The sequence below is a fragment of the Lygodium microphyllum genome, chromosome 21, assembly GCF_053477565.2.
Source record: "Lygodium microphyllum isolate KBCC chromosome 21, Lygodium_microphyllum_v1.1.10, whole genome shotgun sequence".
Lineage (NCBI taxonomy): Eukaryota > Viridiplantae > Streptophyta > Polypodiopsida > Schizaeales > Lygodiaceae > Lygodium > Lygodium microphyllum.
In genome coordinates, this window is record NC_141155.1 from 62,845,757 (window position 1) to 62,917,845 (window position 72,089).

At 41.7% G+C, this 72,089-nt stretch overlaps 1 protein-coding gene across 1 annotated transcript; it reads left to right on the forward strand.

Moving 5' to 3' along the window:
- The first annotated feature begins 7,109 nt into the window (after positions 1 to 7,109).
- Positions 7,110 to 38,451, forward strand: LOC148018075 (uncharacterized). Its single transcript, XM_087661834.1, has 3 exons — positions 7,110 to 9,194; positions 9,486 to 9,598; positions 37,929 to 38,451. The coding sequence occupies exons 1-3, from the start codon at positions 8,276 to 8,278 to the stop codon at positions 37,950 to 37,952; spliced, it is 1,056 nt and encodes a 351-aa protein (XP_087517960.1). The 5' UTR covers positions 7,110 to 8,275; the 3' UTR covers positions 37,953 to 38,451.
- Positions 38,452 to 72,089: the final 33,638 nt, after the last annotated feature.

The window sequence follows — 72,089 nt, forward strand, 5'->3', positions numbered from 1 at the left end:
CGCAGTGGGCAGTCTTATGTATGCCATGATAGCCACTCATCCAGATATTGCCATTGCAGTTGGTGTTGTGGCACGCTATATGGCTACACTTGGAAAGAAGCATTGGGATGCCATGAAGGGTATCATGAGGAACCTGAAGGGCACTGCAGATATGTGCATATGCTATGGCAGCCAGGATACAGGAGTCATGGGGTACACTGACTCTGATTATGCAGGACATGTAGATAGTAGGAAGTCGACTTCCGGCTATGTATTCACCTATGCTGGAGGTGCTGTTTCTTGGATGTCCAGGGTGCAAAAATGCACGGCCCTTTCTACTACAGAGGCCGAGTATGTTGCAGCCACTGAGGCTTGCAAGGAGGCCATTTGGTTGGGTCGTTTAGTTGCTGACCTTGGTATTGATACTATCCCTACACTGCATTCGGATTCTATGAGTGCTATTCAGTTAGCCAAGAATCCCGATCTTCCATGCGAAGACGAAACATATTGAGGTGAGGTATTACTTCATACGTGGGGTCGTTGAGGACAAGTCTGTTGATCTTGTCAAGATCTCGACTGATCAGAATCCTGCAGATCTGCTCACGAAAAGCCTCTCTATAGAGCGCTTTGCCTTCCTCAGGAGGTTGATGGGCATGGGATGAGATGACATCTTTCCTCATCCTGTTGTGCATGGATGAGATGATGTCTTTCCTCATCCTGTTGTACATGTGTACATGTTGTACTGTCTTTTTTTTTTTCCTTTTTACTCCTCACTGGGGCAGATTCGCCTTTAAGTGAGAGGTTGTTGGGGGTAAAGGCACCTCTGCCTAGCCACCCATGTATTACTACACTAACAGTCACCGCCACTGCACACTGCAGGTGGCGGGCTCCTATCACCATCACTTTATTCTTTATTCTTTTAGTGATAGTTTAAATAAAGGAAGGCCCGGTCACACATTGTGACTATTGGAGTTCCCATTTCTAGTCTCTCCCTTTCTTGCTCTTGCTCTCCCGCCATAGCTCTCGAGTCCAACCTTCGATCCGTCGCTCCCTTTCAAAGAAGCGTAGAGGATATCCCACATGTCCTCATTGTGGGAAGAGCTGGCACCCCAAGGAGAAGTGCTAAAGGATATACCCTCACCTTTGTCCAAGAGTGAAGGGTGGATTTACATTGGAGCCTTCATTAACCTCTACTTTGTCACCCGCCGCTATTTCCACTAAGTTAGTGTTTCTACACATTTATCAGGTGGAGGAGCCTTCTTTGACTATCTCTTCATTTGAGTAGCCTTGGCTCATTGCTAGTACTGTATTGAGTTCTATAACTCCTCGAGGTGGTTTGTTATAAGTTCTTCCGTTAGAGGGTATCGTCACTACTAGTGGCACTTCTTTGTTGCCTATTAGTGGTGTTGGTACCTTGCCTCTATTGTTTGATTGTCCATCAAGATCCATTTCTGAGGCCATATATGTTCCTGACTTGGGATTTCCTCTCTTCTCAGTTTATGGCCTTCCTAGAAATCGAGACTTGTGTTGTCTTCATTGGTCAGGCCATCTTTGTTGGGGATTCTTCTATAGGAGCCACTTTTGTGACAGGTTGGCCAGAGAGGGGGACTATCTATGGCATCTTTCTATAGCCGCACCTATTCTTGATTGTGTACTATTTATCCTGAGTTTCAATTCCATCCCCCACCATCACCTCTAGTGGTTCCTTTGTACCTCTCATTGTACCTCTCTTCCCTTTTAGAGAGGGACAACATTGGTGATCTAGTTACAGATTTCTTGGCCCTTTGTGTTTCAAAGGGGGCTTCCCAGGATCATGAGAAGTTTCTTCTGGGTTTCCAGTCTCCTTTGGGCCTTTCTTTTATGCGGCTACCCCTTTTCTTCGTCATCAAGCCACCATTCCCTACTACTTGGCCCTTGGTCCCTAGTGTTTCTATGTAGCTTATGGTGCCTCTAATAGTTCCTCACTATCGTCTCATAATTAGAGTTTTCTAGAGTGCTCCATTCAAGGCCTCTCCATTTCCATTGCCCTTTGGTGGCCTTCCATTTGATCAAGTGTTTATTTGGAGAGGGGGTCTTGCTCCTTGCTGGCTTTCTTCATTAACTAACTACATTGGCATTGGCACTCTTCTTGCCACCCTCTGATGATCAGCATCTTCTTTGGCTATCCACCACATCTAGGATGTTAGAGGGGGTTGTTAGCAATCATGTGTTCCTTGTGTAGTCATCTCCTACTTGTGAGCCTCAGTTTGGGCCAGGTGTGTCTTTATATGCCCTCCCACTTTCATTATCCATTATACATCATTGATCCTTTGTGATTAACTAGCCCTCCTCATTCTCTCATCCCCCTGCTACTGTCTAGCACCCACACTGATGCATAGAGCTCTATATTGGGGGGATGACCATTGCAACATTGTACCAATTATTGCAATCACATTGTTCCTTCTCTCTCCTACATTCTTTGTTTGCCTCCTTCTCTCTGTGTTCACTTTCCTCTTTTCGTTGCACACTCTCACAACAATGACAATCATAGCTTGAATCACCCTTTATAGATCCTACACCCCTTGCCCATGATTCTTTGCAAGTGACATCGCTCATTTGTACTCCTTTGAGTATGCACATTGCAAGCATCTAATTACAAACTCAAAAAGCACGTGTCTAGAAAAGCAATATGAAAGAAGTTGGTGGGATCAAAATCCTCCAATGGGAGCAAAGACTACTTGACAATAGAGAAGTTTGTTGTGCTTGTTGCTAATGCAAAGAGAAGATTGGATGATGAGGTGTCGGATGTGAAGAGGACACAACAATTTGTCTCGCTGAATGACTGTTGGAAGTGGATCTCTGATTGGTGCAAGGAAGGAGTCCAAAAGATTGCATTACAAAGTTGTGACAAGTGGGAAAATTGCTTTTTGAAGTACAAGAAGATCCATGATTGGGACAAGGGGGTGCATTTAGATGTAGCCAATGGGCTCAAATGGACATTGTGGAGAGGGAAGAGGATGGTCTTCCAAATACATTTGACAAGGGCCTCTTCAATATCATCCAGGAAAGGTTTGTTTAGGATGTCCTCGTTGACCCTAGTCCAATAGTTGTAGATTCTTTGATGACAGAGATTGATATGTTTTTTTGCAATTGTGTTTTATTTTGGATTGTTTTACAATACCATATGTTGTGAAGTTGAACTATAGATATGAACATTATTTATTACTTTGTAGACATACTCAATGGCAATGGAAAGGAAAAGGGAGCTTTGATGCCAGTCAATTTAGCAAATGCTATTGGTAGTAGTGTAGTGAAGAATGTGAACTACATTGCAAAGAAAAGGGTTTGCAAGGAGACAAGGAAAAACTTGATAAAGAAGGACCTCCATGAGATCAACAAGAATGTTATTAAGACCATTGAATGAGAGCAACATTAAGAATGGTCCTCGGATCAACAAGCGCAAGTGTGAGATCTCATTGTTGTTTAGAAGCGTTTCATTGAGGCCACTAGGGAGCAAGTGCAAGGCGTGCAAAGGACACTAGAATAGATGATAGGTTTCATGGAGCAATTTCACATGATAGCCTTGACTTGCAAATGAATGAGTGACAATAAATGGGAGATGATATCTCACATGCATCCTCTTATTTTTTGCCATGGACATTCCTATTTGGTAGTTCATGTATGGGCCCATGTGTTGCCTTGTTTTATATTGACATTGCTTCTTTTTTTAAATAAAAGGCTTGGTTTGTGCTTTACAATTTCAACCTTGTATTGTGTTTAGAACTTGAAGATAGTCTCATTCAAATTGTATGTTAATTGTCTCCACTCAAATGCAAAGAGTGCAATTTGGTAGGTTTTAATGCAAAAGCAAAGTCCATGGCCTCGCACAACAATGCACAATTAAAAAAACACAAAGGAATCTATATGATTGGAATACAAAAGTCATATAAACATACTCTTTCTTTGAAGAATGCACTTAATTTAAGAAGAGGGATGAAAATACATGCTCAAGGAAATTTTAGATGGGCCAATGCGAGTGTTAATCCACAAGAGCATGAGTGAGAAGCAAGCTCATATTACTCATGAATGCCATGAAGCTTGTCCAAGTACATAGCAATGGCCTCTTTGTTGATTTTGCTATGTAAGCATTGTTAGGGTCATGTTGATTCACATGATAAGCTTCCAAAGCATGGGCAACAAAATCTTCTAGCATGCGAAGGCCATGATCTATTGCCATGTTGGGTAAAATGTAACAAATGGCAATCAATTTAGGAACCTTGTAGATGTTAGGGTTGGGGATGATCCCATTGACAACCTGCCATGCATTCTTCAAGTGGTTGAAGGCATGTTCCACAACCATCTATGTTGATGAGAGCTGGTAGTTGTAGCATGCTTACTAGGGTGACAAAGGTGCTTGACAAGGAATAAGCAACCAAGGCAATTGATAGTACCCACCATCCTTTGTAATGTACCCCCTAATGTTGTAACCTAGATTAATGAAACAAGATCCATTTAGTTGTAATTTGGATTGTGCGAGGTCGAAGAATGCTCAGTCTTGTAGCCATGCTTATCATTTGTAGCACCTAGAAACCTTGCATATATTTCTATGAATTGCAAGTTGAAATCCACAATGTTATGCAAATATCATGGAGTACTTCCCCTTGTGATCAAACCAAGTGGTGGACAACTAATGGGCCGGCTTGTCCATGCAAATATGGGCGTGATCAATTGCACTACAACAATTAGGCAATCCTTGTTGTTGCTTCGTGCTTGCTTTCAAAATAGCCATCTCATTGGGCATGGAAGGCCACTTGATGAACTGGTTCTGGAAAGGAAGCATGGAAAGGAAGTAAGGCTTCGATGAAGGCATCCATAAATTCTAAGACTGTGGACACTCCATATTCGAACTGCTTTGAAACCACCTTGTAGGAGCATCTAGTGGCAAGGTACATCAAAGCAATTTCAAAATTTTGCTTGATTGGGAATTAGTGACCACAAACTTGGAGGAGAGAAGAAATGATATTTCCTTGAGCCAAAAATGGGCAAAGTAGTTTAGACAAATGGGACAAGAGTGTGGGTGGCAATTTAAAGAAAGATTGGAAGCACTAATTAACTTGAGAACACCATGCCTAAAAGTTGGGCCACCAATGTAGTGGCCTTGGCTTGACATACCATTGTCCAATGCGAGGGTGGGTCCATCCCATGCAAGGATTGCTAATAATGTGGCACAAGGTGCACAAGAAGGAGATAACAAAGGATGATGGTGCATTATCGTCTTTAGTTAGAAGCACCAACATGTAATGAGTAGAAAGGAGGAGGTGAATCTAGAGACTAGAGTGTTTGTTGCCACAGCTAGAGCATGGTAATGTCCAGCAAAAGAATTGTAGAGATCATTGACGATTGCATGGTTGTAGAAAAGGCATTGCAAAAATAATAAGAATAAGATCAACACATTGAAGTAGGCAAGTATGCTATTAAGATCGAAAATTGCAAAGAAATTGTAGATCACAGTGAAATGAACTCATTGCATGCCTACCATGAATTGAACTTTAACATCGAAAGCATAGAGTGGATTGTGAACATTCACTTACAATGTGATTGAGAAGGAAGAAGCTACACTTGTAGCTCACAAGAGCTAAGAGTAATAGAGGAGAGAGGGGAGGAAGAATGGAAGAAATGCCTCTTAAGCTTGTAGGTGCTGGAAGTCAAGAGGGGAGAGGGGGAGAAGAAAGGCCAAATGGGCCTGTGTGGAGATGAAGGTTGGTGAGGCCAGGAAGAAGCTTCAGATGGTGGCAATGGGGTCGATGAAGCATTGTAGGGGCTTATGTGCACCTTAGATTTATAAAGTTGGTTTGATTTGTTTAAGAGGTGGTGGATAGGCCCAATCGATTGAAAGTCACACATTGCACTGATGCCATTTAGTCAGGGTGAACACAATTTTGGTGCAATTTAGGACCACCTACCCATGTAAAATGAAACATGTGTGGTTTATGTGTAAAGAGTCTCTTAGGGTAGAGTGGCGACAACCACTCGAGAAAGTGGGAGTTTTTTGTTTGAATGATATTTTAAAAATCGGTGGGAGAGGGGATGCCCAAGGGGAGAGGGGGGGCTCAACACTCTCTCCCATAAGGTCTTAAAGACCCTGGAGAGCTGGGATTTACAATCCAAGCTACACTAAAAAAAGCAAGCAATTAAGATTGTGTATAATATATGGAGTAATGGGGGAAGCTTGACTCCCACATAAGAGGTTATGGTTTAAACCCTGTAAACTTTTCTCTTTGCTATTTTTGAAAGCTTTTTTAGTCTCCCTAAAATTTTAAATATTTAAACTTTACCTTTTACAAGTTTACCTTTGTCTTGAAAATCCCTTCCAACTTTCAAAGCCTAAACCTTTTGCGAAATATTAAAATGTTTAAATACAATAGCTTGTTTTTTATCATAAAAAAATTATAGGGAGAAAAAAAGAAACATAAGGAACAAAAAAAAAACACAATTACTCTATATACTATACACATGTTTAACATCACGAGTTTTAAAATATGTTGTACCAACTAATTTTTGGCGGGACATTTTTTGGCAACAATTTCTTGGTAATCACATTGTAACAGTTGGGCTTATATTTTTGGTTGGGTTTACCTTTTTAAAAAGTAGAGATAACAACTGCTTGCCTTTCTCGGGTGCATGCAAGAAGGCCATCCCGTAGCATACTCTTCAAGGAAATTGAAGAGCCATGAAATTCATGTGTGGTTTCCAATAGGAAATAGTTTTGTAGAGAGTTTCGCATTTCCAAAAACACAGGCCAAAGAAAATATTAATTAAAATACATTACTTTTCCCTGAATTTTGGGATGGTGAAGGTGTTCCATGAAACCTTCTCCCAAAAATGGGAAAGGTTGAGCTTAGAGGTCTGGGGCGGTTGTTTTGTCAATGCGAGGGTGGTGGGTTTTTCGAAAAAACAAGAAACCTCCCTGATGGTGACCTTGGAGGGTGTTTGTTTTTTTAAAAAAACTGCCCCATGTAACCCCATGAGAACACTGTCCTCGCAAGAAACAGCTCCTTGGAGTCCCACACAGCACAGAGATTGCTAGCTGCGCTAAACCCTTCTGGTGGTGGGAAGCGTTAGCGGTTGGTGTTAGCCGGGTAACACCAACCCCCCTTTGTGTCCAGACTCCAGACTCCATCCTATGATTCATCCCGACCATGTGAGACTATTAAAAACCACGCATGGCGCGCTTAGCCTCATAGCTAGGTATAGGTAACCTAGAAGCAGAAAGAGGACTGCACCACCACCTCGGCCAGCACCAGCTTTCCTCGTTTCCTGCCTTCTTCTCGAAGAAGCCGTAGAAAATTTAAAAGAAAAAGAACCCACATTTTTGTCATAAGGCGAAGATGATTCTCACTCGCATTCTCGGCTGTCTTTGTCAGAAGTGGAGTTCGAGAAGGGGGCTCACTCGTGGTGCGGTGCAGCACTTCTAAGTGGTATCTCTCTGGAGTCTGAGGACTCAGCGCCCCCCCCCCCCCCCCCCCCCCCCCGAGGCAGTGTGAGACTCTGCGAGGACCAGGAAAAAAGAAGGGCAGATGGATGGAATTTTCTATGACATAGAGCCCTGTTCCGTCTGATGCGTAGGCTATGGTGTCAGTCTGCCAGAAGCTCAGCCTGTCTGAAGTCTGAGTACTCCTTCTGAGACTCTCAGAGAACCAGAAAAAAGGAACGGCAGGTGGATGGACCTTTAATGACACAGAGCCCTGTTCCATCTGATGCATAGACTACGGTGCCAGAAGCTCAGCCTTTAGGCCCTTTCTTCTTCCTCTGCTCACATGATTTGGAAGTTGAGTTTTCCCCATGCTTTGCTTGCTCTGACAAGCCCAATGCTGCTTGAGAGTGGCATCTCCACAGCCGACTTCCCACTCTATTCCTCTGCTGAAAAGGTGCCAAAAGGTCTTTTCTTGCAGTCGCAGTTCTACTGAGGTAAAGCGACAATTCTGTCTTCCAAAATCTTCATCACAACGCTGTGATGGGTGCTAAGTTTGCTTCATAGTAAGATCCTGGGTTTTGGGTCTTTAAAAAGACTGAAAATGCAGCTTTGCTCAAGCAGTACAAAAGCTCAGACGGAAGCTTTGCTGTAGAAGTGCCAAACCCCTGCAAAAGAAGGAAAAGAGAAAGGCATTTTGGTCCGTGCTACGCCAAGAGGTAGCAGACATGTCTGTACATAAAGGGGATGGATAGGGATATTGATTACTCGGGCTAGAAGAGGATATTGACCATACATTACAGGACGCAATGTTCATGATCAGAGACTAGGAAAGGAGCGCGAAGAATGATGCATAGGCTGGTCTTCTTGCAGGATCCGCCATATCCCACCGGCTTCTTCTTGTGTGACCTTTGTCATGAGCGTGGGAGTGGCTCTGTCTTCCATTGCAGTGCCTGTTATTTTGATTTGCATCCGACTTGTGTTGCAACAGGAGAGCATACTTCCCATTTTTCCCACTTCAAGCATCCTCTCACTTTCCAAACGCTAGCCAGCAACAGCACGCACACATGTGACGGCTGTGGGGACTCCGTTTATCCCTCAGTTTACAACTGCAGCTTGTGCAACTACGACCTGCATCCACATTGCGCTCGAGCTCCCCGTTTCCTTCAGCACCCTAGCCACAAGCACCCCCTCATGCTCACCACCAAAGGAGAGGCCTATCCTGGCTCGGGACCCTGTTGGTGCGATGGCTGTGGTCAAGAGGCTGAGAAGCTCGTCTATCATTGCTCTACCTGTAAATATGACATCCACATTTTCTGTGCAATGTCACCTTGCAACCCTCTTCATGTGAAGCATCCTGAGCATCGCCTGAAGCTTCTGTATAGGCCAGAGAAACGAGCAAAGAGAGCTCTCTGTTCAGAATGTGGACAGGAATCATCCAAATGGATGTATGGGTGTGAACAGTGTGGGTTTTTCATGCATGCACGGTGTGCAAATATCCCATCGCATGAGGTGGCTCCTCAGTCTACCGGAAGATCATCATCACCAGCAAGCTCTAGGGATGTTGAGGCTGTTGTTAAGGTAATGGATAAGCTGTTACTATCATCAGATTCAGTTTCTGCAAATGAAGCGAGGGCTGTGCGTAGAATCAAGAAAATGCTTGAAGAGCAACAACAAAGTGGACCTGTCACCGTCTCTTCTGCAGCTTCAAGGGTTTCAAGAGATGGAGTAGTAGATCGGCAATCTTGTGGAGCCTGCTTGGATGGTAATCCCTCTCTATCTGTTGCTGGTAGGATCTTTCTGATTAGAGATTTGTGTGCCCAGGTTCATGCCGGTTTTGAGAATGATAGGACTTGCAAATACTTTAATAAGCTAGCCATGATGAAACTAGGCAACATGATTGATGCATTAACAGCAAGTGGCAAGGGGCCAGGGCATTTTTTACTATCAAGTTTTTGAAAAAATGGTCCCATAGTTGTGCATTTGATGTTTGAGTTGAGTATATTGTCTGTAGCAAGAGACCTGGTTTGTTGATTTCTGTATGTTTGCTTTTCAGATTATGAGAGTGAGAAGCAAAGGAGAAGCTTAAGATGTGGACATCATTTTCATACTTCTTGCATTCTCAAATGGATGGAAAATGATAATCGATGTCCTGTCTGTCGTCAACAGGTTTCCCTCTCTCGGTCCAGCTAAATTTCTATTTTTCTGTGGTCACATTGCAGAAAGATTAAAGATAACTTATTAATTCATGTTCCAATTTGGTGTCAAAGAAATTCAGCAATTTCTGTGCAACATCATTTAAACATAAGACTTAAAAAAAAAACTCTGATTGACAACTGGTCAAAATACCATGTGAAGTCTACTTGTCCTGTGTGAAGTCCACTCTAATCTCAGGATTGCTCTTTGGCATACTGTTTATGTCATCCAGTGGTGACTGCTGTTTTCTAAATCAGTCTCGTTACTGAATGTAACTCAATAGTGCTTGCACTTATATTTTATACAACCTGTTTTACTCATGTCCGATGGTGACGGCTGATCAGATGGCATGTGAAAGTGAATTATATGCAAGTTTTGTATATATTCATACTATAACTGCATTATTGTGGAATATACTTGCAATCTCACAATAGTTTTTTTGCTTAACACAAGAACAAGAACTACACTTTTTGCAATCCATGCACACCCTATCCTTGGAGTGTTCCTCAGTCCTCTCGAGGAGGCACCTTCGATCAGCTTTTTGTAGCTTTTATCCATGAACCTAAATTCTCTGATAGTTGTGGAAAGATTGTGTGTGACCATTCACTTGGAATAGGTGATTAGTTTTTAAAAAATTCTATTCCATATGTCACATGCACTAAGTATAAAAGGAAGATTGGAGTATCATTCAAATACAAGCTTCAATCACATATGCGGCCCTAATATTTTCTTTAAATTCTTAAGAAAAATCAAGTAGAAGTATGTGTTTTGGTGATAACTCATAGATTTTGGTAATATGATGCTATGCAATATAAAACCTAGACATCTTGAATTGACCCTTTTTCCCAAAAATCCACGTCTTTTAGACCTTGGTCCCAATTATTGCCAAGTATAATTGGCCTATATTCTATGCATATGATATCGGAAGTAAAGTACTATAAATATGTATAAATATATGTAAGGTTGCACGTTGTCATTTGCTTGGTAATGCTTGGCATATCACAATCTTCCACATTGAAATTGTAGTTGCCCTTAGTTGCATTCTACTTATCCATATTCAAGACTAGTTGTGGGAAGATTCTTTACAAGGCTATAGCCCATGATAGCTCACCCTTGGTGTTTCGGTTATTGCTTTCTGTCTAGAAGTGTGCTCATTCTCGAGTGATTGCCATGGCAACATCACCCGCCATAGGATATTGTGACTGTGAGTAAGTGGCTCTCTTGATGGCACTTGTCCTAGCAGCCACAAAAAAAAGAGACCTCTATGCATGGATACCCTCAAACCTATATCCCAATGAACATCTTTATCACTATGAAGCTTGAGCCCAATGATTTTCACTGAAGAGTCCATCTCAAGGGCAATTTGTGTTAGTCAAAAGCTACGTTGCAAGATATCTTGTTCCATGTCAATTACCCTTTGTTAGTCCCTATCAATTGTGGGGCATATGTAAGAATATCCTAGACCAAAGCTCTTAATTTACTACTCTTGAACCATAGCAACTCTAGGTCATAACAAAAATCATAATTAGGTCACAATTGTAGATCCTAAACCTAAGATTTTGAATTCGATGTCACTATTTGTGTTGTTGTTTGAATTTGATGTCAAGCCGTGGTTACTAACTCAAAGTCTTGGATTGATCTCTCCATTGTACTGTTAGCAGGGTATGTTAGCTTATGTGTGAGTTTGAGCATGTATTGTGGGCTGGGCACATTATGTAGATATTTCAGGCATTTTTATTGTGTAGCATTTATTGATGCTGGTTGGCCAACATTAAATGTTGGCCAACTTGACATATTTTATGGCATTATTCATGCCTATATATTTTGGGCTCCTTCTCCTTAGTTTGATAGTTCACCACCTGGAGGTCCCATGGAGAGAGGAGCCAGTGTCGGTGCCCACGCAGCCAGTGACTCACTGTTGTATGCGACAGTCTTTAGTTTGGTAGTTCACCACTTGGAGGTCCCATGGAGAGAGGAGCCGGTGCCGGTGCCCACGTAGCCAATGACTCACTGTTGTATGCGATAATCTTGTGTCTGATCCATGGATTCCATTTCTTGAGCATACATCTGAGTTCTCATTTGTATTGTGTTCTCTCTTTCTTTTCTTTTCTTTTTTGTCTTGTGTTTCAGCAGTTTATTTCAGCACATGTTTATGCTTCCATTCTGCACCACTTCCGACATGGTATCAGAGCTCAAGGTTTGTTATCTTGCTGTGTATTCTTACCGATTTCAGGATTGTTTTTACCCTTGCTGATTAAGCAATTATTGCTCCAACCAAGTGACTTGTTTTACTGGCGTATTCTGCAGATTTGCCATCGCTTGTTGTCTACAGTCCCTTTGCTGCCTACGTTTTCAGTTTTCAGACTACTGTAACAAATTTTCAGCCTATTTGTGGTAGTACTCAGCTTACGTTTTGGTGTTTCACTTGACTCCTTGGCGGGCGATTGTAACTTCAGGCCGTTTTTGCTGTTTTTGGTAGTTTTTGATTGATTTTTTTTGACTTTTTGCAGTAGCTTTTGTCTTATTTTGGTTAGATTTTGGGTTATACTATATGTGAACTCTTGCTTTTTGCAATCTCCGCTTGTGTTTTGGCTGTGTTTCGTTTCCAAATACATTTTTTTCTCTACTTTTCTTCTAAATCCTCTACAGATGGCTCCTCCATGCACATCCACTGATGATAAGCTCCATGGACTTGATTATCACACGTGGAGTGTGGTGATGAAGGCCTGGTTCATCCAGAAGCGGTTATGGTATGTGGTTTGCAGAGCTAATGCATTTCCTCAACGGCCTTCTTCTATTCAAATTGATTTTGATGAAGTCAATAATGAGAGGAAGCAGTGCTTACATGGGATTCAGATAATGCCCGTGCTTATTCGGCCTTACTCCGGTGTTTTTCCAAAGAAGTTCTACTGGCGGTCACCTCTTGTAGGATAACTTTAGACGTATGGTTAAAGTTGCAATTGATGTATGAGACTCCTTTCACCATGAGGATTGTTACTCTCTAATGGCTAGCTCCAGCAAATGAAGTTTAAAACCAAAGATACGATCTAATCATTCCTACTTCGAGTTACCCAGATCCAAGACCAACTTCAGACTATGTAGTTTGCTTGAGAGGCACATCTTGTTGGTACGGTACACTACAAGCTTCCTCCAAAGTTTGATGGAGTGGTGAATGCTTTGAGGGCGCATACGTCTATGACTCCTGTCAATTTTCATCATGTGTTCTCGATGCTGCTTGAGCATGAGGCGGCTTTGCGACTACAGGAGTGACTTCGGTCACATTATGGAGGTTCAGTTGAGGCTCTTGTAGCTTTAGAGAGGGGTCTGAAGACGAAGAAGTCGAAGGCCTAGTGTTATCGTTGTGGCAAGAAGGGCCATTTGCAGAAGGATTGCAAAGAGTCAGCAGTTTCTAGGAAGAAAAAGGAGTAGAAGACAAAGCGGGATGCGGACTCCTTTGACTAGGCATCATTTGTCTTAGATTCCGACTTAGATTCTTCAGCCAAGGCGAAGTCCAATGCGTGGAAGGGATCTTCTTCTTTAGATCTTGGGAAGGGTTGGGTGACCCCTTCCTCAGTTGCTTTCTAGTGGTGGTGGCTTGATCACCTACTACCCAGGTATCCATGGTTCTACTTGGTGGTTCTCAATTGTATGGACTATGATGAGTCGTTTATCATTGTATCATTATATTGTATTAGATGACCCATGATTTGAGAGAGGGTATTAGCAGAGTATGTCAGCTCATGTGAGTTTGAGCACGTATTGTGGGCTGGGTACATTATGTAGATATTTTAGGCATTTTTATTGTGTAGCATTTTATGCTTTATAGCATTTATTGTTGCTAGTCGGCCAATATTAAATGCTGGCTGACCTGACATATTTTATGGCATTATCCATGCCCATATATTCTGGGCTGCTCCTTAATCTATTAGTTCACCACCTGGAGGTCCTGTGGAGAGAGGAGTCGGTGCCGGTGCCGGTGCCAGTGCCCATGCAGCCAATGACTCACTGGTGTATGCGACAGTCTCATGTCTAATATATGGATTCCATTTCTTGAGCATACATCTGAGTTCTCATCTATATTGTGTTCTCTCTTTCTTTTCTTTTCTCGTCTTATGCTTTAGCAGTTTATTTCAGCACATGTTTATGCTTCCATTGCTACACCATTTTTGACATGTACTTTGGTCTTTTCTCTTTGTTGAGGATGCTCATGATACTTGTTATATTCTTGCTTGTCATGTGAAACTAATCAAATTGGGTTATGTTACAAGTTAGTGGTGTCCAAGTTCTATTTTATGGGTAGGCTCTTATTATTCAAGGTTTGTTTGATTATTAGTCGACCTACTTATGGTGGGACATCTTTTTTATCTATAGGAGGGAGTGTGGCCACATTTATTGAGTCTGGTACTTGCAGAATCTTGGTATTGAGAGGGAGCGTATGGAGTGTGTTAGTTGTTAGTGTGAGAGAGTACAGTGGAAAGGAAACACGAACATAGAGAGGAAGGAACAACAAGGGACTATAAGAAAAGAAGAAAGAAATTTGCGCTAAACAAGGAACAAATGGTGAATACAGAAAGAGGATTGATCAATCCTTGCATGCAGCCCACAATGTTAGTGAGGGCACCAAATCAGGCCAATGATGACGGCAACAATGGAGATGGAGTTAGAGTGTGTACTTGCCACGAAAGAAATATGCTGTAATTTGAACTTTTGAGGATACGCATTATGAGACAGGTGTGATACGGCAGTGCATTGCTATTATTTCTTAGTTGAGTGTTAATGTGGGTCAAATTGGGCTTACTTTGACATTTGTTTGATGGTTTGGTACTTGTTGCATAATTTTGAGGGGATTTTTGGTACTCTGAGGAGTACAATCTATACTTCAGCAGAGAAGTATTTGTTTGCAGACTTTGTCCATTACTAACAACATGACACGTCAAGGGACTAATGATTAGAGCAACATCAACAACATCATTGGTGTCCTCACTTAGGAGGACAAACTTGATGGATTAAACTATCCATTGTAGAGTTAAATGGTTTGCAACCTTTTTATAGCGAAGGACTTGTAGGACTATTGTTTCATGTGATTTGTAGCGACGACCAAGAGGTCTTGCACCTCAAACACCTCAACGTAATGCTAGAAGACAAGTTGCTAGTGTTGCTGCTCCTCCTTTCCCTCCTATCGAGGATTAGAGGAGATGGGACTCAAAAGATGCATAGGCACTTTCTTTGATTGCCTTGTCAACGAAAAGATCGATCATTCCACATATCCTGTTTTGTAAGACCTCAAAATCAGCATGGGATGTACTTGAGCGTATGTTTGCAGCACGTAACGAGGCTAGAATATCTTATCTCTGTAAAGAGTTGGCCAATGTGAACATGGATGAGGGTGATAGCATGAGAGATCACCTTACTCACATACAGGATTTGTGTGATCAGTTGCTTAATGTGAATGAAATCATTTAGGATGTTGAATTGGTAAACATCACACTAAACTCTCTTCTAGAGTCGTATCTTGGTTTTTACATCTCTTTGATGTTGTCTTTGGGGGGGGGGGGGTAGAAGTCCCTTACATTTGTGGAGTTGGAAGTCCTCTTGTAGCTAGAGAAACAGAATTGGAAGAATGTTGCATTGTGTTTAGAATATGTGGCTACGCTTTCCAAGTTCAAAGGCAAAGGAAAAGTCAAGCAAAATGCAAAATTTCAGCAAAAGGGTAATGTTGGACTGCCATGAAATAAGGCTGTTCAGGACATAGAAAAGTCTAAAAAGAAGGGGAAATGTTATTATTGCAAGAAGCTAGGTCACTATAATCATGAATGCCGTAAGAGATTAGCCAAAGAGAAGAAAAAAGACTCCGGTTTGGCTGTCCAAGGGACATCAGCCAGCAAATCCATTGATGGTGATGCTTCGGTTAACTTTGTGGAGGAGGACTATGCATTTTTAACTTGTAGTTATGACTTTTCAACGGCTGATTCAGCATTAATGCTACCGAAACACCGTAAACATGGTATTTTGATAGTGGAGCTTCAAAGCACATCACTTCTAGGAGGTGTTTGTTTTTCTCTTTGCATTTAGCCCTTGTTGGGAAGTGTGTTACATGTGCAAACAATAGCATTTATAATGTTTGTGGCATTGGGACAGTCACTATTACTGTTGTAGATGGTTCTAACTTCATGCTTCTAGATGTCTTGCTTGTGCTTGGTATTACAAAAAACTTGTTGTCTATCTCTACTTTTAACAAGCATGGCTTTTAGGTCCTCTTTGAGGGTAACAAATGCATTGTTAGAGACAGGAGATGGATTATGCACTCAAGTTGTTTGAGACCTTGTATAAGGGTTTGTTTTTGTTAGATACCTATGATGCATAGTCTTGTGATGCTCTGGCAGCCACTACTCTATCATCCACTATGCAGAATGTGAGCTATGGCATGCCCACTATGGACATATGAGTTTTGGGAGTTTGATGACCCTTCAAAGCTGTCATATGGCAGATACATTGCCTATTGTGGAGACACGACCTCCTCATGCATGTGAGGGATGTATTTTCGGCAAGATGCACAGATTCGCCTTCAAAAAGGATGGTGTAGTGCGTGCTGTCCAAAAATTGCAGCTTATTTACTTTGAGGTTTGTGGTCCCATGAGGACACGTGCACTTGGAGTTCATCTTTACTTTGCTACATTTATTGATGACTACTCTAAGTATACATGGATGTATGAGTAGAAAGCAAAATCTGATGTGTTTATGCAGTAGAGGGAAAGAAAGAACATTGGAGAATACAATAGAGATGAGAACTTAGATGTATGCTCGGGAAATGGAATCCATATATCCAACACGAGACAATCGCATACAACTGTGAGTTTGGCTGCGTGGGTAGTGGCATTGGCTCCTCTCTCCATTGAGTCTCCACATGTGGTGGCAGATGAGTGAGTGAGTGAGGAGGAGGAGCTTGAATATATAGGACAAAAATATGTCCTCAATATGATTAGGTCGGCTAGCAATAAATGCTAAATGTGACCAAATTGAAGGCCATAATAAATGCTTAAAATATCCTAAATAATGTGCCCAGTCTTTGCATGCACAGACTCACACACGAGCTAATGTATCTGCTAACAGATAGAGGGGGGGCAGTACATGTCTTGTGCTTTTGAGACATATTTGCTTGATCATGGCATTACGCATCAAGCCACTGTTAGAATGACTCCTTAGCACGGATAGAGATGGGGAGTACATGTCTCGTGCTTTTGAGACATATATTCTTGATCATAGCATTATGCATCAAGCCACTATTAGATTGACTCCTCAACAGAATGGTGTTGTTGAAAGGAAGAATAGCACTCTTATGGAGATGATATATTGTAGGCTCAAAAGCAATGGGTTGCCTCATAAATTTTGGTTAGAAGGCCTTTAGTGTGCAAATCATGTGTTCAATCGTGCACCCACTAAGTCACTAAAGATGATCACCCTGTTTGAAGCTTGGTATGGCAAGAGACCCAAGGTTGACTACTTTCGGGTGTTTGCTTGTATAGCCTATGCACATGTTCCGAAAGAGCTTCGTGGGAAGCTTGATGACAAGGCTGTAAAATGTATATTTATTGGCTACAATTTGGAAAGCAAGGGCTATCACTTGTATGACCCATGCACAAAGAAAGTTTTTGTCGTTAGGGATGTCATATTTACTGAAAATGCTGCATTTTCACATGATCGGTTTCAAATGCTAGCCACCCATAACATTGATGATGTCTGAGGGTCTCTTGACACTTCCTTTGGAGTCCGTGCCTACTGTAAATGGCCGGACAGACATAATACAGCAAGCTGTTGCTGCACCATATGCGCTTGAACAATAGGGTATTGATGATGGTTTGCCACATGCAGTGGAAGATGCAATATATCTCTTGAAAGGGCTGTTGTAAATGTAGCAAAAACAGTCCCAAGACGGTTGTTACAAATTCTCCTGGAGAGTAAAATGGATGCTCCTTTAGCTCAATGCACTAGAAGGGCTGCAAGACATGCAGTACATGATGCAGGGGGAGCCCATTTGACTGATTTTATGGAAGTAGATGATTGTGAGGAGCATGTATTTATGAGCTCACGGTTGGATGATGATGAGCCTATTTCCTTGGACGAAGCTCAGCAAGATGTACACTGGATGTAAACCATGTAGGATGAGTTAGACTCTACTGCCACTAACTCTACATGGGATCTTGTGGATTTACCACTTGGCAAGAATGCCATTGGCACAAAATGGGTTTTTAAACTCAAACATAGGGCTGATGGTACCATTGATAGGTACAAAGCATGGTTGGTAGCAAATGGCTATGCACAGAAGAAGGGCATAGATTATGAAGGGACTTTTGCTTCTACATCCCGTATGAGTACGGTGAGATGTGTAATTGCTATGGCTGCAAATTATAGTTGGAAGGTACATCAGTTGGACATTCAAACCCCATTCTTGAATGGGGATTTGCACGAGGATGTTTATGTGTCACAACCTCTAGGGTTTGTGGTTAAGCGGAAAGAGCACATGGTATGCAAGCTAAACAAAGCTCTTTATGGTCTCAAACTGGCTCCTCATGCATGGTTCTCTTAAATTGATGCATATTTGGCCAACAAAGGATTCAAAAATAGTCAAATTGCTTCCACTGTATACATTAAGAATGAAGGGGGGAGAACTTGTTGATTATCATTTTTTATGTAGACGACATGCTGCTCATTGGACCTTCAAAAGCAAAAATTGCAGATTTTAAGGTTGAATTAAAATATGCATTTGCTATGTCAGATATGGGTTGTCTACACTATTATGTGGGGATTCAGTTCACCCAAAATCAGCACCATATCATCATGTCACAGTCACAGCATGTGGATAAGCTATTACATAGTTTTAAAATGCAAGATTGCAAACCTATGTGCACTTCAATGGAGCTAGGTTTAAAGCTGTCTATACATGATGGTGAAGAGATGTCTGATGTTGCAATTTACAGCCAGTCTGTTGGTTGTCTTATTTATCTTTGCAATACATGCCCTGACTTTCAAATTGTAATATCTCAAGTGAGCAAGTATATGCATAGCCCATGGACTATACATTGTCAAGTTGTTAAGTGGATCTTCAGATACTTGCAACGTACTCAGTCACATGCATTATTATTTCCCAGGGGGGAGATAGGCTAATACAAGCTTATAGTGATTTAGATTGGTTTGGTGATGTAGACACTAGGCAGTCTACTAGTGGACACTTTCTTTTTGGACCATTTATACATTTCATGGCTAAGCAAGAAACAACTTACAGTGGCTACCTTGTCCTATGAGGCCAAGTATAAGGCAGCCTTCATGGAAATAGTGGAATGTGTATGGTTGCACAGATTGTTGGCTGATCTACATCTACCATTGGAGGGTCCTACACCCATTCTTTCTAACAGATAGAGTGCTATTGTAGTGGCACGAAATCTTATGTTTCATGCTCATACAAAACATATTGAGGTGCATTACCATTATGTCAAAGAGAGAAGTTTGATGTATGTTCCTACACACGAAAATGTTGCAGACATTTTCACCAAGGCACTACCTCGTGAGAAGTTTGAGGCTTTTCACAAGTCCTTAAACTTGCTATCCTTTGGTGATTGATCATTCTTGTACTTTACCACATTGGCATTGCAAGGGGTGTTAGAATTTGCTTATTCTGTGGGCAGTGCCTAATGTTTGTCTTTAGTTTTTTTCAGTTCTCAGTGTGAACACAACTAAAGTTATAAGTTGTGTCACCACTCTTAGAGTGAGTTAGAGTCAGTTAACACTAGTTGAGTTAGAGCTCTATCTTAGACCTATCTTGTACCTTTTATTCTTATTGTTTCAGTTTAGCAAGTAACCTCTACTCTTTTGCTTTAGCATACTATCATTCTCTCTCTTTTCTCTCCTTCATAGTTTGATGTCATTTGCTAACAATGCTAGGAAATGTTTGGGGACATAGCAAAAAATGCCAGGGTGGTTGGATATTGTTTGGCAAATGGAGGTAGCATGCGAAATGCAAAAGTTGTTTAGGGAAAGTACACAAGAGGTCGAGAAAAGGAGGAAATGCATAGAAATGCACTTAGTTCGCCACCCTAGAATGAGATACCTCCTTTGTCTAAAGTTAAAACACATGATAGATACGCTAGAGTTCCTAATATCCTTGTCTAACTTAGACCAAGGCTCATAGGTAGGAGATGACAAAGCAAGACAAACATGATTGCTAATAGTTAGTTATTGCTCAATCATTGTACTCTTGATTCTCACAATAGAGTCTTCTTCTTGACATTTATATTTTTCATTGTCTCTTTCATTATTCTTTAACTTGTATTGCTCTTCTAACAAGTCGAAGTAGATTTGCTTGTGTTTTCATAATTGAATTGTTGTTTGTGAAGAAAATTGCTAGGGTTTGCACTGAGGATACACAGAGTGTACGACCACGACAGAAACACAAAGAGACAGTTTTACACCCAGAGAGCAAAACTCAAATCCTAAACACAAAACTCAAAACTCAAACCTAAACGCAAAACTCAAAACTCAAAATTGAAAACTCAAACTCAGAAACTCAAACACAAACAGAAGAAGGGATAGAGAGAACACAACTCTGAAGTGAACGAATGCTGTAAATGAATGGAAGAGTGTACAATGTGCTCAAGGGCAAAGCAATGTCGGAGAGTGAGGTCCTCCGGAGACGGATCCCAAGTCTGTGACCACTAGTCGGAGTGTAGGAGTGTTGAATAGTGAATGAAGTATTCTCCCCTCTCCCCCCCCCCCTCTTCCTCCTTGCGTGCGCGCCCAAAAAAAAACCCTTGCTATGCAAGGCGGGGGTGAAGAGGGCTATCTTAATGCATTGCTTGCACGACTAGCACCCCTTCGAAGGGGGTGGCAATGTTATGCTAGTAGGGTGAAGTAAAGGGATGCAAGCTCATTCATTGTTGAAAAGCAATTTGCAAATTAGGCGCCGATACTAGGACATGTTCAACCACAATCATCAACTCCTTCTCTAATTGTTCCCTATTGTCTTACACTACAAAGCCCAAAGTGCAAGTGCTATTTTTGTGACGGAAGGGTTAATTTAATATTTGCCCCTTTAGCACTATAAGTGCTAGGCTTGATGGGGCCCTAAGAGGGATTTTACACATAAATTGTGTGCAGCAGGCTGGTCACCAAAATGCAGCAGTTTTGAGGCTGGAAACTAGTAAACGCAGCAGTGTACCACCAATTGGAAGCTGGAAACTGTGCATAGGTGCTGTAAACAGCAGGGCGACAGCTGGAGAAGGTGTGTCGGAGAGTGTTAGGGCCTGCAATGCTGAAAATGTAGGCTGGCTGACCCTGGCGATGATGGGCAGCAAGCTGGAACAGCAGTCTGGGACAGTTTGGAGCAGTCGCTAGCAGTTGGGAGCTGTTGCCTATAGCAATGGACAGGCTGAAGATAATGTGGTTGCAGTCAAGGATGGCTGGACAGCAGATGGAGGCGGGCTGCAGGTTGGAAACTGGGCGCCAATAGCAACAAAGGGTGTGTGGCTGGTGTAACCTACAAACAAGGATGGAATTGAATGGTGGGCAGCTTGTCTATTTATAGATGTGGATTGGAGCCACCCAAATTAGGATTTACAATAAGCTCTCTCTAACTGCTCCCCATTTTAGGGTTTTGCTCTAAAAGAGCGTTTTTTAGTGTGTTTTGGGGCTGTTTAAGAGGGTAATCAGCAAGTAATGCATGCTTAGGCTCAACACTATTGTGATTGGGATGCTGTGCCATAGGGTAGTTGCATGAGTTCTCTTTGTATATGACATGCTGATTACATCCTCTTGTCGATGTCACATAGATGATTATAATATCAAAATTGTGTGTGGAATATGTTACGTGCTAATGTTTGCCTTTTTGAAATAGTGGCTGTGTTGCCTTGCTTGAGTGGATCGGGCTATTGAGTTTTGTCACCTTCGACTTTGTTGACCTTGCCTTGTTTAATGTTTAGTTGTTGTATGTTACCTTTGTTTGCTCGTGTTGGTTTTTTGTCCCTATGTTTGGGGTGTGTTGACCTTTTGTGACTTGCACATGCATGTCTGATGCATTGTTGACCTTGTGTGACTTGTACATGCATGTCTAATGTGTTGTTGGTGGATGATGCTTATATCCTTTGTTGCTATAAGCGTGGTCGTTATCCATGTGATGTATTGTGCTTATAGCCACACATTTTTCTTTCTATAAATCCCAACCTCTATGTTCGGTTGGAGCTGATTAGTGTGTTGTCATCATCCTCTATGTTGATGATTTGACAAGTAGTTACTTAGCGAAGATTCAATATGCACAGGAGATAGTTTAACATGACCATTCTTGTCCTCCTTCATTTCTTTCTTGGTTTTCAGGTTTATTGATTGCCTCAGGGCGTTATCTCACAACGCCGGTATATCTTTGAGTTGTTCATGGAGTTTGGCGTGGCTGCTTGCAAGACCATTTCTTGCCCCACGTACCCTTGATCCAAGTTATCATTTGTAGGTCGGATAGACCTTGGTGATGGACCTTGCCATTGTAGTTTTGTTTTGTTTGGTTGGTCTCTCATATGGCTTACCCATACCCTTTTGAACATTTCATTTGTGGTGGCCCTTCTCTTTCTTGGTGAAGCAACCTCTCTGTTGTCCTTGGCATGTTGCTCTTTGCGTTTTGCAGTACCTTCATGGTGCATCTTCTTATGGGTCTATGTATGGAAAGGGGGTTACTCTCTCAGGCTATTCAGGCTCAGATTGGGTTGGTGACATTGACACCCATATATTTACCACATGCCACGTGGATCTTCACCCTCTTATTCTATTCTATTCCTTGAAGTAGTACAAAGCAGCCTAATGTTGCCCTTTTCTTGAATGTAGGTCGAGTATCATGCATTGTGCTCCGTTGCTTTGGAGGTAGTATGGGTTCAGCGAATGCTAGCAAACATTAGTTTTCCATAGGTTGGTCCCATTCTTCTTCGGGTTGATATTTAGAGTGCTTTAGCTTTTGGGAAGAACCTAGTATTTCATGCTTGCACAAAATATATCAAGGTTGAGTACCATTATGTTTGAGAGCTTATCTTGGATGCCAAGTTGGGGCTGGTCTACTATCCCACGAGGGACAATGCTGCAAACATTCTCGTGAAGGCCCTTCCTTTGCCTTCTCTGCTTAGTCACATTTTTCTTCCTAGCTTGTATCCACTCCCCAAGATGTGAAAGGGGGTGTTAGCATTATCTATATTTAGGTGTCATCTCTTGGTTGTGAGCCCCGTTACAGTGTCGCAGAGATGGATGAGCTCTGACACGTCTTTGTATGCGAATGCATTAGGATTCATGTTCTTAGTGCTGTTTTCAGCCTGTTCATGCTAGTTTTAACTTGTTTCATTATGTGCATTTCAATTTACCCATGTGGCAGCATGGTCAACTTCATCTAGACAATGGGTGGCTTGTTTTGAGTCTCTATCAACCTTTGGGGACAGCAAATCAGGCATATTTGTGGGCCACATCAGGTTGGCCAGTTCTCATGGTAAAAGGGTGATCAGTTGCTCGCATCATCACCTATTTATGCAGCCACATTCAGCATTGGTCATCAGCTATCTATCCTCTCAGCTGTCACACCATCGCTTGCATCATTTTGTCCATCTACCACTAGTTAGGCATCCTCATTGATGTGGCTCACACTTGAAAGGATTGACTATTTGTAGCCTTGTATTGTGCTCATATTGGGATGTTTTTCTTTAGACTTCTCGTGTTAATCTTCTCTCACTCTCTTTTCTCAATGTTGATTTTTGTTTCTATTGCTCTCTCTCACAACTACAACTCGTGGCGGTGATGACATTGTGAGCATTTTGTGTCATGCATGTTGTCTCCAAGTTGTGAGAGTACCACAAGGAGAGCCTTGTACTTATCCAAAGCTCCACTAACTTTCATTTTTGTGCAAAAAATCCACATAGTCTTGACTCCCAATGATCTTCTTGTGGCTCAGATGATCCATGAAAGTCCAAGTTTCTGTGAGAGTGCGCAGCGAAAGAAGAACACGAACACAGAGGAGAGGAGAGGAGAGAGGAAGCAGAGAATGAAGGAAGAAAATCTGCACTGACTGAGATGAATGCTGAATACACTGGAATGGACAGAACAGTCCTTGCACGCAGCCCGGAGCGTCAGTGAGGGAACCAGGACAGACTGGAAGCAGAGGCAGCACCAATGCCGGAGACGGAGACGGAGGGAGGAGTGCTGAACCTGCAGAGCATGAATGAGATGAATGCTGGACTGACTGGGGGGGGCAGCTATAAATAGCCCCCAGCCAGAAAACTGGCCGACCAGCTAAACTGGCCGACCTGGCCAGATCTGGCCGACTATGGCCAGATCTGGTCCGACTGGCCAGTTCTGGTCCGACTGACCAGAACTGGTCCGACTGCCCAAAATAATGGGCAGTCACCCCAAAAAACAGCCCAGATCTGGGCTGTAAAATGCCCAGGGCTGCATACAGACTAAGGCAGCCTGAAAACACACTGACAGAGCTCCTCTGTCTCCTGTCAGACTCTGACAGGAGCTCACAACCAGGAGATGACAGACTGAGACTAAATAAGAGCAGGCTAACACCCCCTCTCAACTCCTGGGAGAGTCTGAAGACCCAAGAACCGCATGTGATGAAGCAAAGAAGCCTGAGGCAAAGGCTTCGTAAAGAGATCAGCTGCATTGGCCGTCGTAGGACAATAGACCACCACCAGCTCCGAATCCACGATCCGCTCTCGAACATAGTGATACTAAACCTCAATGTGCTTCGTACGAGCATGAAACACCGGGTTCTTGGCCAGAGCAAGAGCACTCTGGTTATCCACGCGCAGCTCCGTAGGTCCGGTCTGGGAAAAACCAATCTCCGCGAGTAAGCGACGGAGCCAAACTGCCTCCATAGCGGTCGAACATAGGGCCCGATACTCAGCCTCTGTAGAAGAAAGTGCCACAGTAGGCTGCTTCTTGCTGCTCCAAGAGACAGCACCAGATCCAAGGGTGAAAGCATAACCTGTAGTGGATCGTCGCGAATCCACATCACCTGCCCAATCAGAATCACTCCATCCAGAAAGGGTAATCCCATCTCCATACATGATCCCAAAGGATCGAGTCCCCTGCAAATAGCGAAGAACCCGCAAGGCCGCCTGCCAGTGATCTTGGGTAGGAGTCTGCATAAAGGAAGACAATAAAGCCACCACAAAGGAGATATCCGGCCGAGTGTGAAGCAGCCAGATAAGAGAACCGACAAGGCACCTGTAACGGGTGGGATCGGTAAGAGGAACTCCAGCTGTCAAAAGCTTGGACTCAGGGTCCATAGGGCATGAGATAGGCCGACACTCAGCCATATCAAACTCCGAAAGAAGCTCGGAGATGTACCTGTGCTGCGAGATAAAAATGCCCTGTGCCATCTGATAGATCTCTAAACCTAGAAAGAAGTGAAGGATCCCTAGATCCGTCATGTCAAACTCCTACTGTAGAATGGACCGAGAATGCTCCACCTGCTGAGTGTCGCTCCCTGTAATAATAAGATCATCCACATACAAGATGAGAAACAGCGAAAGAGAATCCACAATCCGTAAGTAGAGGTTGGGATCATAAGCGGAGCGCGCAAAGCCACTCTGTAGAAAGAAGCGGTCAATCCGCTGGTACCAAGCACGAGGAGCCTGCTTTAGGCCATAAAGAGCCTTCCGCAGCCTGTAGACATGATCCTCCTTCCCCTGCACAAGAAAACCAGGAGGCTGTGAAACATAAATCTCCTCCTCAAGAACGCCATTCAGAAAAGCAGACTTGACGTCCATCTGATAGACAGGCCAACGGTGGTGAGCAGCAAGAGCCAAAACACTCGGATGGTGGACAACCTAGCTGTAGGAGCAAAAGTCTCAAAGTAATCCAACCCTGCACGCTGGGCAAAACCCTTGGCAACAAGCCTAGCTTTATGCTTGTCCAAGGAGCCATCTGCAAGATATTTAGTCTTAAAGACCCATTTCACACCAATCACCTTCCGTTTCGCGGGACGCGGAACAAGCTCCCACGTATGGTTTCGCTCGATGGAGTCGAGCTCGGCCTGCATAGCCTGTCTCCAAATATCCTGTGCAAGAGCCTCCTCCACAGTGGAAGGCTCGGAATCCTGAAGAATCTGTGACATAAGAGCATAGTTCACACATAGTGAACTGTCCCGCTGGGCCTGTAAACGGGCTGATCGACGAGGACCTGTAGAAGAAGCAGGAAAGTGAGTAACACCTGAATCCTGCATGAGCCGGCGATACCATAAAGGAATCTTGAGAGACTCCTTCTGTGAGGGAGACCGGGGGGTCTCCGGAACCTGTAAAGCACCCAAATCGGAGAGGGACTCCCCCTCACCAAGTGAAGGTAAATCCTCCGCATCTGAAGAAGGCTGTATATCCCGTGAAGATCCCGAAGAGGCGGTAGAAGAGCTCGTAGAAGACGAAGGCACATCCACCAAAGGGGAAAGGGAAGCCGAAGGAGGAGGAGGAGGAATAGGGGGGGTGCTAAGGGTGATCCTGGAAGGAAGGGAAGGGAGAGAAGGTGGGGGGGGTCCGTCGATGATGAAGAAACATCGGAAATAGAACCATCAATAGGATCCTCAGAGGCCGAAGCCTCATCAAAGATCACATCCTTGCTCACCTCAACCTGTCGCGTCGTCGGGTCGTAGAGCCGATATCCCTTCGTGGTCGTACTATAACCAACGAAGATAAGCTTTCTCGACTTAGAGTCGAACTTCGTCTTCCTCTTCGCCTCATATGGAGTCATGTCCTGTAACGCCAAAGTCGGAGAGCGGTTGCGTATATGCACCGCTGTAGCCACCGCCTCACCCCAAAGGAAATGAGGAAGACTCCTATGCTCCAGCATAGATCGGGCCATCTCAATCATGGTCCGATTTGCACGCTCCACCATACCATTCTCTGATGGTGTGTTCAGATGGGAATACTCCATCCGAATACCATGATCCCTGCAAAACTGAGAGAAAAGGTGAGAAGTGAACTCTCCACCGTGATCAGCTCGAACACCACGGACTTTGGAAGTTGTTTGGGTCTCCACAAACACCTGCCACTCACAGAAACGGGAGGTCGCCTCGCTCTTGTACTCCAAGAAATAAGGCCAAACATAACGACTAAAGTCGTCCACAATCAGCATCAAATACTTGGCCTTCCCAAGGGAGGCCGTGCCCATAGGTCCGCAAAGGTCGGTATGAACCAACTCAAGCGGTGAAGTAGCCCTCCGAGAAGCAACCTGCGGGTGAGGCTGCCTGTGCTGCTTGCCCCTCAAGCAGCTAGGGCACAAAGTGTGAAGAGGAGGGAAATCAGGAAGTCCCTCCACCATCTTCCTCCTAGAAGCCCGGCGAAGTGAATCAAGGTTCAAATGACCATACTGAGCATGCCAGAGCAGCCCAAACTCATGGGAAGTCCGCGCAGCCAAGGCTGTGAGCGTATAAAGCCCACCCTCCTGTGTACCTGTCCAAAGGGCATCACCTGTAGAAGCATCCTCCACTGTGACTGCATCCTGAGTAAAGATGACTCGGGTACCTAACTGAGTAAGACCATGCACAGATAATAGGTTAAAACCCAAATCAGGCACATAGAGCACTTTGGCGGAGGAAGACCGCCTGTCAGAAAACATAGGTAAAGTCCCCACTCCATGAACATGAACTGTAGAATTGTCACCAATGGTGACTGTACCCCCTCTGGAACGAAGATCCTGAAGCCAATCCTGACGGAAGGTCATATGTGAAGATGCTCCACTGTCGACGAGCCAAGGCTTCTCCTGTGTGGTAGAAGCTAGGGCAGTGTCTTCCTCAACAAAGAGATGCACAAACGCAGATTCTGTTGTGGCTGGGGCCGCCTTCGAGTCCTTCTCCTTAGGCTTCAAATGGGGATACTTCTGCCAACACTTCTCCTCGGGATGAGTGCCCTTCCCACAATGGGGACACTTGGGCTTCTTCTCCTTCGCATCCTTCTTATCTTCCTCCTTCTTGTCCTTGGACTTCTCCTTCTTTTGTTTCTTCTTCTTGCCACCACCTGTGGCAGCTGTAAATGCCTTGGTGGAGCCACTGGCTCCCACCTCTTTGAGTCGCTCGTCATGCTCCAAGACAAGCGGGGAAAGCTCCTCCCATAGGAGAGTCGCACGGGTTCTCGTAGTGATGAGGCTGGTGTAGAAGACATCATATCGGGGTGATGGCAGCCGAGTCAACAGAATCATCGCCATATCCTCAGACGATATCAGACGACCAAGAGAGGCTAGCTCGCCTCGCATATCCTCCATCTTCGTGATGTGCTCCTTCATGGAAGAAGAACCATCAAGACTGAGCATCCGCAACTTCTTCTCCAGGGAAATCTTGTGGGCAAATGTCTTGTGCTGATACAAAGACGCAAGCTTTGTCCATACTTCCGCCGCGGTCTTTAACCTGTGAACATGTACAAGAACTGAATCATGGAGACTCAGAAAAAGAAAGGAACGGGCTCGCGAGTTGAGCCTATCCCATAAGGCTGCACGGTCCATAGAGGTGCCATCGGACGAATCCACGGGGGGTCGGTCGATGGGCGAAGAAACAAGATCCCATAGATCAAAGGTATCAAGAATGCAAGCCACCTTGCATGACCATAGGGAATAGTTGGAACCATCCAACTTGTCTTCCTTCGGAAAGGAAGGGAGAATCGGCACCTGTATAGAGGGGATCAGGGAAGGCATCCGCACAGTTGATGCAATCTTCACTGAAGAAACCTTCGCAGTAGATGGAACCTTCTGAGATGCATGGACTGAAGAAGGACGAGTGCGAGGAGGGTCTTCCCGATGACGAACTTCACGATAGTCCCGCCTCCGCTCAGAGGAATGATGAGAAAGAAGCTCATCCTCTGAGTCTTCAAAGCCTGAAAACTGGTAAGACATCTTCCAATCTGCAAAATACCAAGAAAGTTGTGCCGCTGACGAAATAGGACCAACAGTGTGGTCACCAACCACCAAGATGCAGGCTGAGAGTGCCTACAAGCACCTGGATCTGCAAAACGCAAATAGATCTGATGCAGAACACCAGAATCGAGACCACCAGCACCGGGATCTTGCCCAGACAGAGGTCGCCTGCAGGATAGGAGCAGCCGGGGTAGAAGCGACCTGCAAAAACAGCAAAACGCAAGCTGGAGGAGGGTCGCCCTGCAGCAGAAGAGGTCGCCTGGCAGCAAACGCAGGGTTGCTGCGTCACTGGATGACGTGGCAGCCCCTGTGTACAGCAAACGCAGGCTGTACAGCCTTCTAATGCAGTCGCCTGGCTGGAATAGACCTGTTGGCAGCCGTCTGAGGGAATCGCCTGGCTGTTGTGGAACTGTGGGCAGCAGCAGTAAGGTATTTCTCGCGTCCTCCGTGCTCTCAATCAGGCGATGATACCATGTGAGAGTGCGCAGCGAAAGAAGAACACGAACACAGAGGAGAGGAGAGAGGAAGCAGAGAATGAAGGAAGAAAATCTGCACTGACTGAGATGAATGCTGAATACACTGGAATGGACAGAACAGTCCCTGCACGCAGCCCGGAGCGTCAATGAGGGAACCAGGACAGACTGGAAGCAGAGGCAGCACCAATGCCGGAGACGGAGACGGAGGGAGGAGTGCTGAACCTGCAGAGCATGAATGAGATGAATGCTGGACTGACTGGGGGGGCAGCTATAAATAGCCCCCAGCCAGAAAACTGGCCGACCAGCTAAACTGGCCGACCTGGCCAGATCTGGCCGACTATGGCCAGATCTGGTCCGACTGGCCAGTTCTGGTCCGACTGACCAGAACTGGTCCGACTGCCCAAAATAATGGGCAGTCACCCCAAAAAACAGCCCAGATCTGGGCTGTAAAATGCCCAGGGCTGCATACAGACTAAGGCAGCCTGAAAACACACTGACAGAGCTCCTCTGTCTCCTGTCAGACTCTGACAGGAGCTCACAACCAGGAGATGACAGACTGAGACTAAATAAGAGCAGGCTAACAGTTTCATCATACTCAATGCTCTCAAGCTTCTTTCCCATGGCCTCTTGCCATTGGAGATGGTGTAGAGCCTCTTGTCAAAACTGTTCGGCTCATAATGTGCTACATAATCTGATGTAAAGACGGATAGAAATGAATTGAGTACAAGCCTCTTAGATCTTCTAGGTCCCTTTGGGATGGAACCTGATTGAAGGATCCTCGAATCTTGCATGGTTTGGTGGTATCAACGAGGTAACAGGCTCCTAAAAGGGGATGTGGGAGTTGAAGTCTTTGTGGGTGGATCAAGAGAATGTAGTAGACCAAGCTTAGGTGATACTAATTGAGGTAATTTAGGTTGAGGAATCGGCTCGGTGGCAATACAAGGGTTTGCACGATATCCCTCATCAAAGACAAGATCTCTTCTTGTAACGACTTGTTAAGAGAGTCATACTCAAGGTGTTTGAAGCCGAAGTACTAGAGACACTCATTATGTATAGGCTCCCTACTAATGGCTAGGGCATGAAGTTGATGAAACTCAGAGCCTTCAAACGTCAGCATCATATACAGGTCGCTAGGTTGTACCTGGTTAGCAATCACTAAACTAGTCAAGGCATTAAGTACTTGATTGTTGTTGTTGCAAAAAAAAAAAAAGATCATCCTAATCATTAAAATTGTTGGATGTATAAAAGATTCACCCCAAGTTGGGAAACATAATAGATGCCATCCAATGAAGCGAGATCAAGGTCTATATTAGTATTAAACTTGATGTAGTTGAGACTCTAGATCTTGACTGAGAAGATATTCCCACATGAAACATTGCTTGATTGTAAGGGCTTGGGAGATGAAAATGGCATCAATGGGGTTGTGTGATGTGTGGCTCCACCGGTCACAATCAAAGCAACTGGAGAGTGATTAGGTTGGGTAGGGTGGGTTTGTGTGGTTGCCTCGTCAAGGGGCAACTCAAATGTATGGACCAAGCTCTCTATCATGGATATATCTACAAAGAGGAGGTGGGCTTGAGAACCAAAGTCCAACAGGCTAGCCAACCATGCCCTATGGAGTTGAGAATGTTGTCGATTGTGATGGTTGATCGATGATGATGTGATTTTAAGATCTCCATTATCCTTGATTTCGTTGGTAGCCACCAACTTTCCCCTTCCCTCCCTTGTTGGGGGCTGCCTTAAGATTGAGGGGGTGGGGATTTGATCATTCTAGGTGAATGTTGGTGTCAGTTTGCCCCTAGGACCATTAATTGGCCATTAAGTGTCAGTGGTGACACTAGGGACTAGGTATTAATTAATGGATTAATGCTTGTCCAAAGGTCAATTAATGCATGGGACCACTTTGGGTTGCAAATGGCCTAGCCAATTAATTTTTGGATGGGCAAGGTCAATTTTTTGGGCATGGATTAAGGGTTGAATTAATTTTCAGAATTAATTAATTCTGAAAATTAATTAAATAGCTGGAAATTGTTGAAAATGGATTAAGAAAGCTGCCACTTGGCAAAACTTTTCCATGCAAGTGGTGGAAAGGCTAAATACGGCCGAAGGGAGAGGGAAATCTCGTTTTTTCATTTTGGAGCTGTTGGAAAGAGGTGTTGGACTGTTGCTGCCAACTTTTGGGGCCATTTCCCAGCCATTGGAGACCATTTTGGTGATGGAGATTGCATATTCTTGACCTTGGGAAGCTGGCGATTGCTGCTGGTGCACTTTCTCCTGAAGATCACAATCTGTGATGCTCTTATTGTTGTTGGTGCATCCGTTTGGGGCTGGTACAGCAAGGCAGCAACTGGTTTTGATCAGTTCTTCGCGACAAATCTCAAAATTTTCTCTCTTTACAGCATTCTCTCATCTCCTTCAGCCTATGCTCAGCCATTCTCAGTAATTCTCAGCCATTTGGAGGAGATTTCAGCCATTTTTGGTGGGCTGATCTGTAAATTCTGCAGCAAACCCTAATTTACAGCAGAAATTAGGGTTTAGCAGCCACCTTGGGATTCATGCCAGAGATTGAAGGCTCAAGGGACTGAAATCAACAGCTGATAATTGAAGATTATCAAGGGATTTTGGGAGCCAGCCGATCCCGAATTGATTTGGGCAGCATTTGGCCAGCCAAGGGTCAAATTGGAGAAGAAGTGAAACCAGCCTTCCTTCTTGGAATGGGTGGTGATAACCTGATTTAAGAGTTAATTGTAGCAATAAATAAATGCACATAAAAATGAAATACACACTTTACCATAACATTCTTGGACAGTAGACACCCTGTTGGCCCCAAAATTGGCGTCCCTTTTGCGGTATTTCTTTAGCTTTCATTCAATTGAAAGGAGTACAACTTGAGGTTCTTCAATCTCCTGCTAGCCAATTGCTCTTGCTGTCATAAATGTCCAGCAAGCCTTTTAGGTCATTTGCCCCTTGTTTCACCCAGGAATTCTTCTCCAATTTGACCCTTGGCTGGCCAAATGCTACCCCAAATCAATTCGGGATGGGTTGGCTCCTGAAATCCCTTGATAATCTTCAATTATCAACTGTTGATTTCAGTCCCTTGAGCCTTCAATCTCTGGCACGGATCCCAAGGTGGTTGCTAAACCCTAATTTTTGCTGTGAATTAGGGTTTACTGCAGAAATTACAGATCAGCCCACCAAAAATGGCTGAGATCTCCTCCGAATGGCTGAGAATTGCTAGGAATGGCTAAGCATAGGCTGAAGGAGATGAGAGAATGCTGTAGAGAGAAAATTTTGAGATTTGTCGCGAAGAACTGATCAAAATTAGCTGCTGCCCTGTTGTACCAGCCCCAAACAGATGCACCAACAATAATAGGAGCATTAGATTGTGATCTTCAGGAGAAAGTGCATCAGCAGCAATTGTTAGCTTCCCAAGGTCAAGATTATGCAATCTCCATCACCAAACTGGTCTCCAATGGTTGGGAATTGGCCCCAAAAGCTGGTAGCAACAGTCCAACTCCTCTTTCCAACAGCTCCAAAATGAAAAAACGAGATTTCCCTCTCCGTTCAGCCCTATTTAGCCTTTCCCCCACTTGCATAGGAAAGTTTTGCCAAGTGGCAACTTTATTAATCGATTTTCAGCAATTTTCAGCCATTTAATTAATTTTCAGAATTAATTAATTTTAAAAATTAATTCAGCCCTTAATCCATACCCACAAAATTGACCTTGCCCATCCAAAAATTAATTGGCTAGGCCATTTGCAACCCAAAGTGGTCCCATGCATTAATTGACCCTTGGACAAGCATTAATCCATTAATTAATGCCTAGTCCCTAGTGTCACCGCTGACACTTAATGGCCAAACTAATGGTCCTAGGGGCAAATTGACACCAAAATTCACCTAGAATCTAACAAGTGAAACTTGTTACAACTTTTGCCTTTAACACCCATCTTTTTCATAGGGTCCTTCGGCCTTCAACTTTGAAAAAGTAGCTTGCACCCCACATGTGCAGCACATGTGCATCTTTTAATTGCACATTTGATTAATCCTTTAATCAAATGTCAATTAAATATAAGCAAAGCATCAAATTTTCACGTCCTTGTGACAAGAAGTCCTAGGTGAATCAAGGGGCAAATGACCCAAAAGGCTTGTTGGTCATTTATGATAGCAAGAGCAATTGGTTAGCAGGAAGAGATTAAAGAATCTCAAGTTGTACTCCTTCCAATTGAATGAAAGCTAAAGAAATACCGCAAGGGGCCCAAATTTTGGGCCAACAGGGAGTCTACTGTCCAAGAATGTTATGGTAGAGTGTGTATTTTGTTTTATGTGCATTTATTTATTGCTGTAATTAGCGCTTAAATCAGGTTATCACCACCCATTCCAAGAAGGAAGGCTGGTTTCAGTACATTTTGCCATCTAAGTTTGAGTCAGGCTTGGGTGTTTCCTTATGACTCACTATTTTAGTTTTGATTTTGATTTTAATTTTAGTTTTGAGCCTTGTTACCTTTCCCTTGCGGCCCCTTCTAAGAAGTGGCAACAAGTGCCCACTCTAAAGATGCGAGAGACTATTTTATGGAATTGATTAAACAACTGAACATAACATAGTAGCTGGCACTCAAACTCAAAAGCTAGGAATAGTTGGCAATGAGATATTGAACAACTAAGCATAACATAGTAGCTGACACTCAAACTCAAAAGTTAGGAATAGTTGGAAATATGTCTTTGGGAGCTTGTTCAAGAACAATGTGACTTGGTTATTAAGCGACTTAGGAGTCTTGATAGTGGCAAATTTGGTGAGTAAATACTAGTCTTCTGCCAACTTGATCTTAAGATCATCCTAGCCTATGATTTTGAACTCTTGGAGCTCACGATGGAGATTAATATGATTGGTCCTATCCTAAATTGCATAGTGCTTAGTCAAGCGTTCCCATCGTTTAGATGCAAGGTTTAAATGCCGAAGCTATGAGTGGAATTTTGGTAATAACCCTCGTGTTATTTAACTATGGCTTAAGCATTACATGCTTTTCGAGAGCAGACAACCTTAGATGGAGCTAAGCAAGGGGTTTGGTTGGGGTTCTAGCCCCTTTACTAAGTCCCAGGTTCTTTGAGTCTTGCACATTCGTCTTTAGATTTGACCAAGTGGTGTAATTAAACTCATTCTGTTAGTGAATGCATTCTTGGTAGATGTAGATGAGAAACTAGACCCATGACGTGTCAAGAAAGAAGGGTAAGAGGAGTATGAGGGGAAAGATGGATAGGTAGGAATATAATGCGGATTTTCATAAGGTAACATAGAAGGAGGCTTTGAAACTTGATGTCCTTGCTCAATTGTTAGGTGGGGGATAGGACATAACCCACTAGGAATTGCCATGTTGGGAAACTGCCGTACCAAATGCTCAACACTAAGGATGGGAAATGCATGGGTAGGTAATCCATGCAAAGCATATCTTGAAAGTGCTTGGTTTGGAGGATGAGTCCCACCACCTAGAAAAGCAGAAGTTAAGGACCTAAAAGAGAGTGAAGTTCTCCCATGTTTGAAGATCCCCTTGGTATGATGTGTGGTATGAGAGGTAGAATGGTGAAAGATGATATGAATGATGGTGCAAATGTAGATTGGGATGCAATGGAAAAAAAGGTTGGGATTTGGAATGATATTGAAGATGATGTGAATGCATTTGATTGATTTTGTGGATCAAATTATTGAAATTAAAATGAAGATGAAGATGGAGCATAAGAAGAAGGGACAAAAGTAGACACGTGTGTACTTTGCACAAGAGTAGATGGATCAGGCTGAAAGAATGGTACATATTTGCTGTTTCTTTCTCACTAATGGAGGCTTTGACGATCCTACAACTTCTTCAAATTTATGTGCAACATCTAAAGGGAAAGAGTCATATTTGTCCTCAATGGGTTGCTGGACTTGATGCATGAGAATCAAGTCATACTCAGACCATGAAATCTTAAATGGCCGGTAAGAGCTATAGTAGTTTGAAGTTTCTTTAGTAGTGTTAGAATCTTTTGGAGCAAGTTGTGAAGTCCATTACTACTCTGTTCTTAGCATAGGTTGCTTTGAGACTTAAGTGTGGAAGTGTTTGAAGTCATCTTCCCTTTCAGAGTTCTTGTTTTTGATGTTGAGCTTTCCTATCAAGGGCCTATGTTTCTTGAGAGAGTAGCTAGCTCTGATACCATGTAAAGCAATTCTTGAACATAAAAGATAAGTGCAAATGTACAACAAGCAGAGAGTTATAACAGAACTCAAAGGTGAAGAGAAACTCGGAGACAATGAACATAGGAGAAGAATGAATGATGAATAATTCAATGCTGAATGCAGTAAACACACTGTTTAGAGTGAATAAAAAACCTTGAACTCCCGTGTCTTTGAAGGACCAGGGCAATGAGATGAGTTGCAGAGTGTGTCATACTCTATGGATCCTGAAACATAGCATGCAGCCTCTGAAGTTTATTGGTAGCTGCAAACACAGATCTGTGTCTGGATCAGGCTGAACATGACAGTGGCAGCTTGAGAACAATCGGCAGCAGGCTAATGATCAGGAAGATGCTGGCGACATCTGGGACTGCCAAAAACAGCATACAGCCTGCTCTTGGAAGGCTGACAGCTGCTGAGAGCTGCGAAAATAGGCAGTAGAGTGTATGTAGAGGCCTGAGGACTGATGGCGATGACTGGAAGACTGTGTAGACAGGTTGAGATGAGTCATGTTTGGAGTTCAAATGACGAAGTTATGATCCAAACAAGTTGCAAACAGGCATAGGGCAGAAAAAACAAAAATAGTGAAAAGCAGTAGAAAAGCAAAAGCAAAAAGCCTAATGTGTGTGAGTGTGGATAGAAAACTATATAAGGAGATGAGAATAGAGAGTTAAGGGCCTTCTCCCCCTTGATTACAATTGTATTTTGTGAGAGAGGAGAGAGGAGGGTCGCATGCTAGAGTGAGCTCTTGTCATGCAAATTTGAAAGTCGGAGTATTGCTAGGAGTTGGAGCAAGGCTGGCAGCACCACAAACTGAGGTATCTGCCATGGAGGGGTATATACAGCAGTGGGAAGAAATCGCCAATTGATGGAGGACCTGCAATGATGAGGAGGGCTGGGTGGAAGTGCACCTCCGATTTATAGATGTGGATCCTCCCAAATCAGGGTTTGGCTTATGGGACATAGACACTCTAGGAAAGTTTGGTAACTTAATGAAAAATTTGGTAATAAGTATGTTGTGTGGCATTATTAAAGAGCTAATCAGTCTGTAATGCAATTTTAAGCTCAACACAAATGTCAATCAAGAGCACCAGTTTATGATACCGTGTAAGGAAATATGATGATGCCAACAGCTCTCCTCCACCTGGCAGCAGAAAATGCAGGCAGCAGACTGAGAAATGCAGGCTGCTGATGTGGCAGGTGGCAGTTGGGACAGCAGGTGGCAGCACTCCTTCATTGGGTGGCAGCTGGGACATCAGGTGCTAGCCTTGGGCTGATGGGGGTGGCAGCGACTGATCAGGGTGGAGCCACCAGGCTGATGGGTGGCACTTCCTTTTTGTGGCAGCAGCTTTTGTGGATGGTGTGGCAGCACAAGAGAGGGCTGATGGCAGATGGTAATAATGATGAGAATGAGGGATGGATGCCGACATGTCCTTTTATATGAGATTTTTGGGCATTTGGCCTATTGTCCAAAATAAAACCATTTATGAATAAACAATTCTTTTTGGGGCTGTTTCGTGGAGACAAATTTGCAGGCATTCACATTGTTGTGGCTACTCTCTTCATCCAAGGTGATTGTTTGAATACCCTTTCTCATTTCACATCATGATGTAAACTCATAGCCTCTTATTGTTTATTTGATTATTGGCTGGCCTACTTATGGTAGTACTTCTCCTTTTTGTCTATAATTTGAGGGACTGTGGCCACAATCATTAGGTCTTATACTTGCAGATTCTTGCTGTGGAGAGGGGGACCTTGTAGAGTATGTGAGCCAACTACCTCCTTGGAAGAGTCTTGTCCACCTTTCTTGGTCTTGTCCTTGCCCTTGGCCTTCAGACCTATGCTGTAGTGCCATGCTTTCAGCATTTCTCCCATTTCTCATATCTGATAGGCAACTCTTATCACTCGCTCAAATGTAAATGGCCTTTGCACCCCCTTATTTGCAGAGAGAGGATATTTAGGCTATTAACATGTATTTGACTGAGAGTGTGTTGCCTACTTACATTAAGTAGTTGGTGAGCACGTGAATCAGGAATCTTCAGGATGAATCAACGGATGCACAAATCACTAGGATCATAAGTAGTTCAATCTGAGCAGTGAGCACATGAATCAGGATCAATCAGTGGATGCACAAATCTCTAGGATCTTGGTGGATTGCTAGATGCATTCCAAATTCTTGCTACTTAGTTGCTTTGCTGTCAGGGGCACTGCCATTTTATTGCTTCAAAAGGAGCAGGCTCAGTGTCATCAAGCATAATATCAATAATTGGTTCCTCTGGAACCAATGCCAATCCAGCCCAACGAAAGCACCCTAGCATCCAAGCCAGGCAGCTGAATTTGTAACTTTGTCCTTGAAGCAAATCAATACTCAAGCATCTACAGTGCTTGCATCACCACTGCCGTTAGATCCTTGTCTATGAGCTGGAAGTCCCCTCTCCTAAATGGGAGAAGGTGAATGCTCCATCTTGGATCATTAGGGTAACAGGTCTATAGGGTGAATGCACAGAAGGTGCCCACGGGGATCTCCTTTAAGATAAATGGGTCATAGTTGCTCTATGCTCCATTTTGGTCCCCTGCTTAAAAACAAACGGGTGATTTCAGATATATAGTTCATTTTTTGATGTCTTTCTGTCAAAGAAGTTTTTGTTGTATTGGAATTTATGATGAAACTTTTGACATATTGCTTATTCTTGAGATGTGTTTGTGGCAGGTCATGATCATGGAGGAACATTGATGCTCAAAAGCTAGGATTAAAGTTTCGAAAGTTTTGAAGGCTAGGTTTATACTTGTTTGCATGAGCAGCTGGAGGCCTTGGAGTTTCATATGAATGTGGATGTGATATTAAAGGTGTAGGCGATGGCCTGGCCTTGGTTCTTTCAAGGAATTCGAATGAAGGTGTAGGTGAGGGCCTGTAATCTCTTTCCTTTGAGGAATTCTTATTGTCTCTGCAAATACTCCACATTGAATGGGACCTTAACTGGCTGTTTGCTGATAATAAATCTGTAAAGATATTGTAATTCTAAATATTTTTTCTTGGAATGCTGAGCTTGATAACACCAGACTACTGTCAGAGCAGAGTGAAGAGGAAGCATCTTTTTCTTAACAGTGGCTTTTGTTTCAAGGTGAGCAAAATTTGACATACTTTCTTACAAAAATTGCAGACATGTACGGTTGCATGCACACACGTTAAGGCTATTTAGGGTTGCAAGTGGGGATTAAGCTTCTGCTTTATGTCCTTGTGTTGTGGATCAGGATTTATGTTCATTAGATTTGTATGGGAATGACAGTGAACATGTGCTGTGTGTGTGTGTGTGTGTGTGTGTGTGTGTGTGTGTGTGTGTGTGTGTGGACTTAAGAAGAGCAATAAGCACAAAGTAACTTGCCCAATTGATGTCAATAACAAAAGATGTCACAGATGATACGGTATGGAGATGTTACATGGCCTACTCTTTCACGGGCTACTGACAATTTAACACTGTAGCAGCTTTCACTATACGATTATGATCACTAATATCATTTAAGACTAGGCCTAATGTGTATATTATCAAGATTTCTACTGCATAAACATCTAGGGTATTCAATATAATCATTTTTGAGCTTTTCTATTAAATAATTTGTCATATTAAATGTCCTATTTCAAGTTCGTTTTTTCACACGTCAGTTTATCAAACAGATTTAAAGAAGTTATATATATTGATTTTCTGTAAAAAGGGGCGGATATTTCACTCTTTAATTGCGAATCTTTAGGAACATTGTCCTTACAACTTGAAGTAGTTTTGGCTTCTTTGAGAAGGTTGCAGGTTTCTTCATGGTTGACTAAACACATGGAGACATGATGTGCATGTCTCATGTGTAACCCCTAAGAAAGTTGTCGCGTGTCAAATGTCTTGTTGGTAGCTTAATACACAGACTAAGAAGTAAGTATCATGGTCTCGGTGGATGGTCCTAGTAGAGTTACTGCAAACCCTAGTGAAATTAATTGGTTGAATGTCCAAGAGCTATCCTTGCTCAAGCTTATTTAATCCAGCACACAGCAGTTCTCTCCACACAGTAGTCTGTTCTTGGCAGACCTCCCCCAATGGTGCAAGGGCTACACCTAGGGGAGAGGCTAAGACTTGAATTCGTGACCTAAAAGTAATATGCATCCAAAGACACTCTCAACCGTCCTAGTTGCTCTACCTAAGCTAACCCAAGAGGCAAGCCCATTGAAAGTATATGTACGCTAACAAGTTTACAACTTGGAAGCAGAAAATTCAACCTTGAAGGACTCACTTTCAAAGGTGCATATGTGCTTTTGTCCTAATCAGAGTAGAAGTTGGATATGGGGGTGACTACAACTAATTAGAAGATTGAAGATAAAGCCAAAGATAACAATACAAGTACAAGAGGTATGGAAGGAAATTAGAACATGAAAGGAAGAAGATAGACAAATTATGATAGGCACTATTTTTTGTACAGTAAATGAGGCTACATTGCAAAATAAAATTGAATCTTGTGTGAACAAAAGTTCCTTATGGGTGGCACGAACAAACTCCAGACGAAATAAAGGGATAAAGACCGCTAAGAATGTTCAAAGTCATCTTAGAAAATTTAGGTTATGATTGGGTGATGAAACCTTGGCACATACCAAATAATGGAATAACCAAGCAACTTTAGAGTTTGGAGATGTACAATATAAATTGAAGCACTAAAGTCGGTTCCTTACTCGCGCAAAGTACGGAAGGTTTCGTCACTACTATCGGCCATTTGGTTTCGAGTGGTTGGGCTATCAATGATTCCAAAGGACTAGGTCTTTGGACTTTTCAAGTTTGTGGATCTCGTATTAGATGATATGAAAGTGCTCTTTACTTTCTTATGCTTGTGGGGTTGTTGGCATATAAGGGCTATGACAAATGCATTGAACTTTGATGCTTCATCGGGTGTGCAGAATCATATGGTTTGCTTGAAGGACTTTTTCATTGGTAGTTGGACTTGATTGAGTTATCAAATGCTCTCCAGATAGGATTTGCTTACTTGGCATGCTACAGTTTCTTTTGCCACCCTCTACTCATTTTAAGGAATCCAAACTATGGATCATAGATGAACTCATACTAGCACAACTTGAAGCACGACTAGGGGAGATAGCCAAGATAAAGGTAGCTAGAAAAGAGGGCAAATGGACAGTTTATTGAGGTGCAAAGTCATTATGGAGAAGTTAAAAAAACCTAAGCACCAATCTTCTTTAGGGTCATTAACTTATAAAGTAACTGTCATAGCCTTGATAGTTTGTATTCATTTGTGCCAATGGCATCTTGAAGTGAATTGTATATGAATCTTGAGCTTGTCAGTTTATCTTATGCACCTTTGAGGCATCTTAGAGGACTCATAATATTGATTTCTTTCTTCCTTAGCACTACATGTGTATCACATGGTTAATTTCTAGGTCTTGAGGAGTCACTTTCTCATACTTGACATCTTCTTAGAGAACATCAAAGGCTGTGATACCTTGTATTTGTTTGAGTTGCATAATGTTCAGCCAATGGTTGGGGTGCCCTTAAAGCTATCCATGCCAAAACACTCTTACTTTCTTAGCATTGCATGTGTATCCCCATCTTGGTTAGTTTCTAGAATTTGAGGAACCACTTTCTCATAAAGCCATTAACATATTTAGAAGTTCTTATGGGGTGTTTTTGAAGGCCTTGAAAGGAAACCTCTTGACCAAAAGCCTACAATGGGGCAATGCTCGAATGCATTGTCCCTTGTTATTAGAGAGTATTTGGCTTTGGAGGAGCACATGGAACACATTCAATTCCAACTCTAATGGTTGTAGAATAGGGGCCATAAAGAGGATTGCTATTGTAGACAATGTTTGGCTTTGGAATAGCACATGGAAAACATTTTGTTGCAACTCTAATGTAGGAGTTCCATTTGTCTAATAATAATAATTTCACCCTAGACAAACCATTGAATCTTGAATTTAACTCTAGGGTAAAAGAACAATGTCAACTTTCATAGTACCATGAAGTCCAAGTGAATGTGGATGTCCCTTGCAAGGTGTGGTATCTTGGATGTGTGACATGATTATTTTCATCAAAAGGAGTGGGGATAGTGCTCATGTCTAATATGCATGCTTCTTTTGGTGGATGGTATATTAGTTATCCTAGTAGTGTTTCAAATTTGGAGGTGGTCAGTCTTTTCCTTTCACCTTGGTACAAGAGATCACATTTTTTGTCACATTTGTATGTGGTGGATTTCATGAGGCATACACTTATTAGAATGGCTTGATTTTAATGAGTGCTTCCTCTCCTTTGGTCATATAGACATTGGCCTCAAACTAAGTCATGCCCAAGCCACATTGCACTATTGGAGTGGCATGTTTATGTGATGTTAGTTAAGGATGCGTTTGTAGTTGAGGTTTCCTTGTCCACTTAGTCAACAAGATGTTCATGCCCATCGTTAGTTTTCCAATGCATTGCATATTGGTGTATGTGGAGAGCTATTGTGATGGCTCTTCATGCATTTTTGTTATTTAATATACGGAGTTTTTAACAATTGGAGGGATGCTGGTCCATGAATCTTGGAGCAATTGTAAGAGTATGTGCATTGTTTGACTTATTGGTGGTAGATTCAATTTTCATCATTTTTAAAAAATTTTCCTCTTTTTTTCACCAATGGCTTATTGCTAGGATCTTAATTTTTGTACTAGTAAGACTATGGACATGTTTGTCGTGACAATGATGATGCATGGCAATGGGAATGTTAAATAGTGCTTGGTGAATTGTGGTGATTCCTTTGAAAGTTGTTGAGTGGTTGGCATTGAATTGCTTGGGTGACTATTGTCACATGAAGTGGCATCTTGGATAATTGCAGGTGTTTTTGCCATGTTTGACTTGATGGGGATTTCAAATTTCAAAAATTTCAAAGATGGGAGCATATATAGTTGGGGCTTCTTACTTAATGAGCATGCTTTGGACAACATTTTTTCTATTCTAATGAGTAGTGTCTTTCTTTCACTAGAAGTATGTCTAATCATATCTTTTGAGCCCTTTGGCTTACCATGGAAGCAAAGATGCATCAAAACATTTATTATCATGTTTTGGCAACAAATATACATTTGCTAGTTGGTTTTTTAACTAGAAAAGTGGCATTACTTAATTTAATTATGTTAAAAATCATGTGCTAATCTAGACAAAGGGATATGGGCATTGGATTACCACTCATTGCAAACTTATCTTAGATCGATAAGGGTGAAATTGCAACTTGTTTGATAACAAGATTGAAAAAGTTGTCATGTTAAATGATTTGGTAGATTACTTTCATAGAAAATTATACACTTGGAAAGTATACATTGAATTGCAATATTTGATGAACCAATAGTAATCTAACAGGATAATTTGTCTAAATTGGGCACTAAATATATTTGCATAGTTTATATATTTGTCTTATTTGTCTAAGTTGGGTACTAAATATGTTGATATAGTTAATGATGATGGACATATGCTTTCAACACCACTTTTCCAAACAAAGACATGGAATTGAAGTGCATCATAAAGCTATTTTGACAAAGGTCACAAGAAGGTTGGGGTTAAAGGTGCCTCTGGCTAGCTGCCCGTGTATTACTACACTGATAATACCCACCACTTGGTGCGCAGATCGGATGCCGTATGCTCACGTAGTGAATGTCAGAAGGTCCCTAAGAACAAAAGAACTCTACTTTTTGCACAAAACTCAAGGTAAAAAGCATGCACGACATGAATAAGAGACCAATTGGGTACAATCTTCCCCCATGCCTTGTGTGAGCGCTCCACAAAGCATGTATTTTATGTATTAATCATCTTCAAGCTCAAATAATAGCCCAAATTACAAAATAGCACACTTTTGGCTTTTGAGTTTGCTTTAGCACAAAATAGAAATAAAGCTAATGGGCGGCGCCCAAAGAGTCAGGCGTATCCAATACAATGTCCAAATACAAATATCATAATCGTGCGCCCATGCGCATACAAAATAATAAACAAATATCCAACGCCTCAATAAATAGGCGCGACAAAATATAGGCGCCATGTCTAAGGTATGTGCCCATCAAAATATAAGTGATAACTCAAATACTCGCTATCCTTCAATGCTTTCCTCCGCCACTGCTGCTATCTCTACACATCAACTGAAGGATTCACAATCATTAGTAAAATAATACAATTAAACCGACAAAAGTGAATACCTAGCAGTCTTCAGCTACATAAATAAATCAACTGGTTAGAAATCAATCCTAACCTTAATTTATTACGAGTGCGCACTCTAAACTCATAAACCTTTATTAATTTAATATGCATTTTACGGAATCACCCGCTATGGAATCACCCATGTACACACTAAATTAATGAAACGCCCGAAAAGGATAGGCGTCCCCATCAACTTCTCGCACAAAGAATCCACTTTATGTATGAGCCCCGGTCAACAAAGTTTACGGAATCCACTGTAAAACCTCACGGAATCCACTATGGCACGGAATCCATCGTGAAATATGCCTCCTGGCATACACTAGAGGTGGCAAGCACATTTCATTGTCACTTTATTCTTGATTCATTTAGTGACAGTTTAAATAAAGGAATGCCTAGTCACACATTGTGACTGCTGGAGTTCCCATTTGTTTTCTCTCTCTTTCTTGCTCTTGCTCTCCCGCCATAGCTCTTCCAAGCAAGCTTCGATCCTTCTCTTCTTTTAACTGGTATTAGAGCATGGATTCATGGCTACTCGAGCTTGGTTCGTGGCATCTTTAACTTCCTATTGATTACCTATACTCATTGGGTCTCCTTCCCGGCAGCCATAGTCAACTCTCTCAAGCTCCCATTACTCCTCGGCTTCCCGAGCACCTTCTTGGCCCCTTTGGACACTCTCAGGACATTGCGTCAGAGGTATTTCTTCATTTTCTTCAGGGTTTCATGTTGATTATAGGGCTACATGTCTGAGAAGAGAGAGGGCAATACCATTGAAGCTCCGGTGCTCCATATTTTGACATCGACATCTTGTGGCTGCTTGAGGCTTATTGTGTGTCTTCTTTGGCACCCGTTGGAGCTTCCTTACCATCCTGACCAGCACAACAACATCAGTTGAAGCCATTAGCAGATCAGTGTGATTTGCGCATGATCTATAGGCCCCTTGGACAACTCATCGCTTGCTTGCTGAAGGTCATGCCTTGCTCCCATATCATTGTGGTACCCTTGGCATTGATGTTTGACATGCTTTGACACCTCCCGAGCCTTGGAAACTGATCTAAGGTCATGTAGCACTATTTTGAAACAGTTTAGAGCAGCTTATAGACATTAAATGTCAATGCTACACTAGTAGTTGATGCCTATGCTTGTTTGGTGCTTCCTAGTTAAGCGGTTTGATATCTATTGATGACCAATTGTTGGGGGATGTAAGACATGTATTGCCATGATCTTGGACTGATTTTTGGGCTTAAAAATATTAGTTTTGAACAATAAATCGTTGTTGTACAACAGTGGGCTGAAGCCTATTACTTCATGTTTGCGTATGCCCCTTGGAATCAAGACAGCTCCAATGGTTGGAGCTATGGTTGCCCCTTCTTGCTGTACTCTACAAACTAAAATAAACACTCAAAAGAATGCTTCAATACCTTTGAAGCAATGCCTTGAGGGTGCCCAAATGGGTCGAATAGGTGCTGGGGAAGCCGGGGAGTGAAGGAGTCGAATACGGCTACCAAGAGTGAGAACCAATGGTGTAGGGATTCGAATGAATGCTAAAGGAGCCACGGACCAAGCTCGAATGCTTAAGCAACCATGCTCTGATACCAGTTGAAAGGTGAGAAGGATTGAAGCTTGCACGGGAGAGCAAGAGCAAGAGAGAGAGAGATTCACAATGTAGGAACCCCAACAGTAACAACGTGTGACCGGCCTTTCCTTTATTCATCTGTCACTAAAAGAATAAAGAATAAAGTGACGATGATGGGTGCCCCCATTGCCTACAGTGTGCAAGTGCAGGTACTATCAATGTAGTAATACACATGCGGCTAGGCGGAGGCGCCTTTAACCCCAACATGATTGGCTACTCGGTAGATAAATTTAGCTTCCAGGAGCTTCAGCAACTCTGTCTTGACTAAGGTACAATAATTAGGATTCATATGTCTTTGATGTTGTCATTCGGACTTGGCATTAGGTTCCAAGTTGATGTGATATTGACATATAGTGGGATCAATCCCCTTTAGGTCTTTGAAAGACCAAGAAAAAACATCCATTTTCTTCTTCAAGAGGTTATGAAGATTAATAGCTCCTCTTTTCAAATCACTTTGAGATGTCTTTTCATGCCATCTACATCAATAAAAGTCAACAGATCTTCATCTTCTACCTCCTTATGAAGATTCCATGGCTTGCTTCTGGATGCACCTTAGACTTCTTCAAGGGAGTAGCTTCTTCCTCTGATGCTCTACTAGAGCCATCTTTGTCTGCTTTCTGCTACAACTCTATAAATCTTTCTAGATGCTAAAATGGCATGAGAATTGTGGGAGCTTTCACTCAACCGCCAAGACCCATGGACTTCTTATTGTTTCAAGCGTTCCAAGCCGAGCACTAATGGCCGATGCCCCATCCATATCTACGGGTGTAGTGAGCTTACCTCCATGCCGATCGAGTTACCTCCTCTCCCGTGCACTCCGGTAGCTCCATGATCCAAGTGCAAGCTTCAAGCAAGCTCCATCCTCAAGCTCCACGCTCCAAGCTCCATTTCCGTGAGCAAGAGAAGAGAAGAGAAGAGAAGAGAAGAGAAGAGAAGAAGAGAGGAGAAGATGGAGAGCTTCTCCTCCCCGGTCCCTCACCCTTACACACTCACTTTCTCACACTCTCACACACTCTCTCTCAAGCACAAGCTCAAGCAAGCAAGCAAGAAGAAGAAGAAGAAGAAGAAGAGGAGATGCACTTTTGGTTACACACAAGAATGAGCTTCTCATTCACTTTTCAACTTTATATACAAAATCCTAAATCCCTTTTGGTCAGTCATCCCCTTATCCCCTTTTTTACACGGTCGGCCGTGGCTTGGGCCATTTTTTCTATTGTCCTCCTATCTTCCTAGCTTCCTTTTTACCGCCCATCTACCTTTATAAATTGCACGGGTGAGAGCCCGGTGCTCCTTAAATTAAATCATGATGCGCTTGCGCTCTTTTACAAAAGTATTGACTTGCGCTTTTCCTTGTGCGCCTTTCTCTCTTATTTGGGACTTTTCTGCACTTTTTATGTTTCTAGATTTTCCTTGTGCGCATTTGTGTTCCGTTTCACTTTTCCTTGGCCTTTGTCTTTTACTTTAGCTTTTTCAGATTTTCCACCTTGTTCGTCTGATGGTTAACATTACCCCCCCTCCTAGACGAGTGCCAGTCCCATGGCACTCACCGTCGTAGATAGCAGGCTTTGGCCTGCATTGAAGACATGGGTGGAATGGACATTGATGGTTGTCGTGGAGGAGTGTTGGTGGTGGTATAGAGGAAGGTCATTGGAGGCATGTTGGTGGCCTAGGTGGCTGGTGGTAGGGTTGTTGGAGTTGGTGGTGGGGCTGTTCTTTGTTGGGGATTGCACTGATAGCCAACACAAGTGTTGGTTTGTTGGGGATTCTACACATGACAATTCTTGGCGGGCTTGCAAGATGATAAAGGATAAGAATTCAGAGTTGGGTGTCGATGAAGAGCAAACGACACTTTCGTTGGAGTCTTCAATACCTGCAATTGAAAACCTCTCATAGGTGGTCTCTCCCTAGGGGTAGTGCTAATCTTCTCTATTGTGCACAAGACATAGTTCAATTAGTTTGGGAGACAGGTCGATAAGCAAGCTGAGAGTATTGTCCTACACTTGAGGACCCAAACTTTGTATATATTTCGGTACAGATATTATGTGAGTGCTCGTGCATACTTAGATATTACGTAGTTAGCAGACCGCAGGTTGGTTTCTCGTAACAATGTGTGGATGAAGCAAAGTTGTCCATGTTGAGAAGAAGTACACGTGAAGGTGTATGAGACATCCTTTGCATTGTGACTACATGACGTAGCTTAATTGAACACAGGGACACCGCACTTTCGTAGCTGGGAGCTATTGAACTTGCTTGATGAGGACGGTATACTTTTCATGGCCATTCGTGCGGTGCTTACTACAATTGATTGCAATGGTATTAAGGCAGAGTGCAAGAGGGAATCGTGCGAATGGGTCAGGGTGACAGGTCTCATCATAGGCGAGACAAGCTCCCTAGGTATGTCCTGCCCTTGATGTGCCCTGAACAATTGTGGGTGATGCTAAGGGGCTAGGGAACTAGGGATGAAGCCAACTGACCAAGGTCACTGGACGTACCTAATTTGAGGACCCCTAGGTGCTGTGCTGTGATCGTGGGCACTTTGTATATTTTCGTTCTTTTCTTTTCTTTTCTTTTCTTTTCATTTCATTTTCCGTTTTCTTTTTCGTTTCTTTTTTTGTTTTTTTTTCTTTCGTTCTTTTTTTTTTTGGACTTGCCTGAGTACAACCATTGCAATATGTTGAGGCTATTGGCCTTTCAATGGGTTGGAAAATGTCAAGCTTTGAAGGCTCAGGAAATGGAAATTACAGTGATGATTGTGCCCTAGCCTCGTTGTTAGAGAAGTAGTTGTTGAGATGGGGAGATACACTTGAGATATTGCAATCCTCTTTGGAACATGCGATGTTGGTACAATTGAGGTAACAACTGACATGAGTGCTCGACATAGAGTATAACCCAGAAAGAGGAAGTGGTTAAGATCATGCTTTGGGCCATGCGGCATGGGTACTCGCATGGGTGATTTTTGCTTTCGGCACAACGTGGCTTTGTCACGGCTCTTTGTGGGGTCGGTGGTCTTGCGGTGACTTGGGCATTGAACACTTTTGCACAAAGATCTGCATAATCCTGAATCCACTTATCACTTCATGAGAGAGTACATGCACAGCATATGTCGCAACTATAATAAACCAGTGTAACGCAAGGAGACATCACTTATCTGAATTCCATGGTGTTGGCTTAGATACTTATCACCTGCGCTTGATTAGCTTTTTCTTTTGCTAAAGATGTGAAATATATTAAACACAAATATGAAAAGTTTGTACAATTGGGGAACATGTCAACACTTAATCATTTAAAGACAAAAAGTTATGGCCAGGTAGCATTCGATAAGCCTTTTATACAACATGGGGCTACTCTATTTGTACGAGGCGGGGCGAGTCTGGGTGGTCGGGCGACTAAGGCTATGCTGGTGAGGGGCTCTTGTGAGGCTGGGCGGGGAAAATGTCGACCGGGACGTGAATGGTGTAGTCTGTGGCCGCAATTATTTCTAGAATGCTTTTAAACAATGCATCAAATTTCTGCTTGTCTCGAGCTACCCTCTCCTCTTTTGAGCACGTGGTGCCCGAGTGTCTGGTGGGAGCTTGCACGACCGGTGTTTCCGTGCCCCATGTACTCCCTTGACCTTCTATTCCCCTGGCGTGGGGATTTTTTGGCCTATGTCCGGGGCGGTGTTGCTTGGGGCCTCATTTCTTTGCATACCTTTTAAGGGTATGTACGTAGCATTTCTACAAAGGAGCTTGTGCTACATGCTCCCTTTGAAGGCGGATAGCGTCCTTGTAAGCCAGCTGCACTGGGTGCTCCATGTTGGCTACCGTAGGGGGATCTGCAAAATGTGAACCAAGGATTAGGCCTTGAGGCAGGATGAAACTATTCGCATGGAAGGGATTATATAGTGGGTTATCAAGCGCATATGATGAGGAGGGGAGAGGTGAGGCATGCAGTCTTTGTTGTAGAGGGATGGCCCCCATGATGATGTTTGTTTTACCTCCAACCATTAGCAGATCTTGGCTTATGCTAAGTTGCGTGGACTGGTTGTCATGGAGTGGAGCAGGGCTCATCCTTGGAAGGATAGATCGAAAAAGGGAAAAGGTGTATAGAAAGGGACGGTGCCCCATCTACACCATCAAAGATGTTGGTTAGAGCTTCATATGGCGATAATGAGGGTTGCATGCTCTCCTCCTGGAGGCAGGAATGTTCACACGACTTCTCAATGTGTGGTGAGAGGACCTGAGGAGCTCAGCCTGTCAAACCCAACTCTTCTCCCTGCGCTTGACTATCATTGCTTGTGTGTGTTGATCTTATCTATACAGGGTCACAAAATTCATTGTTTATTTATATACATGTTTACGAATCCATGTCACCTCATGAGGATAAAAACCAATTGTAGAACTTAGGATTGTACTGGAGTGTAGCACACGCATCCAGTACTCGTGGCAGCCTTCTTAATAATATCAGGTATTTTGCAACGTCAAGTATCATGGTACCTTGTCCGAGTCTACTTGCAATATATAGCTCCTCCTAAGTGAAAACCTTATCAACCAAAGATTTCTCTTGGCTAGTTTCAGCTAAGTCCGTACCTCGAATGGCAGTCAACACTCGAAAGGAAGTTGGTGCCACATAGGTTGGGTCTCTTTGAGACCGCCATTTGGCTAATTGCTCCTCTGAGACTGTCATAATCTGGGCTCCTAGTTCAGCCATTGCAATGCGGTTTTCAAACCAACGTTCTTCAAATTGACTTCGACTCTTTGATTGTCGCTTTAGTTGCTCTATCTCTAAGAGATTTGGTTGGGAGAGCACATCATTGAATGTTACAGTTAAGCATAGTTCGTCGGCTTCCTCGTCAGAGGTGAGTTACATGTGTTCATGTAGGAGGCTGCCATAGTGCTCGTCAAGATGTTCTTGCTTTTCCCACGATAGGGAAAATGGCAAGTATTCTCCAAGCTGCTCCTTAGGGAATGCGCCCATGTCCACAAGGACGTAGACACGTGCGAACACCTTGAGCTTAGCATCCAACTCAGTTAAGCATTCTGCGACACTTCTATGTTCAACGAGGGCTTGCTCGGTTGCTATCTCATGCAAGGTTCTAGGAGTTTGCCTAGACTTTAGCAAAGCTGGGGGCTCAGGCCTAAATGAGCAAGGTTGGTCAACGCTAGGATTTCTTATGCTCTCGGGGTTTCCATGTTTCTCCTGAGGCTTTGTTATTGTGTCATGGTTCTCCTTGGATGTGACCGGTATAAATTTGTCACCCTATTGTGACAGCGTTGTATCCACTCTTGATTGGTCAATGCGAGTTCTATTGTCAGTGGATTGAGTGTTGAAAGCAACCATTGATGGTAACGACTGCTTTGATTTTTCAGAGCACACAGATGTGTTTGGGGTTTCACTGCTGGTCTATAGCCACTTGCAACTGCCATTGTTGTTTTCTTTCTTTTCTCTTATTTTTCTTAGGCAATCGAGGGGTATCCCTTGAAGACTTGGGACCTTGAACTAGGTCAGTCGTTGATGTGCTTGGCTGGGCCTTACCATTCTCTTTCTCTAGTGTGTCCTCATGGGGTATAGCCATGGCCTGTTGAATAGCCTCGCTAGGTTGTGAGGGTACAATTGCCTCTCTTTTTGGAGAGTCTAGCTCTTTAGCCAATTCCCTTGTGTTTACCTTCTCCAACCTAGGCTTTAGGCGCTTTGGAAGTGCTGGAGTTGTCAAGGAAGTTGGTTGCGACACCTCCTCCACAGGTAAACTACTAAGGACACGTTCCGCAAGGGGCATTGTCATGGCAAAGGGTTGTGACTGCTGTGATCCCTGATTGGAGGTAGTAACAGCTAGTTCAATGGACTTGCTACTATTGGTGGATTGCAGTGTCAAGTCCCTAGGGCGATCGGAAGTGGTCGTGTCTTTTGTTGCCCTTTGAGCATTCATATGTGTAGATCGAGCATGAGTTGATCTCGTCACATTAGGTTGCACAGGCATATCCTTGGGCCGAGAGCTACGGATGGTGTCATGTCCCACCTCTTGGACATTTGGAAGCTTAGATGGAGATAGAGATTGGGATTGAGCAGCTGCACTTGATGACTGCTGTTGTGCTTCCTGTGTCCGTTTAGGGAAAGAGGGTGTAGAAGACTTGGGACTCCTAAGTGGCTCCAACACTAGTTGGAAGATTTGTTCATGGCTGTTAGATGTTTTTATCATTTGCTTTGTTGAGCATTTAACCTTACCATGAGCAATGTTGTGCCTATGATGCATGTTATCCTCTTGGGAAATCAAAGGCTTTTTGGGTACTAATAGATTTTGCATATCCTCAAGGATTACATCTGATATCTGCTTGTCAAGCACGCTAGGCTGAGGATCTACCCTTTGAGTGGTCCTGTTTGGTTTCTTGATTTCGATCGTGAGGAGCTCGTTCACTCCACTGTTTTTGACTCGAGACTTGGGTTTTTATTTAGATCTCCTCCTACGCTTCTTTGCTTTTAATACAATTTGGCCTTCAATCAACAGAGGAGGTTTAGCAAGGGGTTTTGGCACCCAAATCCATCGGTTATCTGCGTAATACCCTTGAGCACGTAGAACCGCTTTGGATATCCATCGCGGTGTTGTGCTGACTCTCCATCGATGCCTTCGTCTATAAGGCTTGGGCCTCTTTTGGGGTCTTCTACGATATTTGTATGTCCAAAGCCCATCCTTGGCATTGTCTCTTGACCTTCTTGTTTTAGGCATGGCCTCACTCACTGGTTCTCGTTGTTCGACCTCTGCTTGTATCAGCTCTTCCAACAAGTCCTTGCTCTTGTCAACAGGCTTGGCTGTTATGTTAGAACCTTCCTTGCCTTTCCCTCGAGGTTTGATGAGGTCACCCTTGCTGAAGGTTGTGACTATCCTCACACCCAGTAGTGTCAGGTGTATCCTCTGTGCTACATAGTCGGCCTCACACTTGGTCACCCTTTTGAAGGGTCTTCCTAGGAGAGTTTCCTTCTCGTAATTAGCACTATTTGGAGGAACGTGAAATAGGATAGGCAAGCTTTCAGTCTCAATTTTCGCAAGGATTTTGCACTTCCCTATGAGTGCTTGTGGGTGTCCCCCGTAAGGGCTAAGAGTTGCATTAGTCGGTGTGAGCTCTGGTTGGCCTAGTAGGATCCATGCTTCATAGGTCAAGATATTGAAATCTGCTCCTTCATCAATCAGAGCATTGATGGTATGCTCTCTTTTCGCGGTGAGTTTGACCCTAAGATAAGCAGGTGATACTATGTCTTCATCTTTCGGGTCTTGGCTTGTAAATTTAAGCCTTCTGACAAATGCCCTTGAGTCCCCAACTGCACGACCAGATGTGGATTCTCCAAACTGATGTCTTGGATCCTCAGTGCAGTGAGCATCTATCATCAGGACTGTCATATCTAGTCATTCTCGCTGTTGTAGCTTGATGTTGTTGCTTTTCGCTTTGACTAGATGCAGTCCGAATGTAACAGGTATGTGTTTTTGCAGTGTGGCCTTTTTGCTCTTGTTGGCTAGATGGGCCCATTGAGGTTCTAGGGTCTCTGTTTGTCTCTATTCAGGTATGGGCTTTTGGTTGCTCTTTTGCAAGTGAGAATCCATGCTCGTGTAGAGCCATTACTACACTATGGTCTATTTTGGAGGACTTGTCACGGCGCACATTTTCTCTCCAACCTACTCGGGGGAGGTGTGAAGGGGGCAACCTCTACGGGGGTCCGGGGGGGGGTCCCCCTCGGCTGGCAAGGCCGTTACGGTAAATGCCATATGTGATTTGAAAGACCGTTTATAGCCAAATTTTGAACTATTTGCTCTAAGTTTCAGCCCAGTGATCGATCTATCATATGGTTTTAGCTCTATATGGTCTCTCGGTCAGTTTCAAGGTCTACAGGTTAAAATTTGGACAAATCCAAATTCGGCCAAACATGTCCGAATCGTAGGGGTAGAATGCCCGATTTGGCTCGTCCGAGGGCCGAGTAGAAAGGGCCTAATGTAACTGGTCCGAATGTCAAATTCGGCCAGTCCGAGTGTGGTTCTCCACGGGCCGAGTGGGACGAGGGCCGAGTGAGGTGGGTCGAGACAGAATTTCAAAGTTGTTTCGAATGATCAATTTGGACGGGCCGAGCGGTGGGTGTCCGAGTCGAGTGGGCTGAGGGTCGAATGGCCGAGCGGTTCGAGGCCCAATTTTGGGACTTGGCCCAGAATCGCCGTCACAAGGACATGCTGAGCGCTACACGTTTTTTCATCAAACTTCACAAAGTTCGTCGCGCCGAGCGTTGGAGGCCTTCCCATGGTTGAGCAGCTCTAGATCCAACTTACTCATGTCCCTAGGGGAAGGTGTAGAATTACCTGGGCTGGGCAAATAACTCCCGAATGGCTAGATTGAAGCGAATTTACGCGACGAAGCTTTCTCCCTCTCTCTTGCTCTCCTGAAACTCTGCAATGCACAATGTGGCCTTTCTTGCCACTCCTGGCCCCTTATCGCCCTGCCCAAGCCTATACTCACCTTAGTCTTGCCTCCCTTACTAACATTTAACCCAAATTTTCATTTTTAGCCCTTCTTTTCCCTGTTTCAGCGTGCTATACAACAACAAAAAACCCTACTATTTGCTCCAATGTTTTGCTCCTATCCTTCCTAAATGCAAGAAAAAATCATAAGGAAAATACCTACACTACTCCATCATACTTTCCCAAGTCCAAAACAACAAAAACCTACTTGCTATAAGGAGATCGAATACCTCTTCAAACTCCCTCGTTTCCTACCTATCTACCTCAAGCACCGGTTCGGGAAAAACCCTACTTCAATGCTTGATTCGAAGCGTGCAAGCGCTCAAGGATTGAATCTGTTGGTCTCGGCAACGTGACTAAAATGTGGGAGCTTTCGCTCAACCGCCAAGACCCACAGACTGCTTATTGTTTCAAGTGTTCCAAGCTAAGCACTAATGGCTATCTCTCACATAGTCAACGCGCCATCCATATCTACGGGTGTAGTGAGCTTACCTCCATGCCAATCGAGTTACCTCCTCTCTCAGGCACTCCGGTAGCTCCACGATCCAAGTGCAAGCTTCAAGCAAGCTCCATCCTCAAGCTCCACGCTCCAAGCTCCATCGCCACGAGCAAGACAAGAGAAGAGAAGAGAAGAGAAGAAGAGAGGAGAAGATGGAGAGCTTCTCCTCCCCGGTCCCTCACCCTCACACACTCACTCCCTCACACTCTCACACTCCCTCTCTCAAACATAAGCTCAAGCAAGCAAGAAGAAGAAGAAGAAGAAGAAGAAGAAGAAGAAGAAGAGGAGACCCACTTTTGGCCACACACAAGAATGAGCTTCTCATTCACTTTTCAACTTTATATACAAAACCCTAAATCCCCTTTGGGCGGTCATCCCCTTATCCCCTTTTTTACATGGCCGACTATGGCCTAGGCCCTTTTTCCCATTGTCCTCCTATCTTCCTAGCTTCCTTCCTATCGCCCATCTACCTTTACAAATTGCACGCGGGTGAGAGCCCGATGCTCCTTCAATTAAATCATGATGCGCTTGTGCTCTTTTACAAAAGTATTGACTTGCACTTTTCCTTGTGCGCCTTTCTCCCTTATTTGGGACTTGTCTGCGCTTCTTGTGTTTCTAGATTTTCCTTGTGCACCTTTGTCTTCCGTTTCACTTTTCTTTGGCCTTTGTCTTCTGCTTTAGCTTTTCCAGATTTTCCACCTTGTTTGTCTGATGGTTAACAAGAATTGTCTCTTATGTGAGTTGTGAGATTCTCACTTCTTGAGGACTCGTCTTCTAAGGATGCATCTAAGAATGCCATGTGACAGGGATCTTCTAAGGTTCTCTAATGCTATGGGGTTGGTGTTGTTTGTCTCTTTCACTTTGTGTACATCCTTGACATGGGTTGCATACCATTAACAAGGAACCTAAAAGAGGCCATAGTCATTCCATCCAAGAGTAGGGGCTCTTCATCCTCTAAAACCTTGATCATGTCCTCATGGACATCCTCTTAAAGTGGAAGGAACTCTTTCTCTTCCTTTCTTTCATTAACTTCATCTTTAGATTTTATCATCTTCCACTTCAAGCTCTGACTCTACTTTTGTAGAGGCTCTATAAGAGAAGAATAGGCTCTCTATTTTTGCTTTTGCTTCTATCTCTAACTTTGTTGTGGCCATGTAACAGGGAGAGCAGTACATCCATGGCTCTATCTCACTATTAGAGGTAACTTCATAGGTCATTCCTCATTTTGATAGGAGGTATTTACCCATTGACAATGACATTGCATATTTTGGGAGATGGCTTTTAGTGCCCACTATTAGGGACAATGCTTCTAGTTTCTTTAGGAAAATTTGCCCAACAACATCTTCTTTGAGTAATGTTCCATCTGTTACTTCATTAGAAGAGTTAGATGAGACTTCTATGGAGGTGGATCCATGGCCTTTTTTGTGAACCGTAGAGCTTCAACAGCACTTTGCTTGGTCCCTTACCTAGGGTTAGGGCTTCTTTAGACCAATCCATCCTTGCTCTAGCTTCAAATAGCCATGGTCTTCCAGGCAACAAGGGGTAAGATATTCTATAAGAGTTGGGCTTTACCACTATCTAGTAATCTCTTCCAAAAACTATGGTCTTGATGTAGGGAAAGATGAATTGCGCATTTAAATTATTAGAATTCCTTGAATATTTAAATTAATTTTAAGCATTGGGCTCATTCCCATGCAACTTGTAATTCAAACTTCCCATTTAAAAGTGCTAGAGAGGAGTGAGTTGGGAAAATTTAAGTGAGAAGGTCTAAATAGGTCAATAGTGGGCCTAAGAACCTGTATGGAAGGACTTTTTGGCCACGAGCACTTTGAAAAATGGGCCCTACCCAATTGTAAAAGAGAGTTCCATATTTAAATTGGTTAAAAACCTTAATCTATCATTCCTGTAGTTGCAGGTTACAAGCTTATCCAATTATTTCTTGTTTTGTGCGGAACCTCTTTATGAATGCAAGCTTGAGATTTGATGCAAGGTGTGTGTGCTACTAATTGAGCTTGCCTTGTCTCACTCTCCTACTCTCTATTGCAAGTTTCTCAATCTCATCTGCTCACCTTCTTGAGCTAGGTTTGAGTTTGAGAGATACAGAGATAGAGAGTGTATATAAGATGTGTGAGTGAGAGAGAGAGAGAGAGAGAGAGAGAGAGAGAGAGAGAGAGAGAGAGAGAGAGAGAGAGAGAGAGAGAGAGAGAACAATAAAACTTTGGTAGAGGCCTATCAATCTAACAAGTCCTTTGACTTTTTTGACCATTTGTGATGATGGCCAATCTTGGATATCTTTGACCTTCTTGCATTAATAGCAATCCCCTCTTTAGAGACAATGGACCCAAGGTATTCAAATTGTCTCTTGAAGCATGCTCACTTGCTTTTCTTAGTGTAGAGCTTGTTTTCTCTTAGTATTCCTAGGACAATTCAAATGTGGCCTGAATTCTCTTCTTCTTCCTTTGACTAAGTTAGGACATCGTTGAAGAAGACTAAGACAAACTCATCTAGATATGGTCAAAATATTACTTGCACTAACCTATTAAAAGAAGCAAATGCATTTGTTAGAGGACATAATAATGAACTCATAATACTCGTAGCTAGTGTTGAAGGCTATCTTAGGAATATCTTCTTCCTTGATCTTGATATGATAATATCCAATTCTAAGATCTATCTTAGAGAATATATTTTCTATGCAATTGATGTAAGAGCTTATTGGTGTTTATTTTTTATTATGACTTGGTTCAAACCCCTATGGTCAATGCACAATTTAAGGGAGCCATCCATCTTCTTCTAAAATAGAACCACTACACCCCAAGGAGAGTTCATGGGACAAATGAATCCTTGGTCTAGCAACTACCTAAGCTTCTCGTTTAATTCAATGGCTTCGATGACAAACATTTTATATGTCTCTTTGCAATAATAGATCCTACATCAAAGTTTGATCTGAGGATCTACTTCCTTTTTAGGCAAAAACTCTATCAATTCATCTAAAAGTACATTGGTATGCTCTTTCATCTAGGAGAGTTCTTCTTGTTCTTTAGAAGGCTAGACTAGTTTATTGAGTTTAATCATGTATACTTTGTGAATCCCTTCCTTAGGCCACAGGCTATGCAAAATTCTTTGGTGAGTTTCATCTTGGGTTTTTCTACTTTGCCTTAAGCAATGACTAAAACTCCTTACATATTTTGGAAGGTTATTAATCTTTTGCCACAATGGATGTTACTAATTTTTACATATTTTGGAAGGTTACTAATCCTTTGCCACAATGGACATTGGCATCATTTGGTATGAGCCAATCCATTCCTAAAACAAGAAATCATAACATCCCAATTTCTTAACTCTGATGCTAACCTTAACTAGCTTAGTTCCTAGTTTGATTAGTTTATTTAGATTGCAGGGTGGTTTGAACCTCTCTTCCATTTGCTGATTCCACTAACAACTTCTTTACAGGTTCAACATCTAGATTAAATTATTCGCACATTTTAGAGAAATGAAAATATGGGTACTACCACAATCAATAATGGCCTTGAAGGGAGTACCTTTATGATTTGTACACATGGATTTAGTGAGAATTGTCGATTCAAGCCTCTATTATCCAAGGTGGAGTGAATGGTCCCTCTTTCAATCTTCCCTTCAATGGATGGGTTCATCTCTTTCTTTTGGTCTTCAATATAGGCTTGTGTCACTGCTACACACCCCTTTCCTTACCTAATAATAGCTCTATTTGCTAAAACGATTCTAGGGTTAAATGCTCTATGTCCCTTCCCATTGTTCAACTTGGGGAAATGGGCTTTAAAGTGGCCTTCTTCATTGCAATTGTACCATCTCCACCCATCATTAGTTATGCTAGCCTAGACTAGAGTATTGTCAAGATTGGCATGTCCTTTCTTCCTTTGGCCAAACTAATGATTTGATTGTCCTCTCTTGAGAAAGGATCTCTAGCTGATCATAGTGAGTTGTTCTTATTATTTGGGCTATTCTAATCCCAATCGCATTAGCTAGTTGTCTTCTTGTTGGGGGGCTTGGTCAATGGCTTTGCTTGCAGAAGAGCATCTTGAGGATCATTGAGCTACATTGATAATAGCTCAACACTCATTGGATGATTTAAGCCTTGCCAAATTCTAGCCATCTGATTGTCTGGGTCCATGGCTAGGGTGTATTTTTTTACAGTAGCAAAGCATGAGCAATATGCTTTGAGATATACAAGTTTTTCTCCTTTAGATTGAAAAACTCATTTTTATATGTAGGAGGTAGGTATCTTCCTCATACAGCTTTCTCAACTTCTTCCCAAGTAGCAACAACCTCAGAGGTACCACTATATTTGCACCACTATAGCTAGGCTTCTTCGACTAGCTTAAACTTGATGATCATTACTTGATTAACAATGCTCATTTCTATGACTACATAATAGTCCTCCATGGACTCTATCCACACCTCAATATTGGATCCTATATTCATACCCTTGCCATTGAACTTAGAGAGGCTTAACTTGCTTCAAAAGCGATTTCTTCTTCTACAGCCCAATAATTGGGTGCGTGGCTAATGGAATATCTTGGTAAGCTTTAATTCACATTAAAGGCTATGTAGCTTAAATAATCAATTGTAGTTTAGCACAATAGAAAAGTATTGATTCAACTACAAGATAGAGGACAATTTCCAAAGAAACAAATAGTCTTTTTCATTATTCAAGTCAAAGTACAATGATGGACACAAAGAGTTATGTTATTCATAGTAGAATGACATCCAAGAAGGTCAACTATGGAACTCACTAATATCTATCAGACTAAAGGTAGGTGGCTCTAAAAATAGATCAAGGACTCATATTGAGTCAATAAATTTTAAAGCCCCTCCTTCGCATAATTATTTGGTTCGGATCTTCTTACTACATAGCTCGATCAAGGGAGAGCACTTGGATCACTTGCTTGCTAGATGTGGTAGCTCTAATGGACCCATTGACCACTAAAGTGCAAAATGGAATTTACTTTGGCTTCTACAAAGAATCCACTCCCTCTAACAACATAAGAGAGGACATAACCAAGAATAATTTTTTAATTTTTTTAAAAAAGAAAGGAAACATGAATAATAGAGACCAGGAGCTCTAATGTAGAATAGGTAAGCCCACAATCACAGCACCTAGGGGCCCTCAAGTTGGGTGCATCATGTGGCATCCATCAGCAAGCTCTATTGTTGAAGCCCTAGCCCTTCCCCAACAACACAGTCTTAGGGCTTGTCAAGGGCAAGACAATCTAGGGTCACATGGTAGATTGTCACCATAAGTGATGCAACGCAAGTCCCTTTATATCAACTAGGCCCTCAAGTGTCAGCTTGATTAGAGTTTGACCCATCTCCCAATTGCAATCACACCTGAATATAATAAGAAGACCTCCATGCTCATGCTGCTGCTGTTGCTGTTGCTGTTGCTACTACTACTGCTGCTACTGCTACTGCTAGGTCTTCCTATGCATATAGAAGGCCTAGCATGGGTATTGCACTGCTACTACTAGGCCTTCTATGCATATAGAAGACCTAGCATGGATACTACTATTGCTACTGCTACTGCTACTACTAGGTCTTCTATACATATAGAAGACCTAGCATGGGTACTATTGCTGCTGTACCTGCTGTTGCTACTACTACTACTACTACTCTACTAGCATGGATACTACTACTAATGCTAGTATCGGTACTACTACTATTGCTACTGCTACTGCTACTGCTACTGCTACTGCTACTGCTACTGCTACTGCTACTGTTGTTGCTGCTACTACTGCCACTGCTACTGCTACTGCTACTGCTACTGCTGTTGTTGTTGTTGCTGCTGCTACAATTGCTGCCGCTGCTGGCATATAGAAGACCTAGCATGGATACTACTACTATTGATGCTGTTGCTGCTACTGCTGTTATTACTACTACTGCTGCTACTACTACTCTATGCATATAGAAGACCTAGCATGGGTAATCGCAATTGGGAAGCCATGACAACTACTTTTTGGTGAGCTTAAGATGATGCTACTACTTGTTGGTGATGTCAAGTGATGTGAGCTTTTGAAGTAGAACTTTTACTTTTTGTTTTTGAATATTTCAATTTTTCTTTTTGGATCATGGCACTATTGCACTAGAAATTACTACATCAATAGGCTAGCCTACCATAGTTGTAGCCTCTGTGTGTGTGTGTGTGTGTGTGTGTGTGTGTGTGTGTGTGTGTGTGTGTGTGTGTGTGTGTGTGTGTGTGTGTGTGTGTGTGTGTGTGTGTGTGTGTGTGTGTGTGTGTGTGTGTGTGTGTGTGTGTGTGTGTGTGTGTGTGTGTGTGTGTGTGTGTGTGTGTGTGTGTCCCCCTCTCTTGCAAACAATGTGCTCCAATTCTTGATTAATGCACTCCACATTGGTGGAGACATTTGGTAGCCCCTATTTAAGTTGCACATAATAATGTACAACCTAGATTTTCTAGCTAAAGGCTTTCATTATGTCTTCCTATGCAACATCTTTTGTTTTTCTTATCAAATTATATATTTCTTTCTTTATCACTACTACATAATCCTTTTCCATCAACTATGACCCATTGAAAAAATACATATATCAATAGTCAAAGAATGCAATACCAAGAGTACACAACAACAATCAAAATCAAAGAAAATGAACATGCCAACCTCACCCCATGTCCATTTGGCTTCACCTAATAGAATGTGCAAATATACACCTTGAATTTCCACAATATCCTCATCCAAACACAGTGGATAGATTTTTCATGCAGTATCCTCCTTGATATTGTAGATCAACCACACCAACCAAACATTAGCCAGCTTATTAGCCCATAATCAAACACAACTAGCCTACAAAAAAAATCCCAAGGTTCAACCTAAGGTGTTTAATGGCTTGCCAATAGAAGATGTGTTATGTGTTAAGTTGGATCAATCATTTCAAAAATATCTCCAGATACCACACATGGAATGACTCAAAAAATCACTAGAAACGTACACCATGCTTGAAGGCATAATGGCCGCATGGTTCATGTAGCACCCCATTCAAACAAAAGTAAATTGGGTGATGATGAAAGAAGCACTAATCCACAACTTTTCCCAACAAAATGACACTCAGATAGCCCTTCAACAACTAGAGAATTTGAAGCAAAAAAAGAATAAACCTATAGCTTAGTTTGCAGTCAAGATAAATTGGCTTCTATTACGAGTTGACCTAACAATGCCAAAAGAGTTGAAGCTTTTCTTTTTGTGGCCACAACTTATGCATGACATCTCTTGGTGAAAGCATGATCAAGGCCCAACAATGTTTCATCAAGCCATCTAGATTGCACAATGCATTGTGGCTAATAGTAATTTTGAAGCCACAACTTCAACAAGCCCAACAATAGCAAAAGTACAATTAGATCAACCAAACCTATGGAAATTGATGCCCAAAATGCACAAGTGACACAAACTAGACATCCAAACATAACAAACAACCAAGCACAAACACAAAACATAAGACTAATTCCACAAGCTCTAAAGGTTGCAAACACAAAACTTGGAACTCTTGCCAAATGAACCGATTAAGCTCATTGCCATATAAGAAAACAATTAAGTAAATGGATGATGAAGGCTAGCCATTCACAATGCCATATGGATGAAAAGCCGTCCCCAAGGAAACTATGCACATCTCAAATACAAGTCAAGGGCAAAGAGGTAGAAGCATTGATAAACACAGGTAGTACCATATCCATAATAAGTGCATAGTTAGAAAACACACTTAATGCATCCATCACAAACACATCCCATCATCGTACTTTTTGGAAATAACCACAGCTCATATCATACAAGGAAATCCTCTCAACTACACCTACACCTAGGATGATTTAGGCATGAACACACCTTTTATGTATTACCCACACAAGTGTTCAAAATTATACTAGGATTTGATTGGTTGTTAGAAGCATAAGCAATTCTAGATGAAGAAATGTGTACTCAGATTGCATAAATCTTTGCTAGTAAATGATCTAAATAGTGGAGCCTACGTGCCCTCAATATGCATTTGGCAGTGGGCTACTCATCATGGTGAGAGGAAGTAACATGGACTTCCCTTGCAATGATTGAGGAGAGCTCAATTCACTCAGGTGAGATGGAATATTTGGTGCCACATCAGCTTGTTAGTCACTATAGTTAGCCCGCATATGACCAACCAATGTGTAGGAGCTTTGAGATATTGTGTCGATCATTGTGAGAAACCATGGAAGATTCAATCCTTGTGACATACCAATAGAAGGATGATGTTATCATGAAGAGCCACATGATGCTAACGCAGTGTGTGAACTGAAGGCGTGATATCAGAAGTAGCAATACTCATCTACAACACTAGTGGAGTGAATGTCATTTGAGAAGTCACTGTGTCCAGAGCAGGTGATTGTAATGGATCTAATGGCCTACATTGATCGGTCGAATGCTATTCCCATCTCCACACATGATCCACTCCATGTAGCATACCCAGTGCTAGTTCTTGGCATGCAAGACGAGCAACTGCATGGTGCTAATGAGGTCCTATAGCACATGAAGGTTATCAAGATCTAGCCTAGGAGAAGTAATTTGATGCCTTCATCTAGGGGCAATGTGCCATTGACTATTTGAGTGATTCTGCTTCCATTCCTTCTGTCCATGTTGCATTCTCTCTGTTTGTTTTGTTTTCATGCTTTACTTATATTTATGTTGTCTTTATATCTGTGTTGTCCTACCATGGTCTCTCCATCTGCATTGTTCTTTTGTACACATTGTACTACCATGTTCTCTCAATCCATTTATTTTCCAAACACATTGCTTTACATTGTTCATTTACATAATCTCAAATGCATTGCTTTTTATCCAAGGTGTGTGACACACAATAGCCGGCTAATTATTGGCAAAAGGATTATGATAGAAAATTTGACTTTCTATATAGTTGCTTTACTTAGCTTTATCATGATGTTGCTTTGCTTACCTTTACATTGTCTATAGATATATGTACCTATAGCCATTTTCTATAGTGGCTAGTCATTTAGTTATTAGTTGAGATAGTCGTTTAGTTAGTTTTGTTGGTAATTGTTAATAATTAAATCAGTAGCTAGTTAATTCTATTAGTTTAATATTTTATTAGTTAATAATTAAATAATTTAGCTAATACTTTATTAGTTAGTTAATTCTTTATTAGTTGTTAATAACTAAACTAGTTGCTTTAGTTAGTGATTAGTAAGTTAGTTAGATAAGTAATGGTTAATTAGTGTTGTTAGTTTAGTATTGCAAGACAACCAGAGGTGGAATCTCAAGCCCTTGACTTCTAGAAGAGTGATTTTTATATCATTCTATTTTGACAAATAAAGGGGCATCATAGCTATGGATAATTGATATGTTAAAATGGCACACACATTGTCGCAGGGGATTTCATTGAAAGGTCGTATCCCCTAGGGATCAGAGATAGAAGGAAGTAGAGAATAGGAGATGGAAGAGAATAAAAATAATAGACAAGAGGTAAGCATGATAAAGACAAAGCACAATGAATCGAATCACTATGTATTGATAGAACCTAAAATTCCTTGTTTGGTACTACTCAAAAGCAATCTCCAAGCATTAGATCTCCTCAAGCTCCCTCATAGACCAAAAACATGCATCAAACAACAGCTTCTTCTCTACTGCTGCTCAGATCCCAAATTTGATGGTTTTGTTGGCTCCGAAAGGGGGGTAAAACTCCAAACATCAGGACACCTGGTCAAATATCTCCCAAATCACTCCTTCCCCCAGTTTAGAGTGTTTTTTGCTATTGTCAACTGCGATCGCGATGCTGCGCGATTTCGCCAATCTTTCTTTTTTCACGAAATCTCCCAAAACTGACTAAAAAAGCAACTTGCTTTTTACATGCCACCCTATTCTAGAAGTTTTCATAGCTTTTTAGGATATTTACAAGAAACAATATCCAAAATATCAAAAATATGCTAAAATTGTCCAAAAATCTAGTATTTTTTAACCATCCATGCCAGGACACTAGCACTAATGACTCAAATGACATTGACTCTCTAGATAAATAAGAAAGTTAGATGATGATGCACTCCAGAGTTTTTCACACTGTGTCGACGTAGTGGCACGACATCCACCCCCTTTGAACCCACACATCCTTCAATATGTGCCACCGATGCACCACTTGGGTCAAACACCCATAGTGTCAACTTGTCACTTATCATGCATATAAGAAGGCATCCCCTTGGATCATAGATCAAAATACTCAGCATCTGCATAACTCTTGAGCCATACCTAGTACCCCCTCTAGGGTCATAAGGCCTTAAGTGTGTATCATACACTAGAGGCTATTGAATCTCCATATACATGCTATCAATGCACCCATCAACAAATACATAGTAGCATGCCTGCTCTTTCAAAATTGAGCATATAGAAATCTGCTTATACTGGCAATTGTGTACCACATCAAACATAAACTGAGCCTCACTTTCATCCAACAAATTCTCACCATTACCAAAAATAGTGAAGCAATCCATATCTTGAAGCATCTTAGAATTGCCTATCAAGGCCTCTGACAAAGCATCCGAAACATTTTCCAACTATGGAGCATTACATCTAACATCCTCTAAAGGCATATCCTCAAGCTCATGAACTGTCTAAGAAATGATAACTTTATCATGCAAATCATATGCATCCAACAAGTCACCAATCTCTATTTGAGTCCCTGCATTAAGTAAAGCATGATCTTCGTAAATCTCTTTAGATATATTAAGAAAATCTATAGATGCAATGGCTCACTCTTCCAGTACTACAAGATCTTTCGAGGCATATGTGTCTGTCTCAATATTAGACTGCAACTTATATCCCAATGGTTTGCCCTCTTGCTTGCTATCCTCTTTTTTATCATGCCCAATCTCTTCCATAACATGCTCATGAGGTGACTGATTTGCACTTTTAGGAGGATCCACACTTTTTCTTGTCACTCTCTTAGATATCCATGTATTATCTTCATCTCTCTCCTATTTCTCTTCCACAAGTACATCCATATTTTTCCCTTTTGCTAAATATGCATCCACTGAATATACATCTACTGGTGATTCCCTACCAGTTATGTGACAAATGTCTTGCCCTACATGAGACATTTCACTATCAGTAACTTTCCTATTTTCAATTGCATGCAAAGCATGTGTCCATATTGCATCCTTTGGACCAACCATCACTTTGGCCATGCATTCTATCCAGCTGTAGACCAAAAGGAAGCATGTACAATCACATAAGCATTTCAGACAACCAATTCTTCTAATAACTTCTGCATACCTCCCTTTCCAAAATTCAAAGCAAGAGAAAATCTCGTTTCTTGTGCATGGATCTTGCCATCTTTCCAAAAGATGAGCTGTTGTGCCAAGGGCCTCTTGATAAGCAGCACAATCCTTTCTCTCATGCTACAAACTATCACACCACATACATCTTTTTCCTGGTTTAGGGGTTGATGCCTGTCCCCTTTCCTCTTGTCCTTTTTTATCCAATTTTTGACCTTCAATTGAAGATCCCGCATGCCTTTAACCAATTCATCTACTATATCTTCCCTAACAATGGGAACAGTAGGTACAACCATAGGATTAGCCACAGAAGTGGGTGGCTTATTGGATACATCAATTGTTTTGCCCGTAGCAGTGGGCAAGCTAGAGACATGCAATCTTTCTCTTCTTTCTATGATTTTTCACAAGTGCAGTAACAACTTCCTTAACATGCCTCCACTCTATTTTAAGACCTGTCTATGTAGTCTGATCCTCTAGCAAATCATCAAGCTTCTCTTGAAGCTCAGGATCTGCTGCTTGTAGAAACAATTCAATTTTCTAACTTGCAAGAGCTTGCTGTTCTACAAGATCTAACTACTCAAATCGACTTTCAAATTCTCTTAATAATTTTGTAGCCACAAGACCCTTATTGGGTTGTAAAACCCACTCCTGAAAAGTCTTCCGTGTAATCAAACTTGTGTCTTCAATGTAAAATTCTCCCCTGAGTATCTTCTTATTGAAAGCTACCCAGTCAAATCATGCATGTATAATTCAGTAATTCACGCTTTCAGTTCATGTATAGTGATCTGAACAAAATACTGGCTCCATGCAAGTTGAGCCACCCCAAAGAATTCCATCTTTTGAGGATAGGCATGCAAATATGTGGATACATTCCTGCCATTAAATAACTTCATTTCACACTCTATTGCCAGTAGAGCATTTATCACAACAGTTTCTATTTGAGCAAAAGCTTGCATCACCTGTTGTTGTTGTTGTTGTATCTACATAAGCATGCTCATATTCTGCACTAATTGCTGCAAAACATCACTAGAATTCGTGCTTAAAGGTTCTCCCATCTTGACTTTCCTTCTATGAAGACCTTTCACGTTAGGTTCACCAATGTTGGAGGGGTTTTAGCCGAAAGGTCGTATCCACCCGGGATCAGAGATAGAAGGATGTAGAGAATAGGAGATGGAAGAGAAGAAAAAGAATTGACAAGAGATAAACACGATAAAGACAAAGCACAATGAATCGAATCACTATGTATTGATAGAACCTAAAATTCCTTGTCTGGCACCACTTAGAAGCAGTCTCCAAGCATTAGATCTCCTTGAGCTCCCCCATAGACCAAAAACGTGCATCAAACAGTAGCTTTTCTCTACTGCTCAGATCCCAAATCTGATGGTTCCATTGGCTCCGAAAGGGGGGTAAAACTGTAGGACACGACACCTGCTCAAATATCTCCCAGATCACTCATTCCCCTAGTTTGGAGTGTTGTTTGCTGCTTGTCAACTACAATCACGATGCCGCGTGATTTTGCTCATCTTTCTTTTTTCATGAAATATCCCAAAACTGGTTGAAAAAGCAACTTGCTTTTTGCATGACACCCTATTCTAGAAGTTTCCATAGCTTTTTAGGATATTTGCAAGAAATAATATCCAAAATATAAAAAATATACTAAAATTATCCAAAAATCTAGTATTTTTGAATCATCCATGCCACGGATGCTAGCATTAATGACTCAGATGACATTGACTCTCTAGATCAATAAGAAAGTTAGATGATGATGCACTCCAGAGTTTTTCACATTGTGTCCATGTAGTGGCACGACAACATCTTTTTCTAATTTTCTAGATTGTCGTATCATTGTTCCACATATGTAATTTGCAAATTTCGTACTATCTAATCATTGTTTGCAGGTTTTAGTTTCGCAAATGGAATTACAATATTTATGCATATAACCTTTCACAAGGTTAAAATTTACATTTTTTCCTTATCATCATCACATCAAACAATAAAGGAAAGTAAAGAAATGTGCATATCTTCTTAAAAGATGGGGAGTGGCACCTTTCCCCATAATTATAAACAATGAAGAGACGTGCTAACTCTTTGACATGTTGTTTATATAACATGTTTATGTATTTCTTCTTGTTTTAACAATGTTTCTAGGAAGTTTTAAGTTAAATCTTAAACAAAAAGAAAAAGTCAAATGCAAAAACCACCATGTCTCAAACTGCAACTTTTTGGTTTTGTGTTTTATGTTTTGCAAGATCTTCTCCATCAACACAACATGTCAAGCTACATGACAAGTTTATAGTGAAATTCGAGTAGCTCCAAAAACTTATGAGTGTTGTTTACCAAATGCATAGTTTAAAAGAAACAATTTATTTTACTTAACCCATATTTAAACATAGAACGATACTATTCTCATGAATATATATATATATAATTATGCCTGATAGAATATAAAATAGCAACACACTCCATGCAAATACCAAATCTCAAGGTCTCATTAAGGTCTTCTAGGAAAAGGAAAACTATGGCTTCTTGAAAAAATCATTAAAATCGTGCGGTTTAAGTTGGTATGATATTTACAAATTCGAATAATCTTGGGAAACCGAATGCAAAAGCATCATTGTTGCACTATATGTGGATCTTGTGGAGTAATGACAATACAACATCAAACCATCCTCATGCAAATGAGTGATTGGTTTATCAAACAAATGTTATTTTTACCAAAGTTTCACGAGTAATATTATTCATAGCTAGTGGACATAATATCCATTTATTTGATAAGGAGAAGATTATTGCATAAATCTTTAGAAGTGTTCTAGCTTCTAAGCAACATTATCGTAGCATCTACTTTCAATGGCAAGATATGAGGAGGAATAGCTCCATTGAGATCTAGGGAATTCAGATCTTCCACATAGTAGAGGAAGGAGTTTCATCTATCTTATTGACAAAATGAGCATTGAAGTATTGTTTAAGCTCTCCAAGCATTCAATGCAATGCTTAATTATTTAAAATTTCCACATCATTATTTTGAGGTGCAAGAATGGCACGTTCACTAAAGAAGAACATATAATCTTTTATGCAATTTACATATTGATACACAAAATTAATGAAGTCTTTCATTGACCTCCCTCAAATGGCATGCTAGATGGAACTTGTGACATGTTATTACTATGTGATAAACTTTTTCCATCCACAATGTCTTGCAACCATGTTATAAAGTAGTCCTCATTGTCTACTACTCCCATATCTTGTGTGAATTTCAAAACATTGAGCTCTTGCTATACATTGGGAGAATAGAGAATTGCATCAACAATGCCCTCATGGGCATCCTTTGGTATAACAAGTAGTATTTACCCAAAATCTCCAATAGGTAGAAGAATCTTGCCACCAAATGGATTATTACATCGCATTATATCCTTTAGTTAAATCAATCACTTCAAAGGCATAGTGATACATTATTGAAGTTTCACACATTTACTTTAATAATACTGCAAGGTTACTTAGAGCAAGTATATCACATATGGAATGACTATCTACTTGCAATGATATTTTAAATTTTAAGTGGGTTGTACAACCTTGTGGCAAAAGCAATGCAGTAATGCTAGATAATGCTTTAGCTATGGCAATGCAATCTTGACTTTGAAGCTTTGCTAGTAACATATATGTAACAAAGTTTCCCCAAACCACCTAGGCTATACAAGAAAAATGATTTCTTTGAACCTATATCAATAGTATTCATTATAAAGGATTTCTTTTGTCCATCATTGAACTTTTCCTCTAGATCTAATAAAATTTTCTCTTGTACTATCTTGTCATAGACTTGTCTTCAAGGAGTAAAGGGTTTGCATTGACATACATTCTCACCTTGTCATATATGTTAAATACCCCACCCTCATAAAGTAAAGTGCCACCAATGATCCATGGTGCTCAAAGTTATAAGGCCCCAATTAATGAGGAGGGCATGCGTAATCTTGGTTCGGTCCTAACTTGTATATCAAATGAGGTCTATGTGACCGGATAACATAAAGATGACCTTTGTGGGCCTAACCTTTAGGTTAAATAGAGTAGTTAAGTTGGTAGCAACTCGAGGCACAATGCACCAAGTTGTGGGATGTGGAAGTTATTAAGAACCCTATTGTGGGGTTCAGGGGCCATGGAAGTAGCCCCTTATTGGGGGGTCTCAAACAAGGGGCCAATCGCACCACTTGATGATAAAGGGAATAGACCTTGGCATATTTATTGGCCAACTAAGGAATCTCCATAGTATGGTAGGTCAGACATGCCAACATGATTGCCTTACCTAGCTATAAAAGAAAAATCCTTCCAAATCCATCCTTAGTTCCAATCAGAGTTCTTTCAACTAGCTTTAAGCTCTTCACTTATCATCTATCTAGATCACCATCTTCACAATGGAAGCACACAGGTGGATAGATCCATCTTTCTATCGAAAATTTTTTAAATTAAAGAAGTCTTGTTCTTCGCTTATTTGTTGTACACTCTCTATTCCTTGCTCAATTCAATTGGTTTCCACCATATAATTTTTACACACCTCAAATAATCCATGATAGCTAGATAAAGTACATCCATATTTACGTGGAAGTTTTTGAATGTGCATTAAAGCTTGAGTAGTGACATCCTCTCTATTTCTTGCTCAAATTTAATTTGTTGGCATTGTATAATTTTTACACCCCTCTTGTAATCTAGGATAGTTAGATAAAGTACATCCATGTTAAACTAGAAGTTCTTGAATATGCATCAAAGCTTGAGTAGTGGCCTCTTCTTATAGATCAAAGCTTTTTCTAGTTTGCAAAGATGATTAATCTATTGTGTCATATGTTAGCAATTGTAAAAACTTGTCTCAAAGAAAACCAAGTTGGGCAGGTGAACAAAATAGCAATGTAGATATACATAAAGTTCTCAATTGTGTACGTATTTGCATTTATGTTCATACCTACACGTGTCATTTTTCATCAATTGCCAATATACCCTTTGCTATGTAAGCCTCCTTAAAAGTGGAATATATCACCTTATCAACTGTGTGCAATGTCATTAAGGAAGTGCACCCTCTACATATAGTGAAGAGTAGATGCAAGTAGTAATTTTCTCCATATGTAAGAGCAACAAAATGTATTCTGCCATATTATATTTCCTTTTTTTCTGTTTGTCCACCTTTTTTAATGCATTCCAAACCCAACACATTGTAAAGTGTCTTAATATGAAAGTGTGTTAGCTTGTAGATATAAAGGGTTGCAAGTAAACCACTCTGAGATAGTTGTTTTTTGAGCATTTTCCTCTTAGAGTATATCATGCATGTTATCAAAGTCATTACTTGTAATATGACTGCATCAAATCATAATCATATATAGTGAAGGATTCTAGTGATAGAGTAAACAAACAAGATCTTCCTATAAGAACCAAAAAAGGCTTGCTTATTAGGAAATATACAAAAGATATTCTCAATCTCAAGCAATATACTACCCATCAATCGTATAATAAATTGAACTTGGAACGTGCATTCCTATGCAAAGTTTGATCCACCCGATCACCCCCTAGCTATATTCATGTACATAAAGAATCTTGATCACAATCTCAATCTCACTCACAATGTCAATCTCAATCTCAATCTAATTATCAACATATCTTCTTCACGTAGATTCATGTAGTAGACATGTAGATCATCTCTGGCTCTCTGTGGCCCTAAAAGCTCTAAATCAATGCTCAAGATCTTATCTCAAGAGACAATGAAAAATAGTATTTGGAAAATTGTCAAAGAATAGCTTGCGGTACACAAGGAGCTGGATAAGGACTTCATTAGATTAAGCTACATAGAGGAGACTCTTCAGAAACAAAATCGAGTAGTAAGCATGAAAAAATCCAGGGATGACACAAAAAAACCCTCAAAATATTTATCATTCACAATAGCTTCAAGCCAATACTCAAAAATCTCCATAACTTCGCTCTCCAAACTCCAATTTTCACACTCCGACAATTGAAGTCAAATCATTTTTGTGAAATAGAGTCTGCACCACAAACCATTTCTGCAAAAGCATCACAAATCGTGAACTACGAGAGTTTTAAAATTAGAATCATTGCTTTTTATTAGAATCACTATTTTCTCCAAAACGCAAGCTTTGAACCCGCTCTTTACGATAAGCTTATGGGTTATCTTACTCTTTACATCTCTCTTTCCAAAAAATATGTTTGTTTCTTTAAATATTTAAATATAAATAGATTATTATAATTATTCAAGTATCTAATCACCATAAATAGAATAAGAGAAAAGTGAAATGTTACATGACTCATGAAAAGCAACCTTTATTTTCTCAAAGAAAATGTATTCATAATTTTTAAATATTAAGTTTATTATCCTCAAGTTTGTACTTAAGTAATTGCCAACATGCTTCACAAGCAAAAATATATATTACATCCAAATAGCTCTCAATTTCAAATGGTATCTTGCTAATTAATTTCATGACTCATGAAAAGCAATATTGCTTTCTCCAAGCAGATGCATTTACAATCGTTAAACATCTAGTTTCTCATCATCAAGTTTGTACTTAAGTATTTTCCAAGATGCTTCAGAAGTAGAAATATATCTTGCATTCAAATAGCTCTCAATTTCATATGGTATCTTGTTGATCAATTTCATTGGATGTTAAAGATGCACAATCATGACCCTTATAAACGTGTTTTTATAAAAACTTGACCACTGCAATACTGGAGAATGCCTCTATATTTATATGAGCATTATATTTAGTATCCAACATGATGCGTTGTAATTCAGAAGTTA

What these genes read in the sequence shown, in the direction of transcription:
- LOC148018075 (XM_087661834.1), top strand. Translation starts at nt 8,276, where the DNA reads ATGATGCATAGGCTGGTCTTCTTGCAGGATCCGCCATATCCCACCGGC. An exon ending in TTGTGGAGCCTGCTTGGATG is followed by an intron (nt 9,195 to 9,485) that starts GTAATCCCTCTC and finishes TTTGCTTTTCAG; the next exon opens with ATTATGAGAGTGAGAAGCAA. An exon ending in GTCCTGTCTGTCGTCAACAG is followed by an intron (nt 9,599 to 37,928) that starts GTTTCCCTCTCT and finishes TGTTTGTGGCAG; the next exon opens with GTCATGATCATGGAGGAACA.